Source organism: Engraulis encrasicolus, chromosome 1, assembly GCF_034702125.1.
Source record: "Engraulis encrasicolus isolate BLACKSEA-1 chromosome 1, IST_EnEncr_1.0, whole genome shotgun sequence".
Classification (NCBI taxonomy): Eukaryota; Metazoa; Chordata; class Actinopteri; order Clupeiformes; family Engraulidae; genus Engraulis; species Engraulis encrasicolus.
Window position 1 is genome coordinate 19,253,110 of NC_085857.1, and position 55,000 is coordinate 19,308,109.

Genomic DNA, 55,000 nt, shown 5'->3' on the forward strand with positions numbered 1-55,000 from the left:
CAGAATGGCATTTGGAAGAAATTGTGAACCACCAACTGCATTTCCAACTGCTAGTTTAAAAAATGGTGTTCCTGTTCCACTGGAGGTCTGTGATCAGGCTCTTGTTGGGATTGGATGATCCACGGATTTTTTTTCTCTTTTGTTCACTGGACTCGACTCTTGGACCTGGCTCTTAAATGTTTGATATTGACTTGCACTCATTCTCTCTCTGGCTCTGGACCAGGAGGTCTAGGCATCTTCGCTCACTCCTAACCTTAGCTTTTTCTGTTTTCCTTAAAAGTGGCTGTCCTTGGTACCGGGATTTGCTGGTTTGCAGAGATGGGTTCAGGGGAAGGAGGGTGGTGGGGATGGTTTTGGATCGGGTTGGTCTGGGGTGGAGGGGAGGTGCGACAGTGGGACTAGACTATAGCTACTGGGGCTACTGTAGTTTTTTGTTTTCTATTTTTTGATGGTGCTTCAGAGACCCAGTTAACACGGGTCTCTGTTTTTAAGGGGGGGGATGTCATGCCCGGCTCTGCCGGTTAGTGTTTGGGGCACTTTGGTCCTCCGACCCGCAGGTGGAGCTGGTCTGTCAAGATCAACATCTCAGAGGGCTGCTGATTGGGCGGCCTATTAAAGGCCTCCCATCAGCATTCATTCTCTCTCTCTCTCACACATCCCACAGGCACATTCGTTTGGTGACCGTATGGTCACGTCAACGACGGCCGGGACTTGCACCACACTTGCACCCTTTTGGACAACACTCATTTACTGATACACTCTTTGGTTAATTCACATTACTGATGACTGATACACTTTGTAAATAAAGAACTTTTGGTTAAAATGTACAAATCGGTGTGGTCTCCCTTAATGTTACAGCCACTAACGAGCCAGTGGTTGTGACAATGTGTATGTGTGCGTTTGCATGTGTGAGAGAGACAGAGAGAGAGTGTGTGTGTGTGTGTGTGTGTGTGTGTGTGTGTGTGTGTGTGTGTGTGTGTGTGTGTGTGTGTGTGTGTGTGTGTGTGTGTGTGTGTGGTGGGTGGGTGTGTAAACACCGGGTGGGTGTGTAACCAGCCTGCTTTCTCCCGCCGTCTAGATCTCCTTCCTACTTGACCTCCCTGTGAAAGAGCGTCGCGGCTGTGTGGCGAAGCGATATGACATTGGCACAATGGCGTGTCTGCCACGAGCCCGTGAGCGCCTTACTAATTGGGCTCTGGTGTTGGTGTGACACGAGAGAGAGAGAGAGAGAGAGAGAGAGAGAGAGAGAGAGAGAGAGAGAGAGAGAGAGTAAGCGACTGATCCAGTTTCTCTGAGGTTTCGAGCGAGAGAGTGATTGAGTAAGCGAGTCTTGATCTCCCTGAGAACGTTGACACGGTGAAATGCAAGGCGGGTGAGAATGAGGGTGACTGTACATTGATTCTATGGGCACTCCATGGTTCGACAGATTTGAAAGTCTCCTCCTGACCAGACAGGTAAACCAGACTGTTACATAAAACGTTTAGTCGAGCACCGCACAGTTCAGGAAGCTGGGAGCTATGGATGGGACAAAGCCGCTGTCTTTCAAAAATGACCAATCAGACAGCTGACTCGCCCCAATGATTCAAGCAAGGGGAAAAACGTGCATTATTATTTGAGGCCTTGATATTGACTATGCATTTCTGATTGGCATTGCCAACCAGGAAATGTAATTATTTTAGAAGCAAAAAAACAACACTGTATCAAATGTTACATGGATGACGTCATGGTGTTTATTGGCTTAAATGAGATAACACCGAAAATGTCAAGTAAATGCTCTAATTGATGCTTGACAGTGGGTACCAAATCAGGTGTAGTTAAACCCAATGTAGTAGTGAATTAGCTAATAAAAAATAATCTGTTGTCCACAATTTCTTACGTAAATGAAGTCTTCCAGCTATCGTTTTCAGTTTTAGTTTTTCTTCTTCTGTAAGCTAACAACTGGTCCACAGTGGTAGTGAGCAAGTCAACCTCCCTGAACATTGGCACAGTGAAATGCAAGAGAGAGGATAAGAGGACGAAGGAAAGTCCCTCTGAAGGTAAGCTCACACACTGACCGACCATGTCAGCTAAATCCATAGTTGACAATTGCAGAAGGAGTGAGTAGGTCTCAATCTCCCTAAGAAGCAAGGAAGAGCCAAGGGGGCCCTGAGGCTCAAGCCTCCATGTTCCAAAAAAGCCCCTTTATTATTGATATATATTTATGTCCATCATATTGTGTTAAAATTGTAACTTTTTAACTCTTTTTTCAAAATCCCCTAACAATGAACACTCTCTAAAATCTTCATTAACCCCCCTTCTTTTGGAACCTTGTTGTTTGGCCCAGGAGCTCATGGAGTCATGATCCATCCCTGCTAGGAAGGAGAGCAAGGCAGAAGGTCTCTGAGGGTAAACTGACCTCTTGTGGTGCTGCACTGTTGCAGAGTAATGTGCAGTTGGGGGTATTGTGCACAGGGGTATGATGATTCTGGACAGATGTTACATTTTTATTGTTTCGTGATGCTCTGTAATGATTCGGCTACTCAGGGGAGGTTATGAACTTTCAGGGGGGCTGGTGGAGGGTGCGGGTGGGGAATGAAGGTGCGGATGGGGGGAGATATTATTGTGGCAGATGTTATGTATGGGGGAGAGCATTACTTCTCTGTTGGAATGTCAGAGATGAGCTTTAAGGTTGCATTCAGTTTCTGGTTTCTGTTTTCTGACTCCGTCACACTTTCCTTTTTTTTTGTTTGCCACATAGACGCTTGGGGGATGAAAGAACTCTCTGACATACATGGACATTGTGAACTGAAGGCAGTTGAAAAGGCTTTGATCGACCCCTAGGGTGACAACTTACAGTTACAGTACAACCATGAAAAAGCCCCGGAGAGTTTAAATTGTTTTACTGAAGTAAACAACTGTATAAACAGCTAGCTTACATTATGTCTTTACCTTCGGGTATAGAAAGCAGCGATTCGATTGAAGACATCAAAGGCACTGGCTTTGGGCCATGGTGAGGCTGTGTGGTGAGGCTCGTCTCCGCTGCTCAATAGCGCCCTCCGCTGACTGAGCATGTTCGGTTCAGCTTACCCATAATCCTGAGCTACAGTTCATACACACAACTGGGGTGCAAGTCAGACGAGTCCCTCCAGTCCTCTCCTTTTAGTTTGAAGCCTTGTGACACAAGGTCTCGACTTCATTGCTCGTTGAAGTTTTATTCAGTATCTTGCAAAAAGCACAATTCAAAGGTCATTATGGGGTAAAGTCTCCCTTTCTTTGCCAAGGTCAGGGGGCTCTGGCCCAATGAGCGATACAACTAAAATCAATAGTCAACAGCAACAGAAAATTATTTCAAGGACCACTTGGAATACCTTCGGGTCAATCAGTGGGCCCCGGCCCACAGTTTGAGCATCACTGGTCTAGGTTGACCAGGGGGTCAGGATTTGGCTGATTAGCTTCGCCGGTCAGCAAGGCACTTCCTCGTCGCAATTCCGCGCCACTTTGCTCAAAGAGGGTGGTACCTATACAGGTGTGTGGTTGGGCACCTCCATGCATCCAATGCCCGTCTTCCATATATCTTTCTGGTCAATCGTAAGTCAGTCATTAACGTGGCATGTAATTGGCTGAGTAAACTGGTGGTGGAAACGACTCCATCTTTGAAGCTGAAAAATTCGTTCAGTTTTGGCTGAATTCACTAGCCTAGCATTTCCCATTGAAATGACTTGAAGCGGGACTTATTCACTCTCTCCAGTTCTTATACTACCTCCATGAGGTTGACAGTGGAGGACAGTGGGACACTGTTGTCTCCTTGGAGTTGAGGTGACATTGAGGCAAGTGGCCAGGGGCCACAGGAAAGGAGGGGAGGAAGAAGTTTGACTTGCACCCAAGTCAGTAGTCCAAGGGTGTCAAACCCATTATGGTCACCGAATGTGTAGCTGTAAATCCATTTAATCCACACGGAGGCAGGGGACTTGATTTGTCATTCCTTACTTGAGAATTATCGCACGGCAAACAACTCTACAAAATGGAACGTTCCACACTAGCAAGGCCACGGTGGGGCAACCCCAAATTCACGATAGCTCCGTCCCCAATATTTATATTTCCCAATATAAAATACCCGTTTTGGTTCAGGGGCCATGCAGCTAACTTGATCTCAGGTGGACCCGCGTCAATCTTGTCTCCCGTCCTTTTGTCCCTGCACCCTCCTGCCTACTGACGTGAGGCGCCACGTCATCAATGATCAAAGTGTTTAACTCAATATCTTGCAAAAAGTATAATTCGAAGATCACTCTGTTGTTTGCGTTAGGCATGTTAAATGAGGGAAAAGCCCCCCAAAAAGTTGACCTGTGTTGGTTGACACAGTGGGAAAATGTTATTGTTGAAATTCAGGAGGAGTTGAAATCAAATCCAATCAAACCATCATGCAACATCATGAGCCCAAAAATGAATTTCTGACTGCATGGCACGAGACTAAATCCATTTCTACTAATAGAATGAAACCGGATAGTTGGCAAACAAAGCAAAACAGTAGACTGTCCATCTTCATTTTGTGTAAAAGATGATGACTAAAGTAATGGGGGCAAAGAGCAAATGAACAGAGGACATGGCAAAGACCTAAAGGCAAAGATTCTCTATTTTTAAACTTTACATTACATTACAATACATTACATTACACTTAGCTGACACTTACAGCGACTTGCAGTTATTTACAGGGTATTTTTGGCTTGTATTATCCTATTTGTGTGCCATAACTTTTTCAAGGGTTATAAAACGGTTTACCTAAACAAAATTGAATTACAGTTTCAGAAACACGAGATGCAATGTAATGAAAGCTGTGCTCCATGTTCCTTGAGCTACTTGAAAGAATTCGATAAAGTCATTTAAGGTGATTTTACTGGAAATTGCCTGTTCTCTTGCACAATAGCACAATGAGAAACAATGGCCACGATTGACCATAACACGGTTTTACAGAGAGGACAGACAACTCCCTTCTCATCAGAGGAGATCCGAGAGGAACTTGGACTCATCCAAGAGCAACATACAGCAAAGGTGCAGACAAGCAGATGCTTTCCCTCCTGGGCCTGAATTGGGACATTTGACAGGAAACGTCAGCCTGTCTCTCTCTGTCTCGCTGTCTCTTGGGCGGAATGGTGCACAGATGAAAGCGTTCCCCCTTGGCACTAGCTGTATGTTTACATTTATATCCCGCCGTTTTGACTGTCAGCTCCTGCCCCTTGGTGCTTGCTGAGTGTAGTAATTCACACGTTTGACAGTCGGAGTCTGAAAGATTAAGCCTGGAGGTTGAGGTGACAGAAAAGGTGGTTCACGGACAGACTAGCATGAATCTTCTTCTTCGTCCTCTTCTTCCTCTCTCTCTCTCTCTTTCTGCTCTCAGATGGTGTAGTGTGTGTGTGTGTGTGTGTGTGTGTGTGTGTGTGTGTGTGTGTGTGTGTGTGTGTGTGTGTGTGTGTGTGCGCGCGCGCGGAGAACAAGTTGCTTCCTTGACGAACACTAACTTCTTGTTCTCCTTACAAAGCTACAAAAAGCTGATTGCTGAATCCAGAATTCACTCACCGAATTCAATTACGGCAAACGATTATGACATCATCACCTGTTATGACATCACCTCTGGAACCCTTTTCTCCCAGTTCCTTTCATTTGTCGGTGTTTACACAAGTGCTTAGCGGCTAACATAGTAAGCAGGTGTTGAACTCTCCCGCTTGTGCTCTGTTTGTGTAGGATAGTAAAACGAAATGTGTTGAATAGCCAGCTCATATTGCATCTGTTTGGAACGCAGCAAGTTAAAACACTTACAATTCAAAGCGAGCCAACAACGCTGCAACACGGGGGAATTTAAAGCTGGTGAATTTAAGTCAAGGCTTGCATAAATTGGATATGGAGACAAGAAACACCAGATTAAGACAATATGTTGCTGCCAATTCGCTAAATGTACACACAACAGGAACAATGGTCACGTTATGAGGAATAGCCTCAACTGACCATAGCACCTGGCAACAGTGTTGATAGTGTTTGTCCAGGAAACAATTACCTTTTCTCTCCAGCATCTCCTGTCCCAGGGTCTGAGCCTGAGGTCACTTCAGAAGCCCATATCGGGAGTGCAGGAAGTTCGCAGAGTTTATGTTAGTTCATATCTCAAACATTTAAAAAGTGATCTAAGCAGTAGATTGCTAATTACTCTCTGCTCACTTATCTCCTGACAAAAGGGCCCTTAGCGGACCTAAGCATACGGCACTTGAGCATAGAGAGATATGGAGGGGCTCGTATAAGCCACACAGCTGAGCAAATGCAGCTGAAATATCAAAGCCGTTGCTAACACTAGCATGTGTGTACCCAGCTTCGGAAACCTCTGTAGTTTTATCGACTTTAATCTGTGCCCCTGCTTATGTTATCACAGGAAAACAGAAACTAGAAACATGTGGTACCTATGAGTCATGAGTTAATGGACTTGAACTATGATTTCATGCAATATTATGATTATGCGCACGTTGGCGACACCACTTTAGTGTGTGTGTGTGTGTGTGTGTGTGTGTGTGTGTGTGTGTGTGTGTGTGTGTGTGTGTGTGTGTGTGTGTGTGTGTGTGTGTGTGTGTGTGTGAGAGTCCCAGTGCACTTGTGTGGCCCTGAGTGTGTGTATGTGTGTGTGCGGACGTGCGTGTTTACAGTGTGAGTATGGGGGAGTTTACATCTTTTTTATATACTGCCGTTTGGTTCACTGAACTAAAAACGGTATTAATCAATGAAAAGACAGTTAATGTAAACATTTTTGAGGTTTACTGAAAATAGAAAAAATAAAAAATGCGGCCTGACTGCCGGCTTTTGGGTCACTCTTACTGAGCTTACGTCATATTTTGCTGGAGGAAAGCCATTAGTCTTTTCCCACAAGCATTGAGGCTCTGGGGTTCTCCAAGGATGCATTCGGGGGCGGGGGGGTGGTCCACAAACCCAGCGCAGAATTGGGACCTCATTACATTGTCTGTGTTGGGTAGGGGGGGCCTTTCAGATGACTTTGGGCACAGCAAAAGCTGTCAGCGGCCCTGCACATACAGTATATTGATAACAAAATATGTTTTAAAATTTATACCATACTGATAGCCAAGATCTTCTACAGTTTAAGAAAATATGTAAACGCATGTGATATCAATGTTGTTTAATGTCTTGATATGCATGCCTGATGTAGGCTGGACTGTGACGGTGGGGAGAACGAATTTCCCCTTGGGGACAATAGGCTACAAGTCTATCCATCTGTATAGATATATATGTAGGCCTACATTATATGATATATAGAGGAAACACTAAAAAGTGTATTGGCATTGTAGCCAAATAAAAAAGTTTAAAAAATTGCAACCTTGAGTGCCTCAGCATCTGTCTTTCTGGACCAAGTTTGAGAGCCCCTACACTGATGAGCACCAAGGAAAAAAGGTGAAGACCCAGAAGCACTCCAATTACCTGCTTGTGTTTGATACTAAAAAGTGTTACTTACAATTTCACATTATTGTACAAATCTATATCGCATCTTCACAGTGACAATAACAGGCATTCTGTATATTGCTATTCTGTGTTAAAATCAGCAGCATAACTAACTAAATTCCAGAAAGATGTGAGCTTGTCAAAGCTTCCTTCCCGATTAGATTGAGTGTACCGTCACGGAATGTTCGGGCAGTAAAAGTTCTATAGAATTCTGGGCGCCATTCAATATAATATGGAATTGTAGAATCTTGCATTGTTATAGAACGCATTCTTTTCATAGAATGCTCAAAAACCCACACTCTTAAAGGTTAGTATGGAGTTTATACAGTGAAGGACAGGATTAACTGTAATCATTATCTGTACCATGTCACTTCTTTTCTCCACATGTGTCGGGCTTGACCCCTGCCATGCACTCGCCCTCCCCTTTCCCGCATTGCCCTGTTATCTCTCAAACACAGATATAGATACAGTACTCTCATATGCCATTACATGTAATCATAAGACTGTGCGAAAATATTTGTTCGTCTCTCTCTCTCTCGCTCTCTCTCTCGCTCCAAATATGTCCCGTCATTCTGTGTGAATGTTGCGCCCCCTGGCTGTTAAACTGTAAAGTTGTTCTTTCTTTAATATTTCTGGAGGTGGCTGAGCTCTGTGTGTGTGTGTGTGTGTGTGTGTGTGTGTGTGTGTGTGTGTGTGTGTGTGTGTGTGTGTGTGTGTGTGTGTGTGTGTGTGTGTGTGTGTGTGCGTGTGCGTGCATGCTACGTGTGTGTAGTGTGTGCATGCGTGCGTGCGTTTGTTGTTGTTGTTGAGGTTGTTTTTCTGTCCAACTGAAATGTTTCATTGACAGTGAGTTGAAAAAACAAACTATTTCAACTATGATTTTTTTTTTTGCTCAAAGTATTCTATTTTTTTACCTTGATGTTTCAGATCAAATGGACCCCTCTTCAGTCATTTGGATATTGATTTTTCCCCAACTGTGGTGGTGTGCAGGTCTGGACAATGGCTCCTGCCCACTGGCCAATTAGTCCTGGTAAAACTTGTCTGAGGCTGGAAAAAAAGTCAGCATGTCGCAGGACACTTTGGCAGGTAGTTCATAACTTCTCGGAAAGGACATACTGCACCACAGTATCCTAGTTCGCCCCTTGAACATCATTTCGGAGGCATTGGAGGGCATTGGAGGCCAAGCTGCTGTGCCTCCCAGGGCTTATTCACCTAAACATGCTGATATGGAACATTAATATGCAACAAATGAGTATTTTTTTCTGAATACAGTAAATATAAAGTACAAGATAAAATTCCACCTTTACTTAACCACCATAGCCCTAATAAACAAATAAATGAATAGGCTACACTATTTAGACATTGTCAGTATACCTAAATGTGAAATAATAAGTGAACAGTGATCCTTTGAAATAATGGGATTGTCCCATATTTAGAAACAAAAGTACTGTTCCGTAGAACTGAGCCCACAATTTTGTTAAAATGCAGGAAATTGCATCTAAGAAATACAACATTTTCTGGAGGAGGACCCCCATACCCCCCGCCAAGGTGCACCCCATACTCCATCAAATGCCCGTCCAACGACTTGGTTCTGCAGCCGGGTCTGAGTTTAATCACTGCCTTGAGGATAAATGGGGATGGCCTATACAGACTGAATTTAGCATTGTTTGATCATAGATCGATTTTCGTCATAAATTATACATTTCTGAAAACAATACAGAGGACATGACCTCTCTGTCCTCAATGGTAGTTACGGCCATGATGACATTGCCCCTGCTTTAAATGTTCAATCATGATGTATTACAAAGGCTCTGTGTGGTCTCATAGTGTGGTACTATGGCAGTAACGTCTTTTCAACGACTAGCATAGCATTCCACCAGTCCATTAGGCTATGAGGCTACAGACTATATTGGCAGAAATAGAAAGGCTGACTTGGGAAGACTTCTAGTCACAGGTCAGTTAGCAAAAAAGTAAAGGTGAAACCCTGGTTATGAGGTAGCCCAAATACCCTAAGTTGACAGAACACTGGAAAAGATCTCTGACAACAAACGACCTGTTGCAAACGGAAACCCCCTCTTGCCTGGTTTAAATCAGTGAACCATACTTTCAAGGGCCTGACATTTTAACTGTTCATAATGGATGTATTCCACAATTGAATGGTACATTTAAAATCTTCAGCTGGATAACCCCCTCTTTTCACTTTGGAATGAAAAACAAATTCATGTCAGTTTTAAATAATGGTTTATTTTTCAAGTTACAGCTCTACATCCTTCTTAGAAATGGTGTCTTAAGAACTGAGAAAATAAATAAAAGAAATCCATCAAAATAAATAAATAAATTACAAGTTTAGCTTAATTGCCTCATCATCTGTTTGCATTTACATGTGGTGATAAGGCATAATTCTCTTGCTTTCATAAAAAAACAGCAGCTTCAGTGGCATTTTTTTACAGGTTTTTTTTCTCAGCTTCTGGAATACATTACTGAAGAAAACACTGCATTTTTTCATGTCAAAAATGTCAGGGATTGAATACTGTATATCATAATGTCAAACACCTTGTTAATTCATTTCTCCACCAAATACATGTCAGAAGATGGTAAAATAAACTCGCCAAGTGTTGAATTAACATTAAAAGAAATTGTTACTGTGCACCAACAAACAAAAAAAAGGGCAAAAGTCACCAGACGGCCTCTCGTCTTATGTCAGAAACATTGTCATTAATTTAAATCTGTAAATTCACCACAGACACCATAATTTGCCTTGTTATTATCGCCTCAACTTGACAAAGATCAGATAGCGGGAAATATCTGTTACCTGAAGTCATTCCCGAGCCCAACTGCAGATGAGTCATAAGCATAATTTTGAGCTGAGTGTGGTGGGGTGATGTTACTGTACCAACAAATACTGTTTGGTCATTTCCCATCTGGTATGAGGCAACACATTTCTATCAAGAAAACGTGAATCAGCACCAAGCAACCTTTAAGAGGCTGATAAATTAGGCACCATTTTCAGCCATACTGCCGGGGCAATGTAGTCAACCGTTTTGAGACATCCCTGGTATTACATTGCAAAAGCATTTTTTTTTTAAAAATCGCAAATCAGCACCAGGAAAAATGCTTGGTGATCATTCTCTCAGACAATCAGGAAACAGTCATGATGACAAAGTTGCCCGTATTATCAACAATTCTTGACCCATTTAAAGGGACAGTTTGGTCAATTTCAACATGCAGTTGTATTGCTCACGCTACCCTTGACTTGTCAGTACCTGGTGATGCCACATTTTTCGGCTCAGCCCTTTCCGAGATATGAGCAATTCTAATGGGGGCAGCGTTTGTTTACATTTTTAAAAAATGAAACATAGGCCAACTCCAAATATTGTCCCAAAAGGCACTGCCGTTTACTAGTTGTCTGCTGATGTTTTATAACCTTTTGGATGTTTTTGGTAATAAATAAAAATGTTTTTTTGAAATGTAAACAAAGAGCTGCCCCCATTACAATGACCAGGATCTCGGAAACGGCTGAAGAAGAAGAAAAACAAATCTCAAGCACTGACAAGTCCAGGGTAGTGTGAGCATTACAACTGCATGTTGAAATTGACCAAACTGTCCCTTTAACGGTTATAAGCTTGTTGTTACAAAAACGGAAGAGACCAAGTTGTAATCTGTCACTCATGTCTCTTGACGATGTCATAGCAGTGTTGTCATGTAGTTCTTCTTTTTTTTTAAGCAAACAGTGAATCAGCCTACCGACTCATCAGAACTACCTGCAATAAGGGGGTCTACGACATGGACCACCAACACCACCATCCATCGCAAGGACCACCAACACCTCCATCATGCCCAGGGCCACCTCTCTATCCCACGCAAGCGCACCCTGCCGCCGACAGCTTCTCCACCTTGTGCCAGCGGTGGGCGTTGTCCAGGAACACCTTGTCCTCGTGGTGCGTGGGCCGGCAGCAGGGCATGCTCTGCCACACCTGTCCCGCGGGCAGGTCCGCCGCTGGCAGGTACCCGCCCTGGAGCAGGTTAGCCAGCGTGAGGTCGTGGTTGGAGCGCATCATTGGGCAGCTGCCGGCGCAGTACTTGAAGAGTATGGTCTCGTCAGAGTCGTAGCCCAGGCCGAGGTCCCGGACCTGGATCAGGATCGATTGGAGGCTGCAGGATTGGTCGACGTTGCGACGGAACCTGAGGGCTGGACCTGGACCGCTGCGTTGTTGCTCTTCGGTGGAGTGTGATCTGGCCTCGGTGGTAGGTGCTCTGGTCCCTTCAGTGTCATCTGCCGCATCTTCGTAGTGGGGTGTAGGGGCAGACTGTCCTTTCAGTTCTGTGGGAAAACAGCATTGTATTAATTTTCTAATCTCACTTGGTTGCTCCATACATACATACATACATACACACATACATATCCACTGGTAAGAATCTCCATTGCCAAAATATGTCTGGTATCAACTGTAGTTAAGTCATAAACGTGGAAGGCTTTCCTGTAGGATCTCCAAATTCACAGAACAGGACATTTCATTTCATTTGGCAAATAAGAGCACATGATATGAAAACAAAACATCCAAGAAAATACATCAATTTCTCATTTTGTTTAAGGTCAAAGGTCACAACACTATGCTGGAAGAAACTGATGTATATCACATTGCATTCTTCTCTACATAATCCACTCTGCAGTTAACATATGGCCACTTTAGATTCACCAAGAGCTTTGTCTTACCGAGAAGTGTGCGCAGCCAATTTCCCGCTCCCCGTTGTACACAGAACAGCAGTACCGTCAGCTTTAGCAGGGAATTCATGTCTGTCTGTATGTCTATCTATCTATCTATCTGTCTGTCTCTGGTCGGATTCTTCTTTGCTCCTGTTTCCTTCCTTTGGATTAGGTGGATGGCGGTGATGATGATGATGATGGTGGTGAGGATGTTGATGATGTGTGCAAGTCATAGGCTGGGATGCATCGGTTCTCCTATCCCCTATTTATATACACCAGGGATGGATGGAGTCAGGGGGTTGGGGATAGGGGTGGCAGCAAGGGGGGTGAGAGGTGAGAGGCGAGAGGCGGTGTCCTAGCCTGCACGTCCTGTTAAGAGTCCCATACTTCAGGGCGCATCACCACTCACTGAATCATCCTACAATAAATCCTAATAATCATCAATACTGGACAAGATCTTCTGTCTGACCCGACATTAGGTGTTATGTGGATGATACAGTGTCATAGGGGTTTACGGGTTAAAATGAGATGACACTGAATGGGGCAGCTAAAGGCGTAAGTTGGTCATCCGTTGGCATATTTGAGCCATTGATGCTGTGGCGACCATGTGTGAAGTCTAACGTCAGTTTATGGACCAGTTTTGCTAGTTTTGTGAGAGACACTGGTGAAAATGCTGAGGACAAGGAAAAGGTACTGAGCAAGGCAGCCAATAGAAGGATAATCGAATGAATAATTGTGGGCCATAATTAAAGCGAAGAGCGTATGACAGAAGCTATGCTGATGGAAATTCTTCTGTCGTTTCCACTGGAATATGCATAAATTCGGGGATTTGATCAAAAATGTGTCTTTTCCCTCCTACCTGTCGGTAAAGTATTCACTTGCCTAAGGCTGGGAGAATGCAGACAGGTATGATAGCTAGGCCTTGAGATATACTGTCACGACCTTAAGACTACCTCAATATAAACCATTTTTTTTTAAAAAAACGTTCTATTTTAAGTAGCTCACAGCTAATAAAACATTTGGCTTAACCTAAAAATAGTCTGAGCAATCAGGCAAAACCCAGCCTATTACGAGGGAATTAGATAATAACCTACAATCAGAGCAGTGTGACTTTTGGGTTCGGTCAGTGGTATTTTGTGTAAATCATTGACATGTATATTATATAATCATGCCCATGGTTTTTAAGTAATGTTGGGTGGTGCTGTGGTGCAGTGCACTAACACCCTGTGGTGTATACGACCAACATTGCCCATGGGGACCTAGGTTTGAATCCAGTCTGGGCCATTTCCCAACCCTAGTTTCATGGGGTTTTCCCACTATTCTCATGTTGCCGTCTTCACGGTCCTGTGCCAATAATGGCTATACGACCCCAAAATGTACCTAGTTATCCACACACCGCACTCTCACTCTCCCAAGTTATTGGTGCGTCTCGTAAGTAGTTAATGCAATGTAGGAAATAGATCACGCTCAGTTTCTTCTTTTCTTTTCTTTCCTTTATTGTCCATCCATTGCAGGGTTAGACAGGCGTTTCGGCTGCAAACAGAAATGCCTGTGTAACCCTGCAATAGATAGAACAAGGAACGAAAAGAAAAGAAAGAAGAAACTGACAGCGATATATTTCCTACATTGCATACGCAGTCCCAAAAGGAATATTTGAAGAGTTCAGATGCAAAAACCCCTAAGTGCCTTTTCAGATATTAATCTTAATTCATTTTTATTTAATACAAAACTATCAAAATTGCATATTTTTTTTATTTATTTATGTAATATAGCTATTTATATGTATTATCAAGTACATGAATGTAAACCAAACCAACAACCGGTTTCTCTAAAAATATAGAAGTGCATTCAGAAATGGAGTTAGGGGGTTTTGCATCTGAACTCTTCATTTATTTTATTTTATTTTATTTTCATTTTCATTTTCTATTTCATTTCATATGTGTCCAATACTGTGTCCTAACTGTGCACTGTTGATTTTGTGTGTGTGCCAAGTCATATTTACAACAAAACCTCACCGTAACACGACGTTAAGAAAGATGTACTGTGGTGTTTTGTGTTTTGTTTAAATTAAACCATGTTCACTTTTCATCAGAATGCTCTATCTACTGGACTTAGCTGTCCTTATCATGCTAACCTTGAGATGGTTAGGAGGACAAATTTGACCTTCCTGGTATCAGGGACTTCGAGTTTAATTGTAGAGGTTTGGGAGTATTGCAGAAGACGGAATGACTGACTTTGTGAGAGGTTGCCTGTATGTGTGGGTGAGTGAGCTAGTGTGTGAATCAGTGAGTGAGTGTGTGAATGACTAGTGAATGTCTATGTTTGCGTTTTGTGTTGTACAAAACTAACCATATATCCTTCCTCCGCTGTGTGACATAGTGTGAGTAGGTGAGTGATTGTGTGTGTTGGTGAGTTACTGCTACATCTATGAGTGAGTCTGTGAGTTTGTGTGTGCGTATGTGTTTGTATTTGTGAGATTTTAGTGTTGCTCCGAAACTCTTACCTTGCACTGTGTTTGTCCAGAAGAGGAGAAAGGGGAGTCTGCCGTCGGCCTGGCAACGGTTGCTGCATTCCTTCCTGAAGGATCATAGCAACCAGACGTGATGGAGATGCTGCTGCTGTGCAGGGAGAGGAGGAGGATGAGGGATACAGTGTGAGTCTGAGGCATTTTAATGCCGCTGTGCTCCGCCGGAATCCGGACCTGTCTGACACACTGTCCTGGGAATGGCGGGAATGTTGTGGTCATATCATGATTCAGAGAAAAGCATATATTCTAAAGAAAAAAGACCACTTGCACAGTAGCAAACAGTAGGCCTAACTGCAACTAGGGACATGCTGATGGCGGTAAAAGCGTTTAGCTCCGTAAATGTAATAGCCTGCCCTGCATTAAGTTGTTTTGTTAGTTTTTATGTTATAGTCTCTATTACTGTACAGCCACATCAAGAAGTACTCTGTAAGAAAGTTTGCAACAATATTTAACATAATATACTGTAGTTTCACTAGCTTCGGCTAACCTATTCTACATACACATACAGTGCCCTCCATAATTAGTGGCACCCCTGGTTGAGATGTGTTTTTTAGCTTCCAATTATTTTATTTTTTTTCTAAATAATATGGGACCTTAATGGAAAAAAAGAGAAAAATCCAACCTTCAATACAAGTGCATTTATTCAGTGGGGAAAAAATCCCACATAAAGAAATAATTATTTGACATCAAATAATGTGTGTCACAATTATTAGCACCCCTGGTGTTAATATTTTGTACAACCCCCTTTTGCCAACAAAACAGCACCTAATCTTCTCCTATAATGTTTCACAAGATGGGAAAAGACAGAAAGAGGGATCTTCAGCCATTCCTCTTTGCAGAATCTCTCTAAATCATCCAGAGACCTGAGTCCTCTCCTCTTCTGCTCACCCCACAGGTTCTCAATGGGGTTGAGGTCAGGGGACTGAGATGGCCATGGGAGGAGCTTGATTTTGTGTCTGGTGAACCATTTCTGTGTAGATTTGGCCATATGTTTAGGGTCATTGTCTTGCTGAAAGACCCAGTGACGACCCAGCTTCAGCTTTCGGGCAGAGGGCAACAGATTTTGATTTAAAATGTCCTGGTATTTCAAAGCATTCATGATGCCATGCACCCTAACAAGGTTCCCAGGGCCTTTGGAAGCGAAACAGCCCCACAGCATCACTGACCCACCCCCATACTTCACAGTGGGTATGAGGTGCTTTTCAGCATGCGCATCTTTCGTGGTACGCCAGACCCACTTAGTGTTTGTTGCCAAAAAGCTCAATCTTGGTCTCATCTGACCAAAGCACACGGTCCCAGTTGAAGCCCCAATACCGCTTGGCGAACTCCAGACGCTTGCGTTTATGATTGTGAGTGAGGAAAGGTTTTCTCCGTGCATGCCTCCCAAACAGCTTGTTGGCGTGTAGACAGCGCCTGATGGTTGATTTGGAGACTTTGTGACCCCAGGATGCTACCATTTGTTGTAATTCTGTAACAGTGAGCTTTGGAGATCTTTTGATTTCTCTTACCATCCTCCTCACTGTGCGTGGTGGCAAAATAAACTTGGGTCCTCGTCCAGGCTTGTTTACCACTGTTCCAGTTGTTTTGAACTTCTTAATTATTCCTCTCACAGTGGATATGGGCAGCTGCAGTTGAGTGGCAATCTTCTTGTAGCCTCTGCCTGACCTGTGAAGGTCGACGCACATCTGCCTCACTTGTATGCTGTGTTCCTTTGTCTTTCCCATGTTTAAGAGTGGATAAGAGAAATGGCCTCGGTGTCACGTCATATTTATACCCCAGGGAAACAGGAAGTGATGAATTACTAATTAAATGTTCCTACATACTCTGGTAAACTTTGTAAACTACTGTAGAAATGACAGAAATGCTTCAATTATATTTATTTCCTGGGAATTGTTAAGGGTGCCAATAATTGTGGAACAGGTGATTTAATGAAAAATAATTATTTTTTAGTCAGGGATTTTTTTTATTTTCTTACAATTCATTTGAGTTGAAGGCTACATTTTCCTACAATTTTCAGTGTGACAGTATTCTTCTGCAATAAACACTGAATTTATTTTAAGGCTTTTAACACATCTCAACCAGGGGTGCCAATAATTATGGAGGGCACTGTATATGAATCAGCAGTTATAGTTATAGAACATGGTTATAATACGTCCTTCTGTCTACATATATTGCACTGTAAAAAATTTGAAGAATCCTTGAGGAACATGTAGTTGCCACCCAGAAATTTGCTGGTGCCCGTTCCCGCACCAGTTACGTTTGGAACTGAAGTGCTCTTTTCCGTACGTGACCATTTCTTACCCAGATGAACCTGCTGACGTCCACATTATCCACGTTGTCCACGTCGCTTCACAGAGACAAAAAAACAAGTATTTTTTGGTTTACATTCTGAACCAACTTTCCGGTTCCGGTTCCCGAACGCTCAGAATGGTGGTGTGAACATGCCGGGTGGTTCGAGATTAGGTGCAGGAGAATGGGCACCGACACGGTTCTCTGACGGCCTGAACGCGCCTTCTGAGGAAACAATAGGTGATTGAAAGAACCTCAATGCTTTCTTGAAGGTTCCTCAGAGAAACTTGAGGGTTCCCCCTTAGAGTTGAACTACAGAGCCCCTAAAGAAGGGATGTCAAACTCGTTTCAGTCCAGGGGCAAACATACAGCCAATTCGTTTTTTTTTGTTTTTAAAATATTGTCAAGTATTGAAAACCTGCAGCAATTGTTTTATAGACAGGACGCATTCCTCTTTTTTTGACATTCTTAGCTTTTTTTCTCGACAAATCTGGGGCCGGATTGAATCATTTGGTGAGCCGCATCGGGCCTCCGGGCCTTATGTTTGACACCCCTGCTGTAAAGTTTTCTTTGGTGGACACGTGTTGGGGGGAGTGTAGAAGAACCTCTACAAAAATAACTTGCGGTTCTACAGACAACTTTTACGTTCTTCCCCAGTGGTGAACAAATTTCTTCAAGATTTTAATTTCTTACAGTGTGGCATGCAAAACGTTTGGGCACCTCTTTGAGATTATTCAGAGACTGGCCTACGAAGTGTACCTTTGGCGAGTAGATAACGGCAACATGAGGTGAGTGCTTTTGTGATTAACAACAACTCTAACTGTCTGACAAGTCTGCAGCTGGTGTGTGTGTTTGTGCGTGCGTGCGTGCGTGCGTGCGTGCGTGCGTGCGTGCGTGCGGTTGCATGCTCGTGTGCACAATTGATTCTGCTGGGTTTTGGCCATATAGGGTTTGTCTGGTCAGGAGGGCGGAATGTGAGGAGTGGTGTTCCCATATCAGGATATCATTCGACGGGAATTATAACTGGAATCTTAAGCTTGCCTCCACTAAGCTCCTGTTTGTGCCGTAAATCTGACACACCTACCCGGAAAACCTGAAGTAACCGGGAATTGCATCTTAGTGGCTCTGTCAGTTAATTTCAGTGTAGTCCTACGGACAAGTGTAAAACTGACAGTAATATCTTGAAATTGTCTCTGAATCACCATGCAAGAAAATTTGGTGTATTTACCATATGCAGGATGTTATTTTACTGTAAAAAAAAAAAGATACATTTGTTCAAGGAACCTAAAATATTAGGGGTAACTCGTTAAATATATTGATTAAAGTACATGAATAAGCAGAAAAGTTTAGGTTGAGTGTACCATCATTTTAAGGTGCACGGCATCATTTTATGCAAGATGCCACCACTTCGCAGAGTCCTGATTTTAGTCAACAGTTACCAGTGAGACTTACAACTAAATAAACAGTACGATTGTTAAGGGCTAAAATTTGACAAAACTATACTCACTATATACAACGTATACTAACTACACTCTCTCTATATGCAGTATATTCTATGTGTACAGGCCTACTAACTATTCTTTCTCTTTCTCTTTCTCTCTCTCTCTCTCTCTCTCTCTCTCTCTCTCTCTCTCTCTCTCCACACACACACACACACACACACACACACACACACACACACACACACACACACACACACACACACACACACACACACACATTGAACGAATTACGAATTTGGGTTTGCAATGTTATTTGATTGATTAAGGTAAAATGAATTATTTGGCTACCTAGAAGTAGATACTGTATATCAAGTCCTCTGGAGTACTGCATATTTCTAGTCAGCCTACCCATATGAGAGCACCATCGAAAATAAAACCACTAGACGTAGCATGTGAGAGTGTCAACAACATAGCAACCTTCCAAGAGTTTGGCATGTGCTCAAAACAACTCGTACTGTGTTTGCAAGAGGAAGTGGCTGTTTCTTCTTTGCAAATTGGTGGTATGAAAATACTGTAGTCACAATTTGAATACACAGCAGTTCCAGTGAAGCTCACCTCTGGTTTCTGAGGCCACAATAGACATTTTGTTGTTGTTAGTATGCAGGGCTGCTTTAGTGTGGAAATGTAGTTATTTATACCATATTTATTTATTTATTTTTATGGGCTATTTTTTTATACCTCGACTGTATTTATAACAGTGAAGGGACACTAACAGGAAGTAAGTGGTAAAGGATTTGAAACAAGGTGTATTGTATTTGCTCCTTCGTTCCTTGATCCACCCAGTTAGTCATTCAGTCAAGTATCAATAGTTGGGGGGGGGGGGGGGGGAATGGGGGTAGGGACAGAGATTCTCGGCCATCTCCATGGCTTCCTCAGGATACCTTCCCTCCCAATAGACAATATATGTACAATTGAGTTTCCTGGGCTGTGTGTGTGTGTGTGCGTGTGTGTGTGTGTGTGTGTGTGTGTGTGTGTGTGTGTGTGTGTGTGTGTGTGTGTGTGTGTGTGTGTGTGTGTGTGTGTGTGTGTGTGTGTGTGTGCGTGTGTGTGTGTGTGTGTGTGTGTGTGTGTGTGTGTGTGTGTGTGTGTGTGTGTATGGATATTACAATTATGAATATACAATTGAGTTTCAACCTATTAGTCGAAAATGGACCCTTTGAGCTCAGTCTTGTCAACACTAGATAAGACTGAGCTGGTTCTTTCAATTGCAACTCGTGCAAAACAATACTTTTCACACAACATATTTACTCAGGTTGCCAAAAAAAATTTTGTACCTTTCCCTGTTATGTCTGGCGCCAACAGCTTATCAAAAAAGCCCATGTGGTATGTGTAAATGTTTAAATGAGGAGTTCAGATGCAAAACCCCCTAACTCCATTTCTGAAGACCTGCACTTCTATATTTTTAGAGAACACCGTTGTTGGTTTGGTTTACATTCATGTACTTGATAATACATATAAATACTTATATTACATAAATAAAATTTAAAAAATATGCAATTTTGATAGCTTTGTATTAAATAAAAATGAATTAAGATTATTTTCTGAAATGGCACTTAGGGGGTTTTGCATCTGAACTCTTCAAATGTAAATGTGTAAATGTAAATGTGCTGGTATGCAAAGTGACCCATGGGACATCACATCAGTTGCCTAGAAGTGACAGTTGCTCCAAAGACTCTCTTCTTCGCCCTGTCAGATTAAACAATGTTGCCAGTAATCATTGTCGTGTTTTTACTCTTGGGTCATGGCTTCATCGTGGGACTATGTGACCAAAGTGAATTTAGCAAAGCGGGAGATTACGTCCTGGGTGGTCTGTTCAAACTTCACGATAGTCAAGGAACACATTCGGACAAGCCGCAAGCAGTGGAATGTGACAAGTAAGTGTGATTGAATATATAAAGAAAAACGCTTCATGGCTTCAGTCTCGGTAGTACGTATCTGGGAAACTTGAAATTAATTTTGACAACTCACATGTTCAATTCACCCATTGATAGGAGGCCCTTTTAAGTAGGCCTACATCATTTACACATAGACTGTCAATAGCTTCTGCAAATGTAATTCTATGATTGTGAAACTTTGTTCACACATAAGGCAAATAAAAAAATAATTGCGCAAAAAAATTTCACATTTTCATTTTCACGCATGGCTGTTGCTGTTCTGGAATGCAATCCTGCACAACAGAACCAAGCAGAACATTTACAGATCCTGGCCGTACAATTAGAATATCATGAAAAAGTTTATTTATTTCCATAATTCCATCAATAATGTTTAATGTTCATGGATTGTATAGATGCATTGCCCATATTTTGAACTATATCAATCATTCATTTGTTTATTTTTACATATTTTGGCCTCCCAGCTCCAAAAAAACGTGAATTGAGGAATTCACATTATTAGAATATTGTAAATAAATCACAATTTTGAAAAATTAAATATGGTACCTTCTACATAACATGTCAATATTCAATACTTGGTTTGGACTGTCTTTGTCTTCATCACTGCCATGATGCGTTTAACATTGAAGTCAATGGCAGAGGCATGGAGTTATGGAAGCCCAGATATCCTTAATGCTTTGCTGATGACCCACACTTTACTTCACTCTTTAATATACCCCGTCGATTTTCTAGATCTTATTACATCTTATCTCAACACATAAGAGCAGTTTACTGGTTGGCACTGCATGATAGACCCTCACTGTGTGTGTGTGTGTGTGTGTGTGTGTGTGTGTGTGTGTGTGTGTGTGTGTGTGTGTATGTGTCTGTGTGTGTGTGTGTGTGTGTGTGTGTGTGTGTGTGTGTGTGTGTGTGTGTGTGTGTGTGTGTGTGTGTGTGTGTGTGTGTGTGTGTGTGTGTGTGTACAAGTACAGCAAGACATTAAGTTGTAAATTGTTTTGTGTGTTCTGCTGTGCCACCTATTAAAATCAGTGTACTGTGCAGGGATTCATGTGGATGTATGTCCCTGTGTGTGCTTTTTATCATATCAAGTCAAGTCAAGTCAAGTAGGTTTTATTGTCAATTTCTTTACATGCACTGGTCATACAAAGAATTTGAAATTACATTTCTTGCTTTCCCATACAGACAAGAAATGTAATTATCATATGGTGAGATCAAAGAGAAAGTACAGTAAAATCTACTTTTTTATTTTATTCTATTCTATTCTACTCTATTCTATTATATTCTTCTGTGCTTCAACCACTTACTGTAGCTATACCTTCGATCCTGAACACTACAAACAAATGCAAGTGATGAGGTTCACCATCGAGGAGATCAACAACAGGACAGACCTGCTCCCGGGCATCACTCTGGGCTACCGGATATTTGACTACTGCTCCGACATCGGCAGCCTCCCCTCCGCGGTGGACTTAATTGCCTGCGGTGAGGGTGACTCAGTGCGTCTCGGGGCCAACCAATCGTGTCTCCCGAACGTCGTGTCCGTCTCTGGGTCAATTGGCAGCACAGAGGCCATCACTGTGTCCCAGGTTATCCTCTCTAACATGCTGCCTGTGGTGAGGACATTAAAACCTCTTGTGTTGTGCCATAATGTGTATTGTGTTTTTGTGTGTGTTTGTGTATTTGCTAGACACCTTTGTTAATTTCCTAGTGATTAGTTAGTGATAAGTGATTTGTGATAAGTGATACTTGGTGATAAGTTGCCTGATTATCATCGACTTTCAAATCTTGTACCAAGATGTCGGACTGACCAAGAAGATAACAAATAATGTTTCTCAAGCGGCCTGGTTAACCCACCTCCCTCTGTTTGCTACTGATTTTCTTAGTCCTAATAGAACGTCTCTGCTTACCACGTCACTGCCTTGAACACGTCTGTCCAAAGGGCCTTGGAGCTGGTCAAAGTTGATTGCTTCCCGACAAAGTGGGTGGAGCTCCAGATTTCTCCAGAGCTCAGACACGATATTTGTTTTGCTCCTAGCCTGACTAGAAGCAATGCCGAAGGTGTTGCGTCACTAGGGGGGCGTGACCTGGCTATAATACAAGTACTCTACTCTACTCAACTTTACTCAAGACTGGGTGGTGCAGCACGCTAGTGATGGGATTTTCGGCTCTTCTTTGAAATGTGGTTCTATTGACTCTTCTTACTATGGAGAGCCGGCTCTTTCGGCTCCCAAACGGCTCCCTACATGTTTACATTATTCATAAATTAATAGTGTTCATTTTATTTTACAACATTTTGTTTCATTATTGACATTGTGAAGCACTTTGTGCAGTGCATGCTGTGTAAAAGCCTCTGTAACGGAGGCTAACAAGCAGAGTTGGCGTGGAACTAGTACATCGGTTCGGAAATGGGAGGCACAGTACCATACCGCTGGACTAAAGGACCAGTCCCCCAGCCCAACGGCATCAACACTGTATGAGGCTTTGGGAGGGAGGTTTACTAAAGTTCCACGCCAACTCCGCTATTTAGCCTCAATTACACCTTTATGAATAACACTTTTATTATTATCAGTCGTTAAATAATGACCCAACATATCCAAATACAAAGTATTTTTAAAAAGGTGTACATACTCTGTAGTATGTAGCCTATTTCTGATCGCTGTGAGTGTGTCTGTAACACCTGCGCTATAACCACTGGCACTAAAACGGCTCCCATTTCCCATTGCGGAGCCAGTTCCCGTCGTTCACTTTTAAAGCGATGGTTCGGAGTAGAATCACCCTAATGCCATTTGAACCGTGACACCCATCCACCTTTACACCCGAAGTGTTTTCTGCCGCAGGCTTACATCAACAGAGTTGCCGTGTTATTCGATGTTTATTCCGGTTAGCTTGACTCAAGCGCATATGGATACTGGGCACCGTCTCCAAACTTTCCCCACAAAAATAACATGTCATGACACCAAACTTCTGCAGTAGCACAAATATGGTCTGTACTCACGAAACGAAGCATTTGGAAGTTTGGAAGTAGTTCCAGGAGTTTAGTATTATCAACACAAGCCGAATAGCTTCTCTGCTGCTAAAGCTGCGCCAACGTTACTTCCGTCATCTAAGACAAGCATGTAAGAGTCCTCAACGAAGCTCATAATATGCACAATGAAAAGTGAATTCAGCATCAGTATTGATAACGGAAATCCTTGTCTAATTGATAGTAGGTAAGATTTGAAATATCTTTTAAGTATTGCCTTGAAAATATAAGCCTTAATCACAATTCAGTGAAAACTTTTTTAACACTCTCGTCTGGAAGTTTGTTGAAGACTTTTACGGGCTTGTCTCATATGACGGAAGTAACGTTGGCACAGCTTTAGCAGCAGAGAAGCTATTCAGCTTGTGTTGATAATACTAAACTCCTGGACTATTTCCAAACTTCCAAATGCTTCGTTTCGTGAGTACAGACCATATTTGTGCTACTGCAGAAGTTTGGTGTAATGACATGTTATTTTTGTGGGGAAAGTTTGGAGACGGTGCCCAGTATCCATATGCGCTTGAGTCAAGCTAACCGGAATAAACATCGAATAACACGGCAACTCTGTTGATGTAAGTCTGCGGCAGAAAACACTTCGGGTGTAAAGGTGGATGGGTGTCACGGTTCAAATGGCATTAGGGTGATTCTACTCCGAACCATCGCTTTAAGAGCCGGTTCTTAGAGCCGTTTCGTTCGGGACCGATACATCACTACAGCACGCAAAGGCCCTGACCATATGGACCATATGGCATATGGAACAAAGTTTTGTTGAAGCGTGCTCGTCGCCATCTAATTGACCTGTACCTGCAGCCAGATGGGAGAAATGTGAAGTGTGGGTGAAGGGGATGAGTGTGGTCTCTGGTTATTGAGTGTGCAAGGCATGTGACAACTTTGAAGTTGAGATCAGTAAGGCTGTGAGTGGGCTGGGGAGAGATTTTAGATGCAGATTATTGATGTTTATGACCGTTTCGGATTTTGCATTATCAACTTTACATTGTTTGGATGTAATGGCATTGCAAAAACCGAATGACAAATGATGACAACAGTAGTGTCATTAATGTTCCGGATAAAGGTCATGTCATTTTGAGGACGCTTACATTACACCCTCATGTAGACCTCTTCAAAGAAAGCGTTACCACATATGCTCCTACACATATGGGCTTACATGTCCATAGGGACCCAGGTTTTGGTCCGGCCTAGCCTGGTCATGTCCAAAGAAACTCGACAGAAGAACAATCTCTCGGGGGGGAAATGCATTGGCCATGGTGTAGTACGGGGGCGTTGCCTGAGGACACGAGTGGATGGAAAATGAACTCCCTTGCGCATGGTCATTGGTCAGTGGGTGCGATGGATACAATCTCCGTACTCCCTTGCGCATGGTCAGTGGGGGCGACACCATGATGGATAATTTGTGGCCAAATTAACTGCAGCTGTTGGTCAGCAGTAATTGCTGGGGGTAATTAAGGACAGCTGACAAACATTCACGCTGTCCTATGACCCGTTCCACACTCCGACCCTTGCGGAAGTGGCATTGCATGCTTCCCTGATGCGTCCAATATCATAGAAGAAGAATAAAAGTTCCGTACTTCCCTCGCCATCATTTCGTACTACGCTGTTATGACGTCAGTAAGCTCTCCTGTCTCTACTCTCCTTGGTCATGTCCAAGCCCTGCCCCATCTCTGCCTCATACTGATTTCCTGTCCTCATCTTCACTGTGCAGTCCAAATAAAGGCTACAAACCCCCAAAACACACATTTTAAAAAGAAAGTATTACCTAATATTTTCTATTTGCAGGTGAACCATGGCGCTTCCAGCGTGCAACTCAGCCACCGGCAGAAATTCCCATCCTTTTTCCGCACCGTTCCCAGCGACAAGTTCCAGGTGCAGGCCATCATCCACCTCCTGAAAGAATTCCGATGGAACTGGGTGGCGTTCGTGGGCAACAACAAAGACTACACGCTGGATGCTCTGGAGGTCTTCCACGACGAGATCGAATCCGCAGACATCTGCCTGGCCTACCAAGGGTTCATCTCCGACACGGACGACGGCGCTGCTAACGACAAGGTGCTGAACATGATTCAGCAGCAGAAGATCGAGGTCGTGGTGGTCGTTGGTCATGAAGGACCTGTTAAAGCCTTCCTGAAGAAGGCTGTGCAACGGAACGTGCGGAAGATATGGATTGGAAGTGAAGCATGGTCCACCTCAACCCTGGATCTGATAGAAGAGAGCGACATAGACAGGCTAGGCACTGTGCTAGGAGTGACCTTACATCAGAAGACCGAGTTCAACCGCAGGCCAGTGGGCTCCTCACCGCCACAGTCCTCTCGTGGATCTTGTGGTCAGATATGTGAGAAGTGTGGAGAGCTCACGGCAAAGGACGTCAACTCGCTGGAGTCAACATTCAGTTTTAGTACCTACTCAGCAATGTATGCAGTGGCGCACGCCCTTCACAAAACCCTGTCTTGCAACCAGACATCTTGTACAAAGTCATCTGTTGAACCTTACATGGTGAGTGTCATTGTTTGTTTGTACAGGATTTCTGTGTGCTACATTGGCCTACTGTGTACATTGTATATACTACATTATATATATTACAATACATTAGACACTGCATTATGTGGCACTTAGCAGACGCTTTCATCCATAAGGACTTGATTTACATACGGGCACAGCTAGGGTTTTGGTTAAAGTCCCTGGTGAAATGTGTGGTTAGATTCCCTGCTTGGCCCACATAGCCCACACATACCTAACAGACCAAATCTAATACCAAATTGCCTGAGGTATGCCTGCTGTCTTGAATGAGCAATACTGCTGAGAAAGAAATTAAGGATTTCCCATGAACACTGCATGTTGTACATTCCATTTTCTTAAAGTCTTCTTTTATTTTCTTAGATGGTCAAAGCACTGAAGAATATCACATTCACATTGTACAACCAGAGCATAGAATTTGATGAGAATGGTGATCCACCAGCCATCTATGATGTCGTGTTTTGGAACTGGACTTCAAAAACGATTGACACAGTCGGATCATATAACTCTATGCTAGAGCCATCCTTTTCTCTGGACCAGGACCTCATTCACTGGCACAGTGGTAAAGATGTGAGTTTTACACTGTTTTGACGCTGTCTCAATGTTGGTGTGAGAGTGGGGTTTCCTGATTTGTCCCGATTTGCCTCTGTAGCTTATGCACAATATGCAGTATGACTTCTTCAATTCTGATTCTAATATGAGGATAATTGTTGTGTTAACCTGTTATTAAGACCGGGAGTGACATCCGTGCAACTCAACCTTTAACCCCCTAAGACACGGCATTATAAATAAGCTGTTATATACAGAATGGCAATGACCAAGTCGTAAAGCATTACTAAAGGTCCTGTGTATTGTCATAGTGGTGTAGTGCTACAGTAGCTAACTTTCAATGTCTATTACAGCGTGCCACAGGAGGTACGGTGTGCATTAAGGGGCTACGACCACCCGCAGAATGCATATTTACCTTTATCAGTCTTGACAATTCTGTAAAATATACTGAAGCTGATTTTTTTTTTTACTTGTATACCCCTTTTGACAATGACAAAAAATGTTTATGTTTACAATATTGGTAACACTTTATACATCTATTAGCACTAGTACATACAATGTTAATGGCTGCATAAGTAACTTGTAAGGCATGTACTAAGCAAACGCTAAGGCCTACTAGGTCCTTACTAAGGTTAAATAGTAAGAGGTATTGTGCATGGACAAGACATTTGCTAATGCATGCCTAACAAATGTTTGATTTTGCTTTGTACATGCCTTACAAGTTACTTATACGGGGACATTGTATGTATTAGTGCTAATAGATGTATCCCTAAAATAAAGTGTTACCACAATATTACACTTGCTTCAAAAGAAAGAAGTCTACCGCACACTTTCTGGACTTTATGCACGCTTTATTAGAGCGAACAACGCGTTTCGCCTCAGTGCGTCATCAGGCTCGTTCATTCTTTCTTTTGAAGTATTTAACACTCCTGCGTTTACCAGCACCTAGGAACTGTGCATGGAACTTTGAACTGTTGAATATTACACTTGTGATGACTGTCTTTCTTTTTGTCTTATCCATCTTGTTCTTAAAGCCTCCCATATTGAGGTGTTCTGCTGACTGTAACCCGGGGCAACAGAAAAAACAAACCAGCTTCCACAGCTGCTGTTTTGATTGTGTCAACTGCACAGCGGGAACCTTCATCAACCACACCAGTAAGGTTTTGATCACTCACTTACCCAGGGCTATAAATTCACAGAAATGGTACCCCATTACATTGTATGTATTGGGTGGGGGGATGCTTTCAGATGACTTTGTTCATAGTGTGATAACCAAGGCTATCAGTGGCCCTTATTGCTTGTTTGTTTTCATTCTGACAGCTAAAAACAAATGCATCCGGTGTCAAAAGCACGAGTGGTCGGGCAACGGCAGCACGTCATGTCAGGAGCGCAGAGAGGTCTACCCGCACTTCGACGATCCACTCGCCATCCTCCTCATCCTCGCCACCGCCGTCACCATCCTGCTGTGCGGCGGCACGCTGACGCTTTTCGTCCGCCATTTTGACTCGCCCGTGGTCAAGTCGGCCGGCCGCAAGATGTCCCTGCTCGTGTTGGGCTTCCTGGTGCTGTCTTGCGTCAGTGTCTTCCTGCTGCTCGGGCAGCCGTCACACGTCAAGTGCAAGCTGTGTGCGCCCATCTTCCTGGTCTTCTACACCGCCACGCTGGCCTGCCTAGCCGTGCGCTCCTTCCAGATCGTCTGCGTCTTCAAGATGGCCGCCAAGCTGCCCAAGGCCTTCGACTTCTGGGTAAAACACGGTGGCCGGTGGGTGATCGTCGCAATCTGCTTTGTCGTTCAGGTCGTGCTGAGCACGCTGTGGATGTGGATTGATGGGCCTGTACCAATAGAGAGGTACACTGAAGAGGAGATAGTCTTCACTTGCACCTATGGACAACACGGTCTGCTATTTGCAATGTTTACGGTGATATCGCTGATCAGTTTGGTCTGCTTTGCGTTCAGTTACATGGGGATGGACCTTCCCAAAAACTACAACGAAGGGAAAGCCATAACGTTTTGCTTGTTTATTTTCTACGTGTCCTGGACTTTGTTTCTCACACTGTACTTTATTGTATCCCAGAATGGCAATTACACTTTGATCATGATGGCGATGGGCTCGTCCATGCTCTCCAGCATCTTTGGCGTCTTGTTGGGCTACTTTGGGCCCAAGTGCTTCATCATCATATTCAGACCCGAGCGCAATACAGCCACCTACTTTCAGGCAGCCATCCAGACGTACAACATGCAAATCAGACGATGAGAAGGACACTAGGTCAATATTAGGTAAAAGTAAAAACTTGGTAGACAAGTATGTACATGTTTTGCCAGTTGCAGCATGGACAATCACTTTACAGTGTACATTTATTTTCAGGCGCGGAGTGGCCATCGGGAGATCGGGGACTTGTCCCGGTGGGCCGCGGCCGCGAAATATATTGCAACGGCCCTGTTATGTTTTCAGCCGGCCCCAAAACCTTTGGCCGTATTTAATTCTCAGCTGGCCCTAAAGTGTTCCAGTGCCAAAGCTAATGTGAACTAGAACTAATCAGTTCTTATCTATTCAGCGGTTGACCCAAAAGAATATATACCGTTTACCCGACCGCAATACCTCAGTGACGGTGTCAAACACTAAATTGGCCACACCCCTTCTCTACTGATAATGTTCATACACCGTAGATCGCGGAAGTTTACTAGATCTTAGTAACATAGTTTCGTTTTCAGTATTTCAAGAACCTGTGATATTTAGATTGGTTACCAAGGAACGGAAATATTAGTCAGTTGTGATTTATTTTCCGATTTCCACATGACTGTTACAGTTTACAGTCTGCCACTGCAGATTCACTTGTTCTGTGGTTATTGACTTGGGTTACGAACATACTCCACCAAGTGGTAAGGAAGTGAACTGCAGCTAAGCAGGAAAACACGTTGTACATGTTTTGATGGCATTGGTTTGTTAGAACTAGAGGTATATCTCCTTACAGTTGAAATAATGTTATATCATACATATATTTATATATGGCACATTTAGGATGTAGCCTATGTAATGTCTGAAGAAATGGAACAAAATAATTACCACACAAGATTCTGATGTGAGCAGTGTTGGGTGTGTAGCCTAAACTGTGGATTAAAATGTAATTGCAAGAAACAAAGACATTTGCTGCGACGAAGACAGCATTTTAAGGTAGGCCTACACCGTTTGGTTATACATTTTGTTGACTTATAGTTGTGCTTTGAAGTAGCTAGGTTTGGCTTATTTGCTGCATGGTGGGTTTATTGCACAATGTAGACAGACTTTTTGTAAGCTATAGGCTACTATACTATATTTTGTGAGCCTACTCTTCTAAAAATCCCCACACTCAAAACTTTGTGCCCATGCTCATCCGTCTTCCTTAAACGATATTTCAATTTCAAACTGTCAAAATGACAGTGGAGTGCACATTTGCATGGAACAGTAGCGTGATGTAGCCTAACCTAGTAATGCTTTGGACTGTGATGATGGCTCCAGTGGTATAGTCTACTTTTTGAAGTGGGTATACTGTATATTTGAGCATTTTTTATGTGTACTGTATATATTTGTGCTATTGTAAATAATGGATCAATCCATTTTAAGTGGGTATACTGCAATCCCTGAAATTTTGAAATGGGTGCGTATACCTGCGTTTTACATAGACTACACCACTGGCTGTGCATTTCATCAAGGTGTAGGCTAAATTCTCCAATTCAGGTTGATATTTTGACTACACTAATGTTCACATGTAGTACGACTGCAGATTTCGTGGCTTTTGTCTTTTTGGTTAGGAAACCATGTTGTTCGCTTTGTTTTTTTTTTTTTTTTTTTTTTTTAAAGAGGGCCGCCAAGGGGAAAATTCTCCCGGTGGGAAAAGGTGGGCCACTCCGCCCCTGCATTTTATTTTTGTTAAAAAAAAAAAAAACACACACTAAGACTTATATGTAGGGAAAGACTAGGTTTTAGCATGTATTCAAAAGATATGACTGTTGATACCATGTTTGTTTCCATATGTGAACACACTGCAGTTAGTTGAGAGAATATTTTATTTGAAATGACCTGTGTTAAATCAGTGAAATGAATACTGTAGTTAAACAGAATATTCTGTAAGAGTTATGGTGATGAGTAAAAAGTGAAACACATGATTTTCTTGGGCTCGTTTTGTACAAATAAACTTAAATCGAGCAACCTGCCTTAGTTCTGGCAGACCACGTAGTCAACGCTCCCTTTTGCCTATTGGCTGACGCCGACCTAACCCCTACAGCTGTCCACGAATCAGCTGCTGCTCGCAATTGGATGCTGGCCTTTGGCGTGCTTTATTTAAATAACCGAATTTGTTTTCCTGTCATTGCTTTTTGTCTGCTTGTTTTGCACCCATCACCTCCCCTGCTCTTAAACTTATCATTGCCAATCAATGTCATACTGTTGTCATTGTTGCTTGCTCTGTTCTAGGGGGTATGTTGCCTTTCCAGCTAAATGGAAGGCACTCCACCTGAGGATGCTGCTGTTCCCTGTCTTGACTTCCATGGAGGTCATGGAGAAGACGGGGAGCTTCCTCCGAACAGAGCCATACCGCCAAACACAAATGTATAATCAGAAATAAAGCTTCTGAAATGTATCTCTGTATCTCGTCTCATTTTTTACTAGAGTGGATCTGACAGAACTTGAATAAGCATGTTCATGGCACAGCAGTAATTTGATGTGTTATATAATGTACTCAGTTATGGTGAAGGTGGAAGGAAGGTGCAGTGATCTCATGTTAGATCTCACCACATATGAACCATTTTGTAAGTTTTTATGTACACTATACATATAGTGGATTTTCCGTATGGGCTGTCAATATTTTGAGGCCAGGTTTTGTTGCCCATCACTATGCAAGAATGAGCTGTTTTGGGAGATAGTGTATATGAGATTTTGCCAGTTGAGCCTATCTGAACTGTTGTGCAGAAGTGTAAGAATGTTTGGCCAACTGACCCAATTGTTATAGGAATGTCATCTCAGTTTCAAGAAATGAGCCAAACCAATGGAGAAGAACTGTAATCCAGCGATACGCTACACAAAGCAATTCCAGTGCAAGTGGTCTCGTTGTCTTCCACTGACAGGCTCTCACCCTGGTGCGTCCGACCATGGAGCCCTATCGCACGAGATGCGTCATGTGTCCACGAAATTAAAATAATCTATAACGGTGGTGGTGCCGTCACGATAAAGCCCCGTTTTTCGTGCTTATAGCTTATATCTTCGCAGCCCTTTAACGGATTCAAACTAAGCTTGGTTCACGTGAACACACTCCCCTCCAAGGAATGCACACCGACATTGGCGAGATTTGGGCCAAAGGGGGCGCTGCATTTCCTTCTGTTGCCGTGGCGACTTTGGCAAGTTTACTGCTTGGCCCCGCATTGCTGCTTGCAGCTATATTTAATGATAAAAGCCCTCAAACACCTGCAGCATGCATGCAGCTCCACTTAAGACCCACTTTAGGCATCGTGTATTTTTTTCACATTCTTCATCTCCAACACCATACAGTTTTTATGATATCAGTTTTAAAATTTCAATCGGCATTAAAGTCACAACAATGAATGCACCCGACCCAGGCCCACAGCATTGGGCACCGGGGTGAAGCCTCTGAGGACAGCGGCGACCTTCTCGATATAAGCTGCCCCTGCAATTTAGACGAGAATGCTTTCAGCTGCGACAGAGAGTCTATCCCTGAAACATTAGCAGGGACTTTTCAATGCCCACATCAGCATAGTTTGCCGGGATTTCCCGAAAGAACTCTGCTGCCAAGCGCTCACGGTCTGTTGGAGAAAGTCTTGAACTTGTGCTTTTGCTGAGGCAAACCAAGTGTATGGTAGAGAAGGTAGTCAGAAGATAAAGTTGGACAACTTTTGTTGGTCTGTGGAGTTATATAAGAAAAACACCACTACTCATAGGTGTCACCACCATGGGTTGGCTTGGCCTGTCAAGCTTGTCCAATAAGAATAGACCCAGAAGCCCACCATCTTCAGTCAGTAATCAATTATGTTTATGGATACTGGGCAAAGGGCACAGCAATGTTGACTGCATTTGACCCATGTTATGCAAGTGTGAGTGTGTGGGAAGTGCTGATTGTGGGGATGTTGATGCAAAAGAAACACCCATAGAGCCCCACACAGAAATCCACATCTTAACCCATTTTAAGCTAAGGAACCTGCAAAAACGCCTGCTAAATGCCTGTGCCCTTTTTGGGAAAAGGTGCCGTCAGGTAGCCTGGTTCTTGCCAGACCTCTGTGTGTGTGCTCTGGAGCCCCCTGGTGGCACTCCAAACACACACATCGGTCTGGGAGCATGTGGCAGAATTCAATTTCTGGACGCAAAAAATAATGCCGAGCATTTATTGCATCAATATCAATGGCTGCTTCTATTGAGGAGTCACAGGACATATCATAGACTATATTAACGCTTTAGAGATCAACAGAAAACGTTTTCGAAGGAATTTGCTGATATTGAAGCAATAAATGCTGCGATTATTTTTTTGACTGGAGAAATGGAAGCCTGCATCACGCTCCCAGACCTAGTAGTGGAGCTCACGAAGCTGTGCGGAACTACAGGTCGGGCAAGAGCCAGGCAAGCCGTCAGGTGCCTGCAAAACCCCAAATATCCCAGTCTCCGAAGCACATAAAAGCATGAAATGAGTTGCATCTAAAAGCTAAAACCCTCCTCTTGCATTAGAATGTGTTCATTCAGTTCTAACATACCCACACTTTTGAAGGGACACTGTGTGAGATTTTTAGTTGTTTATTTCCAGAATTCATGCTGCCCATTCACTAATGTTATCTTTTTCATGAATACTTACCACCGGCATCAAATTCTAAGTATTCATTATGACTGGAAAAATTGCACTTTTCATACATGAAAAGGGGGATCTTCTCCATGGTCCGCCATTTTGAATTTCCAAAAATAGCCATTTTAGCTGCAAAAATGACTGTACTTGGACCATACTAGAAAATATGGTAACACTTTATTTTAGGGATACATCTATTAGCACTAATACATACAATGTTAATGCCTGCATAAGTAACTTGTAAAGCATGTACTAAGCAAACGCTAAGGCCTACTAGGTCCTTACTAAGGTTAAAATAAATCCTTTATTGTGCATGAACAAGACATTTGCAAATACATGCCTAACAAATGTTTAATTTTGCCTTGTACATGCCTTACAATTACTTAAACAGCCTCATTGTATGTATTAGTGCTAATAGATGTATCCCTAAAATAAAGTGTTACCGAAAATATTTGTTTATTACTTAGTAAACTTTCATGTAAAGATCAAATTTGGCAATAGGCAGCCCAGTTTCAATGAGCAGCATAGTTGCAGTACCTTTTTTGACCATTTCCTGTACAGTGCAGCGTACACGCAGCATTGAACAATCACCCACAACCCCGCATCTTCTTCACCCCCCCCGGGATAGCTGCTTTGTACTACTTGGACCTTTTTTATTGCACCCAGTGACTCTTAAATGATAACTCCAGCCAATTTCAACATGCAGTTGTAAAGCTCACACTACCCTGGACTTGTCCGTAACTGAGATTTTTTTTCTTCAGCCTTTTCCAAGATCCTGGTCATTGTAATGGGGGCAGTTGTTTACCTACATTTCAAAAAAAACATTTTTATTTATTCCCAAAAACATCCAAAAGGTTATGCAACATCAGTAGACAACTAGCAAACAGTGATAACTTTTGGGAAAATATTTGGAGTAGGCCTATTTTAAGAAAGTGTGTGTGTGTGTGTGTGTGTGTGTGTGTGTGTGTGTGTGTGTGTGTGTGTGTGTGTGTGTGTGTGTGTGTGTGTGCGTGTGTGTGTGTGTGTGTGTGTGTGTGTGTGTGTGTGTGTGTGTGTGTGTGTGTGTGTGTGTGTGTGTGTGTGTGTGTGTGTGTGTGTGAAACTAGTGAAGATTAAATTAGTAATTATAAAGGTGTGATTTTAATTGATGTCTCTTGGCATTTGAAAAATGGAGTGCACTGCCTGTGAAGTGTGATTAATTCGTAGGCCACCAATGCATAGCTTTTATCAGCAGATGGCAGCATTTAACAAAAAATAATACAAAGCTTTTCACACTGCTTAGACATGATCTTGCTTTACTATTATACCTGTGCTTACGTGTAGTTTGTAATGTGGTTTACCAGAATTTACAGATCAAGAACCAGCAAGTATGATATGTGAACTTTTTTTTACCCTTATTTAACCAGGAAGGTCCCATTGAGGTATGATACCTCTTCTTCAAGGGAGTCCTGGCCAAGACTGCATTCAGACAAACAAATAGAAGAGGCACATGCATAAGACTTAAAGACAACACACACAAAAAACCCACATGCAAGAATATGTGTAAGCCATACATATCAGGCATGGGTGCAAGCATATACTAGACAAAGGCTAGACTATAAGCAAGGCATTAAGCAGTGAAAAAAGAGAAAAAGTGAAAAGAAAAGCAAGCACACACAACAGACAAGTCATCTGTATGGCAGTATTTGGAAGAACTGAATACAGAATACAGGATCTCAGGCTATTGTCATATTGAGTTTAATAGCTTGAGTATGAAATTCTGAATGATACATTAACTTTCAGACATTTCAAAAACTGTTTCTTTTTTTCACCTCTTTTCATCGGGTAATGGTTCTTCAGATTATATGATCATTGCAGTCGTTTATCTGTATTTTAAAAATCAAATTCTAAACTATAACCTAGATTTTCAATGCTTAACAATGCTGACTCAATGTCCAATTGAACCTTAATGGGAAAAATAACTGAGACACTGTTTTTCAACATCTCTCCAGAGTAGACCAAGTATTGAGGTGCTGATCAGACATGCCATATTTTGGACTATTCAGCAATATTACCACATGACTGCTGCTGCAATAATTGTCAAATAAGTGATCCAGTTACCTCCATACATACATTCAATTTTGTTCTCATCAGAAATGTGACTCCAAACTGAATGTTTTGCCACTTACAATACTATAATTAGCCACTAGATGGAAGCAATCATAAACAAATACGCTCCCACTGCCTTCCTACTAAATTAGCAGTGCTGTTGAATGATAAACCAAACATTCATTCAGTTTCAGCAGCGGGAGGTCTGGCCCACATCGGAGCCATTACACATATGGACACACGCTTACATACAAATCCAGACAGCGATGTCTGTAAAAGAGGCAAACTTGATTACACAGGACATGTTATTGGCCTGTCCAGTAGATTCACCAAGTAAAAGTAATGCATTAAGAAATTACATCTGTGCATTTATTTGGTTCTACATTCATTACTAAACAAGAAAAGAACAGTGATGACTCTAAAGTAAAAAGTTGTTAATACATTGGTGTTGGACTGTCCCGCATCACTAGAAAAAGTGTATCAAGCTATTTGGCATTACACTTATTTTTAAACAAGGAAAGACTGGGAACACTTCCCTGTTTTCCCTCAACCCCAAATCCACCATGACAAACTATTAATATCACCTCGTTGAATTTACTTTTCACTGTTTTGCATTTCACATACTGCAAACGGCCTATCACCATCACCACCAAAATGTCTCTGAACCCAACAAAAACACAAGTGCACATAGATAGATATCCCCTCCTGCACGCATTTGCAAAGCTCCCATTACATGTTTTTTCCCCATAAAGCTACAGAGGCCTCTGCGTGGCTTAACACCTGTGTACACTGTCAGGGAGCATGCCAAGCGGTACGGTACAGTAAATGCTGGACTCTTCCACAGTAGAATGTTTTCTCAAAGAACCTTTTGCCTTCTGTGGGGAATCGCAAAATATTCCCTGAGGAACCCTTTAGAAAGCCATGGGTACTCTTCTGAGAACCTATAGGTTCATCAGACAAACTTTAGGGGTTCCCTCATAATGGTAAGTCATGGTTTTTCAAAGAACCTTTAGTCTTTGGGGGGGGGTTTACACTAAAGACATCTCTGAACCCAACAAAAATACAAACGCACAGATAGATATCCCTTGCTGCATGAATTTTCAAAGCTCTCATTGCACTTTTTTTTCTTCTTAATGCTATATAGAGGCCTTCATGTTGTGGTTTAGCACCTGTGTACACTTAGACTGTCACGGGGCATGCCAAGCCAATGGACTCCGATCACCGCGCTCTGGCCAACTTTATGCTCCACGAAGTCAAACATGGGAATGAATGGAGAAATAGCCCCTTTGTTTCTGTCCTCCCAAAAACCAAGTGCACTGCTGCTGCTATGAAAGGGACGATGAGCGAAAGCAAAAGACAAGAAAAATAATAAAGGGGAAAAAGGGGTTCATCCCCACAGATGGTTTTGAACACGTTGGAAAATTGTTTTCTCACTCCTGCAGCACACCACTCTGGTGCTTTCCAAATGAGCTGTTTACTCGTCTTTTGGACATCGGATGCAGGGAAGCCGACAAGGGGGGACGAAGAGGTCAATTGTCCTGTGCCCATGGGATTTGAGGGGCCCATAATGGTGTCTGCATTATATTGAATGTATTGGATGGGGGGCACTTTCACATGACTTTGTCCTGGGGCCCAGCCAAAGTTGTCAGCAGCTCTGATCGGATGTGATATTTTTCAACCAATCACAGAAAGTCTTTGATGGTCCTTGACTTTCTCATTTCGGTTATTCTCCTGTGGAAATAAAAGGCCCAACAACATCCATCCCTCTGATGCAGATGAAATGGGACATGCTGTGTCTCTGCCTAAAGTAAACCCGTCCGTAAATGTTTCCCAGTTCCTTGCATGAATACTCAAAACACAACATGAACAATTCTGCTAAATGTGAACAGATGCGTTTTTTTACAACTTGTATTGCAGCAATATACTGGTACTATAAGATATGCCTACATGCCCGTATGCACGCAATGCTGCTTGTAAATAAAGCCAGAGCTTTGTTGTTTGTTTTAGTGTCTTATGTAAACAGTATTTCGTACAAACAAATAACATGATATGACCGAACTTTTCCGCAATATAGAAATTAACAGGCGAAGGCCGTAAGTGTTGTTGTTTTTGGATCGTTCCAGCGTGGGACTGCAACACCATGTTAGAGCCCGTGGCCTGTTAGTGTGGCCCATACCTGTCCAGCTGAGCTGTGAAAATTGCTCGCTGGTCAGAATTTAGAGGGAGTCTGTTGCTTTACCTGCTATATTTCAGCTTTAGGTGGCACAGGCCCAATGGCTTCCACCAATTTCTTTACCTCACCTAGTTATGTGAAATAAAACATGACCCAGTCTTAAAATCTTCTTTGCATGTATAAAAGATGCCAGTGTACCATACCACTGGAGCAAGGTTTGAGGAAAGCTTTTCTTATTTTTTAAATGTTGTATTTAGGTGGCAAAGGCCAAATGGCTTTTTATCTTTTCCTCTCCTAGCTATGTTAAGTTATAAAATGACACGCTAAACTGAACGCTAAAATAACAAGCTAACTGAAGTCTTCAAATGTTCTTTAAATGTGTGTGCATAGTATAGCAATTGTAAGTAAATAATACCACTAGTAGCTCTTTTCGAATAAGGCAGCCTATTTGGACAGAATGCTCGCTCGAGCAATACATGACATGCTAGTAGTCCCCTCGGGGAAGTGAAAATGGGGTTCGAACCCCCTGACACCGACATTGACCCCCCCTATACACTGAGGTGGTTTATAGGGGGCATCCCCCAGCGGCAAAGTCCACACACTGGACCCTAACAAACACACCTTCATACCAGACAGCCACTGGAGAATTTAGGAGAAAGGAACAAAGGCCTGGATCGCTGCATTTCCTCTATGGCCTGAAAAAAAACCCAACAAGGCTCTGCATGGACAATGAGCCCCGCTCACCTTTATAGAAGGGTATTTTTTTGGTAAAGTCTAAAAGGGTCATTGAATTGCATCCATTAGCATTTGGGGCTGGGACTGCATGGAGGCACTTTGTGTGTCTGTGTGTATGTGTGCGTGCGTGCGTGCGTGCGTGTGTGCGTGTGTGTGTGCGTGCGTAAATGCCCATATCTCCACTGTTTGTTTGTTAGGTCATTGTATATGTGTGTGTATGTGTATGTGTGTGTGTATGTGCATGCGTGTGTGTGTGTGTGTGTGTAGGTGTGTGTGTGTGTGTAAATGGCCATACATGTCTCAACTGTTTGTTTGTTTTGTCATTGTGTGTGTGTGTGTGTGTGTGTGTGTGTGTGTGTGTGTGTGTGTGTGTGTGTGTGTGTGTGTGTGTGTGTGTGTGTGTGTGTGTGTGTGTGTGTGTGTGTGTGTGTGTGTGTGTAAATGGCCATACATGTCTCCACTGTTTGTTTGTTTTGTCATTGTGTGTGTGTGTGTGTGTGTGTGTGTGTGTGTGTGTGTGTGTGTGTGTGTGTGTGTGTGTGTGTGTGTGTGTGTGTGTGTGTGTGTGTGTGTGTGTGTGTAAATGCCCATACATGTCTCCACTGTTTGTTTGTTAGGTCATTGTGTGTGTGCGTGTGTGTGAGTGTGCGTGTGTGTGCGTGTGTGTGTGTGTGCGCGCGCGTGTGTGCAACTACACATTGTGTGTGTGAAGTGAGTGTATAAATGCCCATACATGTCTCCCCAGTTTGTCGGTTAGGTCATTGTATCAGGAAGGCGCTTCCTTTGATCAACAATATTGCATTGACCTTGGGCTCGGCGCTGAGCTATTTTATATTGTAATGCAAGTTTCCTGGCGGTGACTCCCCTCTTAACATTCTTAAGACTCCAGAGCGCTTACCGTGGATGGACGGGCCATATGGCATACAGGGCATTTGCCCGGCGGACTGCTGAGGATTTTGGCCTGTCAGTGTCGTCAATGGTATATCAGTGTCGTCATGCTGCGACAGCAGACCTATCCGAAATAGTCAGATATAACTAAAGCATTTTGGCTGCTGCGGTCAAAGGAGCTCATGTAAGACTCCTGACATGATGTTTAGTTTAGTTTGTGTGTGTTTGTTTGTGTGTGTGTGTACTCGTTATTTACTCATTAATTAAAAAAAAAAAAACTAACCCCTCTTTGCAACTGCACTTGTTGTTCTGTATATCTCCTGTGCACTTTGTATTTGCTTGTGATGTTGGCTTGATTATGTCCTCTTTTGAAAGTCGCTTTGGTTATAAAGCGTCTGCCAAATGCAATGTAATGTAATGTAATAAAGATGGCTGAGAAAATAGTCTGAAGCAGCTTCATTGTCTCTCTCAATACTTGGTGAGCTGATCTTGGCTGAACATGCACGGTATGTTTTGTGTCCCGTTTGCAGCCCTGTCACTGTCCAATTGAAGAGTTCAGATGCAAAACCCCCTAACTACTACTACTACTACTGAGTGCTGAGCTCAAAACGCAATTTTGTTTCGCCAATGACAATTAACTCTTGTATCTTGAATCCTGTTTTTTTTGTCCTGTTCTAGCCCTGACACTGACCAGTTGACATCCCTGCCTGCCTGCCTCCCTGCACTGTTATGGTTTATGCAATTGTGCTGTCAAGATATAACTAAAGCATTTTGGCTGCTGCGGTCAAAATAGCCCATCGTGAGCTGAGAATTATAAGGTTCTTATCCATTTTTGGTCGAATTGAGTTTTTTCCATAATCTGACCCATTACATGTTTATTAATGCCTGTGTGGTGTTATTTTTGTAAAAAAAAATGTATTATTTCACATTGTTATTAATAAAATAAAAACGTTCTATCCCACAAAACAGCTGGGATGTAAAAACTTTGATGCTCAATATCTCAGAACTACCTTAAATGGAGATAGAACCTTATAATTCTAAGCTCACGCCATGTCAAATGGCTGAAAAAAATATTGCCTCAGGCATCATTGTCTCTCTCAATCCCTGGTGAACTGATCTCGGCTGAACATGCCCTGCCCGTTGTCTGTCCCGCTCCAGTCCTGGCGCTGACCAATCGACATTCCTGCCTCCCCGCCTCCCTGCGCTGTTGTTGTTTATGCAATTGTGCTGTCGGACTCTCCTCCTCCTGAAGTCTCCAGCCGCCGCTCCCCTGTGACTCACCTCACCTGGTGCCCCACGAGGCCCTTAAACTATAGGCATACCGACCGCATACCACTCGGGCTGCCATCATCAGGCGCCAACACAAAAGCCGGCGCTCGGTTAACGGCAGCCTAGACCAGTGTTTCCCAACCTTTTTTTGTCTCATGTACCCCCAAGCCTTTTCGTTGTACCATGAGTACCCCCTAACTCATGTTTTACATTGCTTTTTTTCTATTCCAGTGTGACTATGATCCATGCATTTGTTAAAATTACCATTTTTCCAAGTACCCCCTGCAGTGTGCTCGCGTACCCCTAGTGGTACACATACCCCTGGTTGGGAAACACTGGGCTACAGTACGGTAGCAGGTGCCAGGGCTGCCTGACGTGACGTCCGTCCTCCCTCTGATTGCCTTCTTTCTTGCGGCAGGAGCCAGTCAGTCTTTCAGTGCTTCCTCCTCCTCCTCCTCTTCCTCCTCCTCCTCCTCCTCCGGTGCCTGTGTGACTGTACACAGTAGCAGGGCCACTGACAGCTTTGGCTGGGGGCCTGGGACAACGTCATCTGAAAGGTTCCCCCCCCTCCCCCCCTCCACCCAATACATGCAATCACGGCTCTAAATTAACACCAGACAACCAGCCAAATGCTGATGAAAATACAATTTGGCTGGTAGAAAAGAAAGCTTACTAGCCACTTTTACTGATGGCAAGTGTATGTCGGGCTAGTGTTATTGACATCATCTACTAGCCAAATTTGGATAGTGGTGAAAAAATGAATTAATAAAAAAAAATAATAATAATTAATAGCCCTGCATACAATGTATTGAGGACCGAAATCTGCTCCCCCCCCTCCTACCTAGGCGCAGAACAACTTACCCCTTTGCCCCCTCTCCTGTCATCTTCCCTGCACAGTAGTCAACTTTTCTCCCTCCCTGCGTAAGCGCAACCGTTGGCTGGGAGGGTGGTCGGACATTTGTCATTCATATGTTTTTTGGAACGGTATCGAGTGGTTTTTTTCTTTCTTTGTTTTACTACAGGAGGAGGGGAGGAGGTGATTATTTTTGTCCTTGTAATGTGTGTGTGTGTGTGTGTGTGTGTGTGTGTGTGTGTGTGTGTGTGTGTGTGTGTGTGTGTGTGTGTGTGTGTGTGTGTGTGTGTGTGTGTGTGTGTGTGTGTGTGTGTGTGTGTGTGTGTGTGTGTGGTGTCTTAGCGGTACAAAAGGGAAACCTTCCTGTCTACTAAGGATTTCCCCTTGTTTTCACCCGAGAACAATTTCTCTAAAATAATCCCGCGTGCTGCAATACGCTTTATTCATTCCTCGGATGTGCCGCAGAAGTCGTCCAAGTTCTCTCGTCGTGCTGTTCCCTTGTGTAATGTCATTGTTTCTTTTCCCCTGAGCTGTTTTCTGTCAAACACCGAAAACAAACAGAGAGAGAGAGAGAGAGAGAGAGAGAGAGAGAGAGAGAGAGAGAGAGAGAGAGAGAGAGAGAAAAGAAAAAAATGTTTATAGTTCATCATCCATCCATTCCAATTATATGGGAAACTGACAGGGGAAAAGGGGGTCGTATGTCTCTGGGTGCAGTGAGAAGGGGGGCAAGAATTTGGTTTCCATTACATTGGAGGTATTGGGGGCCCTGTCAAATGATTTTGTCCTGGGCCCAGCTTACCAGCTGCCTTGCTTACACCATGCGAATTACTAAACTCCAAACTCATTTGGATAGCGTGGATGGTCCAATTGTGGAGTACAGTACACAGAGCCAAGTTAAACACTTTAGCTTTAAAAAACAAAAAAAACAAAAAACCCTTGTTCTGTGTGTAACTATAATGCCCCCAGGGCCGGATTAAGATGGCCTGGGGCCCCTAGGCTAGATGTTGCTGTGGGCCCCCATGGAAGGCAAATTTCGAGACAAATATACATAGACAGTGGTTACATTTACATGACGTTTTTAATTCCGAATAAATAATTCAGACTTAAATAGTTCCATCGAGTTTACTTTGACATTTCATTTAATTCCGAATTGTGAATTGTTTAAATGACATTCTAAAAGCGGAATTCAGATTCATTCAGAATTAAATCATGCAAACGTAGCCAGTGGCATAACTATGAGCTAGGAATCATGGGTAAAAGGTCTTCCAACATGACAGATGAATATCACATCCTGTCACGATTCTGCATTTTTTCACTTGTGGCCAATCCGGGGGGCCCTGGCAGGTGGGGGCCCCTATTAGACTGCAGCCATACCTAGACTGCACATCAATCCGGCCCTGAAATCCCCCCACGGTGTCCCACTACAAAGACAATATCCCCATTAGCACGTTACCAAAAAAAAGAACATTAACAGCTCAGGTGTTCACCACTGGAACCAATTAGGCAGCTACGGGTGTGAAATGGGGGCTCGTCGCCACCTAGTGAAGCAGTAGCCGTGTCTTTGATATCACACAAATATGCACAACACTGCCTACTGTAACATATCTATAACATATGGACCAAGGAAGGGGTATTGGAGTAGCAGAATACACAGTAAAATTGTTAATATTCTAGAGTCCAGATATTGTATAGGTCAGGGGTTCCCAAGCTTAACCATGCCAAGGCCCCTCATACATCGCTATATTCCAGCCTAGGCCCTCTTTACATGGGTCGTGCAGCACTACTTTACATGTGCACCCCCCACAACCACAGTCCAAGGCCTGTGAGAGTGCCCCACTAGGATATATAAAATTAACTTATGGGAATATTGTGTACCTAAATTTTGGTTTATTTTGGTAGTTATTCAATCATTTATTTTAAAGGGTAACGTTTAGGTTAAATTTATAACTAAATATATACTGGATGTTGTCAGGAGAGGTGTTTTGAAACATATATGTGAAATTCACAGTCTATAACAAAGCCAAACTGCAATATTTTTTATGAAAATGTATCATTTTACAGCTACTTCTGAAGTATTGGGCTCCTCACTGGCAGAGCCTTTATGACGTAGATAGAGGGAGTCCAACTAAAGTTCTGGCTCAGCTCTCGCTTGTGGATGTAGGCTTACCAACCATTTTGGTTCTAGTAGAGAGGCTGGCAAAAGTGGACAGTTATATTGTATGTGGGCTATTGAAAATGGTCTATTACTGTGTTTGTGCATTGTGTATTAAAAAAGACAGATCAGCGGGTCTATCGGTTTATCTAGAATATGAAACTGTTCTGGGTATCCGCGCTGTCTGTGGCCATGCGTAATTTGCGATTATAAACAGGGGGCGATATCTAGGCCTATCTCTCCTTTGCTTTCACATGAGAGATGCATTTCATAGGCAAATCTAAAATAGTCTCAAAGTAGACCATTACATAGGCTACTTAGAAATAGCGACTACTTTAATATTTTTTTCCCAAAAACGGCATTTGCCGTGGAGTAACGACATGTCTGCCGCCTATGCGCCCTCTGTCCATGGTGCTGAAACCGCGGCACTACTCCTATGTGAAGCGCGTTACAGTTTCACGAGGGGGTTGGCTTACAGGCTACAAAAAGACCAAACTATATAATAGGCTATGGTTGAAGGCCCTACCCTTTGCCGACAATGATGAGAAATAATATGGTCACTCACTGTGAGTGGCATTGCGTCAAACGTTTCCTACTCGGTGCAAAACAATAACTCATAGCACCCGAGAAAAATGCCATGTTGTAAAAATGGCATATAGTCTATTTTGAATTTCAGTTCACTGCTCAGTAGGCCTATTACATGAAACTTCAATAAAGCTCATCCACATGCACGTCACAAAACAATAAACCAGGCGGTGGGACTTTCGATTATATTCCCTCCAAAAATGTCCGCATGTCACAAAAAACAGTTATTTGCATTGTCCGTAATTATACCAAACTAAAAAAGTATTCCCGTAGGCTAGAAGAAATCAAGTCTTCAGCTGCTATAATCCTCGTTACAAAACTGAAACAAAAATGCCAGCACAAATATTACCTATATAGCCTTTTTTGCATTGCGAGCTGTCCACGTGTGTGGTGCTAGGGGCGAAATGTGCACTGGCAGCACTCGTCGTTGAGTTTGGGAGATGTCTTTAGTGGGAGTAGGCCTATTTGAATGTGTAAAACACGTTGGACATGCTGGGCATTTTCAGTAGGCTATGCTTGGGGAAGTAGATCGATTATTATTTGCATGCGTCATTGTTTCACCGTCGACCTTGCATCAGCATGCCAACGTTAGGCTACATTTGCCAAACTAACGTTGATGTGGTCCTGACATTTTGATGAATAGCATAATATCTCTACAAAATCGGGAGTAAATTGAATTGAATTGAAGTCTCCCAACAGGTCTTGCCCAGTGGTGTAGTCTACGTACAACGCGGGTATACGGAGTGTACCCACTTCTAAATTTCAGGGATTTCAGTATACTCACTTGATTGATCCATTGTTTTGAATAGCACAAATATATACAGTATACCCACTTCAAAAAAATCTCAAATATACAGTATACCCACCATAAAAAAAGTAGACTATACCACTGGTCTTGCCAATCCATGAGGATACGGAAAATCTAGCCCACCACACGCGGAGAAAGCGTTCCTTTGATAGAGAGGATACCCGCGTCTTTGTAAAGTGCTGCGCGCACGTTTGAGTGCCGGTTTTACAAATTACGGGGATAAACATGCCAGGTCCAAATTACTAACAGGAAAAGAGGGACGATGACAAAGGGGATGAATCGCCAGGAAGAAAGGGATGATCTTTCTCGCAGAGCAATGTTGTCTGCAAGAGCGAGTCTCGCCTGGTTTTGTGTATGGTTACGACACGCAATCCACCGCTGGACCAGCTGGCTATCAGCAATCGCTGCAAGAATCAAACCAATCCTGGTCATCTCTCGTGAGTGTAGAGTACTGCATATAGGTTAGTTAAAACATTGCTACGAGCCAATTTGGCACACTGTCCACTCCATGCGCAAAAGACACAACGTCGGAAGGGATTCGGTTACTGACAGAAAAGAGGTACGAAGCAGTCCTCAACTTCAGAAAAATGTGGATATGCTATGTAGGCCTGGAGAAAGAGGTTTACTCTCTCCAGCAGTTAAATACCTCAGGAATTTGAATCGTCATGAGAGTGCATTTCTATTTAGGCTACTCTCAATGTGAGAGTGCCACAAGATGTAAACTTAAAAAAGAACTAACAGATGCATGCACATCCACGTGCCTGGACCGAGATGAATAGCGTAATGAAACATAAAAGGACTTTAAAAAAAAACAGTCTTAAACGCTGGCCTGTTTTGTGTAACATCAGCGCAGCACGACATGAGGGAACATCATTCATGGCCGTGAAGGCTAATATTTGGCGCAAAGTTATATCAATCCAAACTGCCAGCGTTTCTGTTCTTTGGACAGGCAAGACTCATAGTCTCCTGTGATTATTTAATTTCAAATAGATACGCATCTTTCGCGGCTCACGAATGTCAGAGCAGTTTGATGCAACAGCAGTTTGATGCAATTCTGTTTGATGCTGTGCGCAAAAATGACCATTCTCCTTCACCGGGGCAATGTGGATGCATGTCTCCCGCTGCCCGTCAACGTCTAAAGACAATGTCTCGTGATAGTGGTGGGAAATGCAATGTCATCTCATAATCATCTCATATGCGATGTAGGCTATAATCTCGAAGCGTGCAGACGATTTCATCTTGGCCAGTCAGAGATGGCACCAGTTTTTTTTTAAATGTCTGCACCCTGTGCGCCGGGAAGGCTGTTTTCTTAAAACTAATAAAGAAACCTGCTTCATCATTGGCGGGTATGCAGTGACTTAACTGTTTGCGCAAGAGCCTCCAGTAGCACCTGTTCGGCGTGATCTAGCACAGTCGCAACAGTTGCAACCTCGCGCATGCAACTCCATTAAAACGTGGACTTCGGTATGAGGTCTATTCTGAGCAATATGAACCAATCGAGTCGGCTTTGCTATTAAGCAAAATACTTCACTTATGTCTACTTTACTAAGAGGTATTTTGTGTAGGCCTAATATTTGGAGACATCACCTTTCCCTTTCTGCAAAGCGCTTTCGGGAAGCACGTCTCTCTCTCTCTCTCTCTCTCTCTCTCTCTCTCTCTCTCTCTCTCTCTCTCTCTCTCTCTCTCTCTCTCTCTCTCTCATACACACACGCCAACTCGTCCAACTCTTCGCAAGACGACGGCTATGTTTAATGCCACATGGCTTGTCTTGTTGGATAGGCTACCAGGCAAACTTGCAAGCACCTTAAGTTTCGATTGTGCCGCTTGGAGAGGAGGCATTTAAATGTTACAATTTAGGCTATTAAAGTAGGCATCGCCTACACACGTTCCGAATTTTTTGAACTTTAACACGTTGTGCAAAATGAGTAATTTAAAACGCACCGGTTACTAAACCAGGCCGGCTACTAAACGGGGCCGGTGTCTATTCACAACACCCGGTTACAAAACGTGGCCGGCTACTATTAGGAGCCCGGTTACAAATCGAGGAAATACGGTAGCCTCGGTCTGGCACACCCTCATGGCGCTGCTGCAGCGCATTGACATGGAGGAAACCTACAAAAAATATTATTATTTTAAATAATAAAATGGTTCAGACGGTATCTGGTGGATACTGCCACTGTTTAAGGCCATTTAACTTGTTGAAATTTAGCCTATAGGTCTGGAAAGGTGTTACAATATTATAACGTGACCTATTCTCTGCGGTGCTTAGTATGTCTGTAGAACGCGGCGACTCCCTCTATCTACGTCGGATTCTAAATGTTTGTTTAAAAGAAGCCGCCGTTATTTTTGACAAAGTTTTCTGAAAATGTTGTCTATGCGATAATTCGGTATTTTGACATATATCACATCTAAATTTATGTATTGAGGTTCTTAAAATGAGATTTAGTGGTGTTTAACCTGCAAGTTACACTTTAATATTCCCTAACAACTTTCCGCGGCCCCCCTGGCATTCCCTCACGGCCCCCCAGAGGTCCCTGGCCCCCACTTTGAAAATCACTGGTGTAGGTTTACTGCAAGTATTCCCTTCTCTCCACGACGTCTCTAGGGGTGCCGAACCCCAGGTTGGAAAGCACTAAGATAGAGTGTTTACAACACTGGAGAATCAATTTACTCTAAGGGAATCAAAAGTCAGTGTAAAATTTTGCAAATTGCCAGTGTAATTTCAGCTCTATAGCAAGATGATTACCCGTCCACTCTGATTCAGGTGCTACCTACAAGTGTCAAATATTTTTGTTTCACATTCCAGTCTTAATATTCACAAAATATTGAGTAAAATTAACTCTGTAAATGTTATACTGACCAAAGAGGAAAAGCACAACACCATTTTGAGTGGGCCAAATTAAGTGGAGTTCGTTTCAGCTCTATATGCGAACGCTGGTATTTTTACCAGGGCTGGCGCTATAGGCATAGGCAGACACTGCAGTCACCTAGGGCCCCAAATGTCTTGGTGGTGCAAAGCCCCACAAAGTTAGAATATTACGTGAAATAAAGCATTCAAGCTTACATTGGCAATGATTATACATAGGCATTCAGTACATACATACCTGAGTACTACATCAGCTGTGCTCGATGTAGGACACTATGTTTACACATGCCAATTCCTATTCCACAAAAATGAGAGAGGGCTTCGCACCTAGGGCACCATATTGCCTAGAACTGGCCCTGATTTTTTACTGCGTACCGCATGTCAAATAAAGCAGTGCTTTTTGTTTTCGTATGAGTGGTGGTCCAGGTGCGATGTAGACCACAGCATCCACAGAGATGCGCAGCAAGCAAGCATGCTACATGATATTTATAGCCTATACTTCCCTGTAATATTCCACTAATATTTACCCTATAAGACATAAGAGTAAAAAGCATCTGCGACAGTTTACGGAACAAGTGCATAAAGGCAGCGTGAATGGATTTTATGTCATGACAATGTATCTTTCTGAAACTTTGCTGTTAAACGTTGCTGTTGTGCTGTTGCGCTGGGCCGTAGAATTTATCACCGCGGCGATCCCAGTGATGAAACGATGATTTATGTCAAAGGCTCGACAACAGCGAGTCGCTCGCGGGCCGCAGCCACTGGCCTCAGCCTGGGGGGGTTGAAGTGAAGTCTCGTGCCCAGGGAGACTTTAAAGGGGTATGCCACTATTTTGGGGCTTAATACAGTTAAAATCGTTGGCTGGGGTTTATAAACGTGGTAAAGTGTCTTATTTTTCATGTTAATCGTTGTCTTGCTTTAAGACAAGTTAAAAGAGGGAATATGTCGCTAAGCTAGTGAAAGTCAATGTATCCGTGTAGCATGCTACAATGCTACACGGATACATTGACTTTCACTAGCTTAGCGACATATTTAGGTATTAAGGTATTTGGGGGCCCTAGGCAAATAATGACTTAGGGCCCCCTTTTCTCTTAAAACTATTGGGGAGGGGACCCCTCTGAAGAGGAATTTTGATAGCAGTATTCTCATTGAATTGAGGGAGGTTTTGCCTCATTGAAATTGACTCATTGTGAGTGCTGTCATTTGAATAAGTACACAACATACAAGTCATTACCAAAGCCCCTCCAGGGCCCCTCTGGGCAATTGCCTTGTTTGCTTGCCTGGTTGTGACAGGCTTGCTCGGGCCTCGAGGTATCCATAAATCGCAGCAGCGCTGTTAGCCCCGCTGAGTTCTCGGCCCGCTTATAATTAGAAACATACCCGGCCCGGCGCTAGGGAAACATGCCTCTCTCTCTCTCTCTCTCTCTCTCTCTCTCTCTCTCTCTCTCTCTCTCTCTCTCTCTCTCTCTGCTGTTCTCCTACCTTGAATGCCGCCCGCCTGCCCACATAACAAAGAGAGGAAAGTGCACCGATCAGACAAGGCAATGGCACTGCTCTGGTAATTGCGCTGTGACATTTTTTTTTCTTCCTAAAACAGTTCCTCATCATTATTATTATTATTATTATTACCTTGTTGCAGATGTGTTGTGAGTGAGTTGTCGGCAGTGAATGGCGCTGGCCAGTGATGAATGGGAGCCTAATGAGTAAAAGGGAACTGGTGCCCGCTGGGCTTTTGACTGCCTAATTTTACAACTGTAGACGTCTACGTGACCGGTGTCTTGAACGCTACGCAGGTACTGTACACGCTTTTGGGAACGGAAAGGAAAGGGGGTTGGGGAGGGGAGGCAGGGGGGGGACTACTGAACTGGACCTTTTGAACCTCCCGGTTCCCTAAATAATGCCCAGGCACTCAGGCAGGCTTCAATAAACATTGTGAACAGGGCTGGACTGGTCATCTGGCACAGGACTTTTTTTCCTGGTGGACCGACAATCATCAGGGGCTGATGGGTTTTTTGGGGGGACTTTTTCCCCAAATTTTCCCTCAGCGACTGGCTCACAATTAAGATGGGGTAGCCTAGAGCAGTGGTTCCCAACCTTTTTCTTCAGGGACCCGTGTTTTTACCATTGTAAGCTTTGGTGACCCAACAGTGCGAGCGCCTGCACGAGAGGGAGTCACATGATACCCTCTGTTTCCTGCGAAAACTCATTTTTGTCATTTTATTCCTCAATTCATCTTCGGTCAAATATAGAATAAATGTTTAATAGCACTAACATTTTGTTGCTTCTATGCATATATTAGTTAAATGCTTTGTCATTTATTCAACATGGGCTATATATGATATATAAAATTAAAGTCCCTTAAAATCAAGAGGGCTTCGCGACCCCCTGTGGATCTTTGGCGACCCACAGGTTGGGTCCCGACCCATATGTTGGGAACCACTGGCCTAGAGCACTGGTGCATCCTTAATACATGAACTGAGTGCATCATAATCGCCGTATGGGGGTGAGGGTGAGGGGCTGGTCCCTATGCCAAAAATTCCTGAGCCATTTTGTGGTCCCAGTCTAGCCCTGATGCTGAATCTTACAGGATTATTGACATTTTGAGGAGATTCCACACGGCAGTGGACAGTGTCAGAGTGTCAGACACAGTATGGCTGTTTATTATTATGCTGTAAGACATTGCAAGCCAGTTAAAGATGCAAAAAGGTGAGCTGCTTTAAGTTTGTAAGTTTACTCAACTCCAGGCTTAATTCAACTCGATGCTTTCTCAAGTTCAGTTAACTTAAGGCAGCAGGGCAACATACTTTTTTTTACATCTTCAATGTAACTGGCTACAATGTTTTACAGTGTGCAGACACACGGTGTGGAATTGGCCATTGTGAAATGTTGTACATTACCAATGCAGTCCCAGACATACTGTATGAACGCCAAGGCCTCTTAGAGGACTCCTCACGTGCGGACCGCAACAGTGTCAGATACAGTACTGGCTGTTTGTTGTTATGTGCTGTATGGCCTTCAGACATTTTGAAATGTAGTACATTACCATTGTTAATCACCCCATGAACACCAAGGCTTCTGAGTGCAAGTGACTCTTTTTGCACTGGAGTGCTACAAGTATCCTCTCACCTACCTGGCACAAGATATCAAGCGAAGCCAGGATATTATGTTTGAAGTGTATATAGTGACAGACAGTCACTTTTTTCCCCCACACTGCCGATGTCAGAAACATTATGGCTGTTTGTTATGCATGGAAGTCGGCCATTTTGAAATGCAACTTATATTGCTACATTGCCAGACATAATATGGGAGGCCATTTACTGTACATAAGAAAACAAACTCGAACTCACACTCTTGCATCGTCTCTGCGTGTCCGTCCGGGCCTGCTCTTCAACACACACAGGTGCAGCATTGTTGCTAACCTCCGCTGCTGCCGAAGACACAGACAGGTCGTGCTGAATACAAGCCGCGGCAACACTCTGCCATTTGACGACCCATCGGGGAGGATCCGATTCGGCTACACTTCGTATTAAGTGTGCTTTTCTGGCCCCGCCGTACTTTGAATACTAGCCCTAACACATCGCAGCTGCGCGGCTGTCACTAGGTGCTGAAGCTAGCCCCCCCACCTGGACAATGCAAAACACATGTGCGATTGCTATAGCCAAAATCAGGCTTCCTTTACTAGTCTTTTACATGTGGCTCTTCTGTGAGCCTTTCAAGTTTATTTGGTAGCTGGTCCATCAGACAGGTGGATGGATCCAAAAAAGATGCTTAAAGAAGTATGGGATCATATCACAGGTCCAAACCACACTCTGTCAGTTAACCATTGCAATTAATATTGTTTGGAGATGTCATGGCTTTTGTGTGTGTGTGTGTGTGTGTGTGTGTGTGTGTGTGTGTGTGTGTGTGTGTGTGTGTGTGTGTGTGTGTGTGTGTATGTGTGTGTGCGTGTGCGTGTGCGTGCACGTATTTCCGTGCGTGTGTGTACAGTATAATAGCCCGTGTTCATGCATGCCTGTGTAATATAACAGCCTAAGTGTGTGCATCTGTTCATGTGTTTGAGAGATTTCATGGCCGATGTGTGTGTGTGTCTGTGTATGTGTGTGCGTGCGTGCAGGGAAGTCGACAAGGGGGGGGGGCAAACAGGTCACTTGTCCCGGGCCCAGGGAGAGATGGGGCCCAGAACAGGGTCCTCATTGCATTGTAAGCATTGGGTCGGGGGCCCTTTTAGATTACTTTGTCCTGGGCCCAGCCAAAGCTGTCAGCGGACCTGCGTGCGTGCGTGCGTGCGTGCGTGCGTGCGTGCGTGCGTGCGTGCGTGCGTGCGTGCGTGCCAGCGTGCGTGCATGTGTCTGTGCGCACATGCAGCGTGCGTATACAGCATGTGAATGTATATACCTGATTTATACATGGCCGTAGTCCAGTGCATTTTCTGCACACTAATATTAAGTTTATGTATTACAGCATAAAACCTGATAGGATGAAATATGGAGGACCCTGTTTTCAATTAACCCGCTTGCACTGTAGCCGACCCTTACTATAGGTTGAGAAAAAAAGCAGCCAGGATCCTGTAGAGGCAGCTGAGAGCATGTTCTGATACTGTGTCCTAGAAGGATCAGGAAGCGCTCTCAACAAACTGTCTTTTGCGATCACTGGGTGCTTAACTTCGTCAATGAAATGACTCAAATCTCTAAAGAAAGTGAATAAAGAAGCACTCGAATGCAGATGTTCTTTTTTCATTTTTCAAATCATGACAATTACATCACAGACGTTTCGGGCTTACACCCTTCTTCAGTGTGAAATGGAAAAATCGCCATTTCACACTGAAGAAGGGTGTAAGCCCGAAACGTCTGTGATGTGAGGCGATTAAAAATGAAAAAAAGAAATCTGATGAGTGCTTCTTTATTCACTGATACTGTGTCCTATCATGCCTGGACTGGCCATATAGGGGATACAGGCAAAGGTGTAGGTTTGGCTCGAAAAGTGGTGGGGACATTTTAATGGCAAATTGTCCGGATATGCTGTTTTTGCATTATATTTATGAAAAACTGATGGTAGCTAGGTTTATATCAAAAGTGGTATGGACATGTCCCCACCATCCCCCCGTAAAATTACGCCCGTGGATACAGGGCATTTTCCCGGTGGACGGTTGAAGATTGTGGCCTGGACTTCCCCTCCGTGGTATCCTCATGCCACTACAGCTGGCCTCTCCAAGATAGTCAGTTATAAATTCAGCATTTTGTCTGTTGCGGTCAAAATGGCTCATATTAGATGACTACGATTTTTAACACATTTTAGCCTTTTTGGGAAAACATAAATATCTCATAAAACATAAATATCTCAGCCTCCGAAACACATAAAAACATGAAATAGTTGCATTTGAAAGCTAGGACCTTCATTTTGCATTAGAATGTGTTCATTCAGCTCTACCCACAATTCAATTTAGAAAAACTCAAATCTCAAGAGCCTGAATGCAGCGTATATGTCACCCCAGGCTAAAATTGGTTAATAGACATAGTTCTCTCTCAATGCCTGGTACACCAGTCTTGGCTGACAATACCCGGCCTAATTTCTTGTCCTAGTCCAGCCCTGTGTCCTATAGTCTCTGTACTTTGTACTCTGAAGGCAGGTGAATAATGAACGTGGTACATATGGTCACGACTTTCGCCCAGGAATTTGTACTTTCATCCTTTAGCATGTTGGTTAGTTTGGCTGGAGCATAGAACATGCACTCATGCATGCACGCATGCATGCACGCAAAAGAAAGTGTAGGCACAGACGCAGACACAGACACACACACGCACGCACACGCACACTGGATGGTGCAGGGAGCATTGATGAAGGTGGAGTCCCTTTTAAATTTGGAGCAGAAATGACATATGAAAGGGCTGCAGAAATGTAGTACGCATTTTAGCTTCTGTTAATGCTGAAACATGGTCCATCCATTTGCCCCTGGCAAAACAATGTTCTCTTTTGGGACCATAGTTTTAAAACTAAATTAAAAACACGGGGCCATTAAAAGATTCCACCCTTGCTCAAAATGAAAGTACAATTCAGAAAAATGTTCTCCTCGGCTCCCAGCTGAAAATAGATTAATGTTAGTGGAACATTTATTTTTTGCGAGCTTGGAAACGAAAAAAAAAACCCTCTTTGATGTTTGAGTTCATCTGAGGTGATGAGTTTTCCAATTCAAATGTCATTAAAGATGTTCTCAATTTGAAACTGAAATGACCAAATAAAGAGGGTTTTTAGATGAAGGAGAACAGTCTGGCTATGTTATCATCATCGTAATAGCATGGGAAGCCGATGGGACCGCAAACAAATATCCATTTCTCAGAAATGCAAAGCTCAACAGAACATTTGTCTTGCACCCTTTTAGTCTAGAACCACCATGAGACATGGGGCCAGTGTTGCCAGATGTGTCTGATCAAATCCTGCCCAAAAGGTTCTCAAAAATAGTGAAGATGCGCTAAATTCCGCCCAATTTCAACAAATTGTATTGATTTCTATGGGCATAAAACTACTGAAAAAAACGCCAAATGGCCAATTTTTCCCATTTTTACCCGCAGATGGCCATCCCAAGCAGCCCAATTGGGCGCGTAATCGCCCAATCTGGCAACACCGCATGGGGCCCTGAAACTTTTGACAGGGTTGGGTCTTAGATGGAGTAGGCTACTACAAGTACATATCATCATCCTCCCAGTGTCTTGGTGTGAGATAACAAGTGGAGGCGGCTTTTCAAAATATAGTCAGATGACCGTTTTTTTTCTCACTGTGCACACAGCTTTTAAATGGAGCAGTAGTACTTTTGACAATGAGGAAGAGGCATAGTGTCAAAGCTTTTTTTTCTTGTCTAGACCTAATAATAATAATAAAGAAATATCATAATTTTAGAAGCATTAGAGTGTTTCACTTTTCCCAGGGTTCTCCGTGAACACCAAAAGCCTCTGAGTGACTCTTTTCACTGAAGTGCAACAAGCATCCTCCCACTATCCTGACACAAGATATACCAAGAGACAGATGTTCTAGTGTTTGAAGTACGGAGCAGCCAACTTTATTTCGCCCACTATGGTTCTATTGGTTTGACTTAATGACTTGGAGGAATACACAGTCTCAAAACATTAGTCTTATCGCAACCTAAGAAAGAAATAATAAAGAAAAAGGAAAAAAAACCTTCATTTTAGAAGCATTTGAGCACTCTACTGTTTTGTGAACACACAAAAGTGACTCATAATCCCAGCACCAAAACACAAGATAGCAAGAGGAGGGTGTGACCATGGCCGTAGCCAGCATT

At 43.1% G+C, this 55,000-nt stretch overlaps 2 protein-coding genes across 2 annotated transcripts; one reads left to right on the forward strand and one right to left on the reverse strand.

Moving 5' to 3' along the window:
- Window positions 1–11,315: 11,315 nt before the first annotated feature.
- On the reverse strand, window positions 11,316–19,070 carry LOC134456509 (persephin). The gene is made up of 2 exons (XM_063207888.1): window positions 19,043–19,070; window positions 11,316–11,785 (listed from the first exon to the last, which is right to left on the reverse strand). The coding sequence occupies exons 1-2, from the start codon at window positions 19,068–19,070 to the stop codon at window positions 11,316–11,318; spliced, it is 498 nt and encodes a 165-aa protein (XP_063063958.1).
- A 2,658-nt stretch (window positions 19,071–21,728) lies between these two features.
- On the forward strand, window positions 21,729–28,836 carry LOC134456517 (taste receptor type 1 member 1-like). The gene is made up of 5 exons (XM_063207900.1): window positions 21,729–21,989; window positions 25,190–25,903; window positions 26,288–26,494; window positions 27,508–27,628; window positions 27,794–28,836. Exons 1-5 carry the CDS (start codon window positions 21,729–21,731, stop codon window positions 28,726–28,728), a joined length of 2,238 nt encoding a protein of 745 aa, XP_063063970.1. The 3' UTR covers window positions 28,729–28,836.
- The last annotated feature ends 26,164 nt before the right edge of the window (window positions 28,837–55,000 follow it).

What these genes read in the sequence shown, in the direction of transcription:
- LOC134456517 (XM_063207900.1), top strand. Translation starts at nt 21,729, where the DNA reads ATGAGGTTCACCATCGAGGAGATCAACAACAGGACAGACCTGCTCCCG. An exon ending in CATCTGTTGAACCTTACATG is followed by an intron (nt 25,904 to 26,287) that starts GTGAGTGTCATT and finishes TTATTTTCTTAG; the next exon opens with ATGGTCAAAGCACTGAAGAA. An exon ending in AACCTTCATCAACCACACCA is followed by an intron (nt 27,629 to 27,793) that starts GTAAGGTTTTGA and finishes TCATTCTGACAG; the next exon opens with CTAAAAACAAATGCATCCGG.
- LOC134456509 (XM_063207888.1), bottom strand. Translation starts at nt 19,070, where the DNA reads ATGTCTATTGTGGCCTCAGAAACCAGAG. An exon ending in TGTGGCCTCAGAAACCAGAG is followed by an intron (nt 11,786 to 19,042) that starts GTGAGCTTCACT and finishes GTTTTCCCACAG; the next exon opens with AACTGAAAGGACAGTCTGCC.